The following is a 72,089-nucleotide window of genomic DNA, read 5'->3' on the forward strand; positions in this document are numbered from 1 at the left end:
CAAAGCTATGCTACCTACAAAAGGGGAAAACAACTTGAATAAATGAAATACATACAGTTTTATTGGAAGGAGAAACTCAATATTGTTCAGCACATAAATTCCAATAAACTCTCTAAATATTTTTGACTTAACAAAATAATATTCAAAAATTTTCTAGAGGTAAATCAGGTAAAATTAGTCAGGAATTAGAAGTAATATTTCTAATATGCAGTATTATAAGATGATAATATTTAAATAATATAGAAAAAGCATGGGATACAACTAATTAATGTAAGGGATCTGAGAGGACAAAAAATAGATATAGACCCAAGGATACACAAGAATTTACAATATTATAATGTTTACAGTATTATAGTTTTAATTGGCAAAAGGGACTTTACATTTTGTCTCAACTTTTTAAAAAAATTATTTATTTTATTTATTTTTGGCTGCATTGGGTCTTCGTTGCTGTGCATGCGCTTTCCCTAGTTGTGGCGAGTGGGGGCTATTCTTCATTGCGGTGCACCGGCTTCTCATTGTGGTGGCTTCTCTTGCTGCAGAGCATGGGCTCTAGGTGCACGGGCGTCAGTAGTGGCTCACAGGCTCTAGAGCGCAGGCTCAGTAGTTGCAGCGCATGGGCTTAGTAGCTCTGGGGCATATGGGATCTTCCCAGATCAGGGCTTGAACCCGTGTCCCCTGCATTGGCAGGCGAATTCTTAACCACTGCGCCACCAGGGAAGCCCAAGATCTTTACATTTTGGTGGTTGTACTGTGCTTGAGATTTAGCAGTTTTCTTGGAATTACACACCTTTTCTCCTCATCCACCAACCCAAACTTTTTACTGAGTATTATGCTTTCTTCAGCTCTTGTGGAATCCCCAGTTCCTGCCTGCTAACTCTGCCTTGCTCTCTGTTTTCTCTTATTGCCCTCCTCTGACCTGGTGTCCTTGTATTACCCTGTCTCCAAGCTGGTCACCAGTTTCCAACAATAACTTTACTTTTCCCCTAACTTAGAGGTAGGCTCCAGCTGTATCCCTGGTGATATAGCACCACTTACATAGCCACTCTTCACCTTGTCCATGCAGCTTCCTAACACTCTCTCAGTCTCAATTCCTTTCTACATTCTCCCCATCTCCATCTTTCCCTGAAACCAGCAGGACGCCCAAGGGAGAGCCTTTTAACAAACAACAGGTTACTATATGAATTTGCCAGGATAAATTTTCTAAATTAATTATGTCAACACATAAAATCATAGCATAGAAGAGGGAGAAGTAATAATAAAGATCCTATAATCTAATGATTACTTTCAAAGACAAGAGAACTAAAGCTACCGTGGTAACAGCACTTAAGTTTAGAATATTTTCTTTATTGTTACTATTGAAAAGTAGTAGAAGAACACAGGTGTGTATAATTCAGTATAAATACATAAAGAAATTATTTGCACAGCTTTAATCAATGAATGCTGTTTTTTGTGCACTTGAACAACAAAAAATATTACTAGTCTAAAATCACTCCTTAACAGAGCTTAGAATTAGAAGTTTAACTCTGTATAATTAAAACACTAGTTATTGGGGGAGGTGGAATCCAGATGTAAGGCTCAGTCTGTTTAGTGGTGGGTGCTTATTCTAAAAGTGTCATGTGATGATCCACTGAAGAGTGAAAAGAAATAGTATTAAGTATGTCCTGCATGTATATAATGACGCATATATGTGTATATATCATTGCCTTTTTATTATTTTCAAAATGCTACTTTTAATATATATATTGATATAATGGCATACAGACATTATAAATATATGTGCATATATTTAAGGCAAGTGCTCAAAAATATTTTGTTGTGGGTATGAAATGTTTTTAAATATGAAAATTGCTAATCTACAGAAAAATACAATGTAGTATATATTAATATTCCCCATACCATTTAATAGCACAATTATCTTAAGTTCTGTGGAACACTGGGTGCAAAGAGGAGGAAAAAAACCTTTGACAGAAAAAGCTAGTGACTCAGTACTTAGAAAAGAAAGATAGAAAGAGAGAAGTGAGTGACAAAAGAGAAAAAAGAAATAAAAAAGTGGAAAAAAAAGTTTACACGGTGCATTGTTATGGTACATATTTTAGGAAACATTAAAAATATGTTTTAAGTCTCTCCAGAGCTGAATAGAATGGCTAATATACTTCCAGCCACAGATGGAATTTATGAAAGTCTTCCTTTAAAATATCAGCGTGTATATATGTATACAAACACCACATACACAGACACACACACACAGAGGCAAAGTGGGACCTACACAAAATTGTGTTGAAAGATATTTTTTAGGGTCTTCAATTAGCCTCGCTGCTTATTTCTTAACTTTTCTCCACTTCCGCAGACGCTTGTCTCAACATTCATTCCATCATCTGCCTATAAAAATACACTCCAAAAGCCAGGAATATATGCGAAGAGCCCCCTCTACTTACTCTTAGGTTTGGTGCATTCCACAAGCTCACTCAGAGTTGGTTATTTCATAATGTGTCAGTGTTTGAGGATGTCTCTAAGACATCAGAGGATTTCTGAAGGTTTCCATGATTGAGGGTTATAGATGCTTCTACTCTGCTTATTTCCTGTTTTTCATCTGTTTTTCCACTATTACCCAACAGACAGGATTCCACGCTACCTGACATATTTGATCCATTTCCTTCCCATATCCTGTTCCCATCTACGTACCTTCTGGACCTGTGATTCTGAAATCATGCTTGGCACAGATCAAGAGATTGTGTTTCAGATGAGCATTTCTCTAGGTAAAATAAGATACATTTCTGAAAAAAAAATACAAATTATGGCACTCTTCCAAATCAAATATTATATGTTAGCCAAATTAGTGGGAAAAGTGTTGTCAGAAAAGGCTGAAAGAGGAATCTAAATTCTCACCATTATATCTCTAATCTTCCATGGCACTTCAGCTAATTAAGAGATTCATCTGACTCTGGCAGTGATGAAACAGTAGAGGAATAGTAAGGCCAGGGAGACAGGCTCCCTCATTCTTAGGGAGGAGACACAAACATCATCAGGCAACATGGTGCCTGCCTGGAGTGCAAACTGTGGTCAGACCAGCTCCTGGAGCCCAGCACTTAGAGACCCAAGGAACTTACTTCCCCATCTCTTGGAAACATTTCCTCACGCTTCCTTCCTTATTTTCTCCTTTTCTCTCTTCCCTTTTATTCATCAACAAGCCTTTCAGTTCCTAATTTATTTTTATGAGTTCAATTGTGGTTTCTTTTCCCCTGTTAATTTATTGTCTCTCATTTTCCCCTAATTTTCTTTCCTTTTTCATTTTACTTTCTTCAAATCTTGCTCTTCTTTATTGTCTTCTCTTCTTTCTCCCTCTCATTTATTCAAGTTCTTTCAACTGAAATGTTTTCGTTCTCTCCACTTGCCCTAATGTTCATTGCTACTCCATTATATCTCATGCCTGTCTTGCCATTATATTAAAAAAAAAAAAAGACCTCATTCTTGCTTCCTTTCAAGGGAAAATGAGAAATGTGTATGCTTCCCACCATCTTCCATTCTAAAACATTTGGACTACAAAAGAAAATTTTATAATTCACTACGGAGTACCAACCATTTTCTCTTGAATGGAGAATTTTTTTCAATATACCACATCTGAACCACTCATTAATTACTTCCCATTTCCTCATATATTTTTCTTCATATAAATGAACCTAATAAAATGACATGATTTGCCTTTCTTGAGAAAAGGAAATCTCATTACTATCATTCCACTGGAATGAATATATTTAATAAAGTTTCCAAAATTTCGAGTACAATATCTGTCCGCATATTGATTGAAGCTTATGTTATTTAAGCACAAATTAACAAGTTTTACATATTACAAAAAATGTGAGTTAGGCTTAAAACATGACCAAATATTTAATTGATACTGATGCTGATGATGAATACTTGAAGCACCAAACAAATGTATGGGTCTTCAGCCAGGAAATCCCCTCATTATAAAATGGAATGGTTAAATTAAATTAGCTCTAAATTTCCTTCAAATGCTACCCTTCTAGGCAATGTTAAAAGGACCCTTGGTTTGGAATCATTTTATCTGAGTCTAATGCTTTGGCTCAGCAATTCACTAACCATACGGCCCTGAGCAAGTCACTTAGCTTTCAGAAGTCTGTTTCATTCAAGAAATAGAATACTGTGTTGACTCTGACTGGGGTGATCTTAGGATCAAATTGAGGTGAGGATGGTAACAATAATTCATTCAAGTAAGTTCAAACCAATGCTAACCCTGAAAATAATTAGATGTTAAAAAGTAGCTCTAATGAATGGACACATTGCCACTAGAGATTCTGTCAACATCTTTAGGATGAACCCTGGGTGATGGTAGCTGCATAAATCTGAGTGATCAATAGAGAGAAGAAACTGTGGAGGTGAAAAACCCTTCATGTAAAATTGCCATTGCAGTCAGTTGTTTGTATACCCAGCTTTTCCCAGTTTCACAACTTTCTGTCTAAGCATCAAAGCCCTATATTGATGAATACTAGAACCATAGGCAACAGATGAAACTCCTAAATATGTTGAGTATGGAAAATAAGAGACCTGGGCTAATCCTCTGCAAAATCATAAAATCGGTGAAGTTTTTCTCTGGAGCCCTTAGCCTACCCTTTTTTTTTTTTTTTTTTTGTGGTATGCGGGCCTCTCACTGTTGTGGCCTCTCCCGTTGTGGAGCACAGGCTCCGGACACGCAGGCTCAGTGGCCATGGCTCACGGGCCTAGCCGCTCCGCGGCATGTGGGATCTTCCCGGACCGGGGCACGAACCCATGTCCCCTGTATCGGCAGGTGGACTCTCAACCACTGCACCACCAGGGAAGCCCCTAGCCTACCCTTTTTAATTCTTCCTCCCTTTCATCTATACTTTATAAGGAAAATAAAATATATCATTCATTGTATGCTTCTGGTTTTAAACCAGATGTCAACTCTCTGAAGGCTATTGATCATTTCACTTAATTATGGTAATAGAATGAAAGTTTTTGTCCACCATTAAAGTAATTCTAAGCATCAAGAATAGATGGAAATCTATTGGGGAGAGGGTAGAAGATGCCACACCGATGAATGTAGACCTAAGCCTCTAGCTGTTACTATTCAAACTCTGACCTCTACTCCACTGCTTTCCAAGGCAGCCGATGAACCAGTAGAATAGTCACAATATGTTTTCTATTGTCTTCTCCTTGTTTCTCATAAATATGTATAGCCCACCCCCCTCAAAAATTTGAATCTCCTGGTTTTATGTAACTCTCACAATGTTGCCATTCTTCCCATTACCATAAAACATTAACTGACCATTCTTGTCATTGTTCATAAATATTTGTTCTCACACACGGAACCTTAGATTTTGAAATCTCCTCTAGCTCTTTATGATGTAATGGAGAAAGTGCCATGGAGATTTGAGACTGCTACAACCCTACTGAATATTTCCAAGGAGAGTATTAGAATGTCAACAGAATTTGGCAAGGAAAATTACCAGAACTTTGTAAAGGACAAATATTTTAGAATATGTCATGTAATGCCACACTGGCTTAATCCCGAATTCTAACACCAAAATCCTATCAGTGAGTGAGAAAATACAACCTTATTTGGAAGCCTATTAGGTCAAAAGTAAATAGAAGGTTAAGAAAATTTCATTTACATCTTATAATAAAATCAAAAAGGGAAAAAATGTAAATAAATGATGAGAGCTTGTTGATATATATACCAAGGAGAAAAGCAGGGTCAGGATGAGGATGAGACAAGTGAGGTAGGTATGCCTCGGGCACAAAATTAACCATGATACCAAAAACCTTAGTAATCAAGATAAATATTACTTTAATGCAATATTTTAAAAGTCAAATTTTATGTAAAAATTATGAACAGAATATCTTTAAAAAAAAAAGACAGCAACATTACAGATTTTTCCTTTTGCCTCAGGGTCCAATATGGCTCAACATGACACTATTACTAATCCAGACTTTATTTAAAATGTAGTATTTATTTTGTTTATCATGAATTTTTTAATGAATTTTGATTTTTTAAAATATTGATTGGACCTAGAGAATATGGTACTTAGGAAATTATGTCAGAGAGAAAGACAAATATTGTATGATATCACTTATATGTTGACACATCCTTAGATTTTGCACCCAACTCAACAACTACTTATTGGGTGTCTACCCTGAGCCTAGCAGTACTGTGTCAGCAATGCAATACAGACAAGAGAAAATCCCTTTCCTTACAGTCCAATGCAGGGAGACAGACAATATACAAGCAAGCAGGAAAGAAAACCCCAGATAGTAATGAGCCTCAGGATGAAAATATAACAGAGTGTGAGTTGGAGAGAGCTTGGGAAAGAGATTGCTGTTCTAGAAAGGGTGGTCAGAGAGGGTCTTTCTGGGGAGGTTTTATTAAAGTAAGATCTGAGTGTCTAAAAGAAACCATTCCAGTAAGAGACCATCAAAAACAAAGATGTGTATAATATCAAACAATAACATCCACCATTTTCTGAAAAGGCTAGTAAAGTATGCTTCACTTTTCCAATTTAAAAAAAGAAAGAAAGAAAGAAAGAAAGAAAGAAAGAAAGAAAGAAAGAAAGAAGGATCTGGTGTGTTGAGGAACAGAAAAGAGGTCAGGGTGCCAAGAGAGTGAAAAAATTTATACAGAGAGAAAATTCCTTCCCATGTCTTGTCCCTCATCTATATTTCACCTCACACAAACTTCACAATAGAAAATAGCTATTACTCTTTGTGTATCTTCCCAAAAGCATTATGCATAGAAAAGCAAATGTCATTATATATTCCTTTCTCCCTATTAATAAACAAATATGATAAATATCTAAAAGTGGGGATTATATAAATAAATTTTAATAACTTCATACAATTTAATACTTCACAGGCACTTAAAATATTATATATATATAATATATATGTATACGTGACATGTACATTCATGTATAATATAGGTTCCAGAATATTTTTTAAACAGCAAGTTAAAAAGCAGCATATATAATATGTCCTTATATTTAAACAAAATGTTTGAGCACGTAGCAAAAATGTGGAAAAACATATTTCAGAATGTTATATACATTCTCTGAACTTTTAAAAAATTGTGTATATATCTCATAATTCCTGTCTACCACAAAGTCAGTTTCTGAAGTTATTGTTGTTATTAACATTGGCTCCTATTTAAAATTTTCCAAGTCTGCTTTCTACAATAAAAAATAATAATGTATTCATCTACTCATTCACTTCTTACTAGCCATTATTGAGAATCTACCAGAACAAGTCATTGTGCTAAGAGATGAAATACAGATTTAATAATATAAACTCTAATTTCAACGAAGGCAAAAAATTGTAAATACAGACATAATTAAAATAATGGTGAGATGTTTTATAAAAGAACTGTGCTTAGAGTATCATAAGAGCAAAGAGGAGTGAACACTGTATGCAAACTGGAAATATATCAAGAAGCAGGAAGCACTATGGCTGAGTCTCATTGAAATGATCATCAACAAATGGTAAAGGAGAGAATAGTGTGCAAAGTCATTGAAGAATCAAACCCCATGCCTGTGCAGAAACAGTAAGAGGCAAGATTGGAAAAATGGGTAATTTCTAACAGATTTTATTTGATTAAGTTTACAATTCATCAGAATAAATTCCAGAGATACCCATTAGACTGCTGTTTTACACTATATGTAAAGGATATATCTAGCTAACGATAAAATTTACAACTTCTCAGTGTATAGTTGCTATGTGCTGCAGATATATCATCAGAATTTTTCAACATTTTTCAAAAGTATACTCTGATGTTTGAAATTCAAAACTTATTATGGCATTCAACATGGCAGATATTAATCTGATAGACTTTATTCTGGGATATAGGACAAATTTCAATACTTTTTTAGGATTGAGATCATACTAAATATGTTCTTGGACCGCAATGGAATTAAACTATAAATGTATCAGGCATATTCTCAATTATTCAGGAAAAAAACACATTCTGAATAACCCATGAGTAAGAAAATCAAAGTAGAGATTAGAAAATATTTTTAATGGAATGAAAATGAGAACACAACATATAAAAATATGCAATATGTAGATAAAGCAGTGCTTGAAGGGAAATTTGTAGCATCAACTGATTTTATTTAAAGGGTTTATAAGAAAGAATTTAAATCAATAATTTAATCTTCCAATTTAGAAAAAGAACATGAAATTAAATCCAAAGAAAGAGGAAATTAAATAATATAAATGAGAAGAAATATATACATTTTTTAAACAGAGAAAAACAAATGAAACCAAAAGCTAGTTCCTTGTAAAGAACAATAAAATTCATAAAAATTTAGCCACTTTGGTCAAGGAAAACAAAAGAGATTACACAGATCAATAATATCAGGAGTTAAATTAGGGCAATTATTACAAATATTACAGAAATTACAAGAATGCTAAGGGACATTCTGAGCAATTTCATGCCAATAAATTTGATAACTTAGGTTGAATGCACAAGATTGAGTCCATTAATTACCAAAACTAATTCAAGAAGAAATAGATAACTTGAATAGCTGTATATATGTAAAAGAAATTTAATGTGTACTTAAGAACCTTCCCACAAAGAAATCTTCAGACCCAAATGGCTCGGCTGATGAAATCTGCCAAACAGTTATTCAAGAAAAAATCTAACTCAACACAAACTCTTTCAGAAAATAGATTATTAAAGGGATAATATTTTTAATAATCTCTGTAATTCCTTCTGGTACACATTAAGTTATTTAGAAGCATGTGACTTAATTTGCAAATATTTGGGGAATATATTTCTCTTGTCAATTGTTTCTAATTCAGATTCATTGTGGTCAGAGCATATATTCTGTATGAAATATAGTAAGACTTTTATGGGCTAGCATATGGTCTATCTTTGAGACTGACTATGTGCTCTTGAAAAGAATGTGTGCTTGTCATTGATGAGTGCAGTACTCTATAAACAGCAACTGGTCAAGTTTGTTGATAGTGCTGATCAAATATCCTGTATCTCTACTGATGGAAGCTCACATATACTATCAATTTTTTTAAAAAAGTTTTTAATCTCAGTGTATGCTGTTGGGTTCTCTATTTCTTCATTTAGATATGTTTAGATGTCTATAGCTCAGCACATAGAATGGTCTCCTACTCTATAAAAGATTTTATAAATACTTAATTTCCCACATTAAACCCCATTTACTTAAAATAACTAGAGTGATTTATGTAATCTCCAACAGAATCTATAGTACTAGTATCATTACCATAATTGGATTGAAATCAATTGAGGACAAGTTTTAACATCCAGGGAGGATTTGTAATAACCCATCAGTAATAATCATGAAGCGCTGAAATACAATCAAGTGAAATAATTTCATGACATTTTTCCCATAAAACTAATTATTTTCCTTTCTTATCAGTCTACAAACTTTGAGGGAGGAAAGAATATATATGTTTTTAAGAATTTTCAAGCTTTTAAAATTGCTCAGAACAGGTCTACAGAATAACATTTGGCTTTTAATGATGTTTTGCCAGTTACTGATCTCTACCCAGAATCCTGATGATATACCTCTAAATCAGGTGTCCCCAACCCCTGGGCTGCGGATCAGTATCGTTCCACGGCCTGTTAGGAACTGAGCGGCACAGCAGGAGGTGAGCGGCCGGCGAGGGAGTGAAGCTTCATACGCCGCTCCCCATTGCTCCCCATCGCTTGCATTACCACCACCTGAACCATCCCCCCCCACCCCCTCCCCCCCAACCCCCAGCCCCCCAACCCCCATACATGGAAAAATTATCTTCTATGAAACTGGTCCCTGGTCCCAAAAAGGTTGGGGACAACTGATCTAAATCATGGAAGAAACAATTACAGATAAGTCGGCTCTCTTGCTTAAAGTATTAAGATGAATTCTTACTGCAATTAGAATAAAATAAAACTTCTTATCTCAGCCTAAGAGACCTTAGTTATTTGACCCTTACAGTCACATAGAACTTAACACCTAAAATCTCTCACACTTACTCATTATACTCCAACCACTCTGGTGTTTCTTTTATGTTCTTTAAACAATACATCAAGTGTATTCCCTTGTTATGCATAACTTTCCCCCATTAGTTACAATAGTACCCGAAAAATGGAAGGCATTCAATGAAAAACAGTATTTGTTAAATGAATGAATGATTTGTAACCAGAATTTCCCCTCTATGACTTCATATTATAAAATCCATTCAACAAACCACATGCCGGCTCAATACTCTCCTCATGGAAGCTTTCACTTCCTGGTTGCGAAGCGTGTAAATCACAGGGTTCATCAAAGGAAAGATCACTGTGTGGAAAAAGGAAACCACCTTGTTTGCTGATAAGGCTCTGAAGGGGCGAGTGTAGATAAAGATGGCAGGTCCAAACATGAGAAGTATAATGATGATGTGAGTGGTGCATGTGGACAGTGCCTTGCTCTTCCCTTCAGAAGCAGACCCACGTACACGGCAGAGGATGACTGCATAGGAGGCCAAAAGCCCCAGGAAACACAGGAGGATGAGCAGACCACTGTTGAAGACCATCACAAGCTCCACCACAAAGGTGTCAGTGCAGGCCGGCTTGATGACCTGTGGCACATCACAGAAGAAGTTTTCAAGTCGGTTTGGGCCACAGAAGGGCAAGTGGAGGATGAAGGCCACATGGATAATGGAGTGGACAAAGCCTCCAAGCCACAGAGCCAACAGCAAGGCATAGCAGGTTCTAGGGTTCATGACAGTTGAATAGTGTAAAGGACGACAGATGGCAATGTAGCGGTCAAAGGCCATCACAACAAGGAGAAACCCCTCCCCTCCTCCAAGGAAGTGCAAGAAAAAGAGCTGAGTGATGCAATCTCTATAGGAGATCACCTTCTTCTCAGAGACAAAGTCCACCAGCATCCTGAGAGCCACAATGAAGGAGTAGGATGCATCCAGGAAGGCCAAGTTGCCTAGAAAGAAGTAGAGGGGGGCTGTGAGGCCAGGGTCTGACCTGATGGTGAGGATGATGAGGAAATTTCCAGGGAGGATAATGAGGTAGAAAATTAAGATCAGGACAAAGGCCAGGAGTTGAATATTTCGAGACTGGGTCAGACCAAGGAGGATGAATTCTGTCACCACTGTGCTATTTTCTATCTTCATCTCCTCTGCCTGTAGTACATCAGGGGGTAGAGAGGTTATTTCCAATTCTTTCATCTAGGTCATAGTTCTTCTCAAACTAAAAGCTGTGTATTCTACATCTATGTTATACCATCACTCTCCCACAAATGAAGAAATTTCTTCTACCCTTTATTCTTCTATAAATCATTAAGTGCCAGCACCCAAGTCTTGAAGCCACACTCTTCTTCTGCTTCTGTCCTGTGCTCCTATTTAACTGCTCTCTCATGCAGCACTCTGCCCTGCCCTGGATTTGTTCATGATTTACATGAGGCATATGAACATTTTTCTGACTGAGAAAAAAACTTAAACACAGATATTAAATTCTTCAAGTTTTTATTTGAATGGGGGGTGGTGGTGAGGTGACGATTGACAGCAATGAGGAATGACAGAGCTTTTTATGGTAACAGAAACATTCCATATCTCGATTGTAATGGTTACAAGTGTCTTTTTTCCCCCAAATTTATTGAACCATTAAACTATACAGAAATTGGTAGATTTACTGTATGTAAATTATACCTTAAGAATGTTTACCTAAAAAGTTTTTAAACACCTGCTTACTTGAAATATTTCCTTTTTCTCTATGGAATATTAACCCATCATCTGAGTCGAAATAAAAAGAATCCTGGTCATTCTGGAGAAATTGAGATCTGAGGCTTATCTGTACAGTGGTCTCTAAATTGGCAATGTGCTCATCCAATGTACATGATAATTTATTGGTATGAAAATTTGGAGGCCCAGGGTAGGCCACCCCAAAATATGCCTCAATGGCATATTGATTATTTTGAATTAAAGTTACTTAAGAAATTGTCAATGCAAAGGAGACACTCTGATCTTTCTTTCTGTCTCCCTGAAAACAAGAAAGAAATCTCTCATGTGAAAGGTGCAGCCCCTGCATCTGGAGATAAAAGGACACCCTTATCACTAGAGATAGGGAATTTGAGGAGAGAAACCTGTATAAATGAACCATGTTACTTTTTTATTTTTCTAGCCCATGCCCAGACTCCGTTTAGATTCTTCACTAATTGACCTCCTAAGTCAAAGCCTAAGTTTCTTTGTCCTGTCGATTACTCATAAAGTTATTGTTTTTTCATCTAAAAGGTACATAAGCACCTGCTTTGGCCACTTGTTTAAATCTCATTTCTATGAGACCTCCATGCACATGATTAAAACTTGTTTCTCTTTCTCTTAATTTAATTTGTTAATTTGTCTTGTGTCAATTTTATTATTAGACACAAGAACTCAAGATGGGTAGAGGGGAAATTTCCCCCTCCCAGACAAAAACAATAATAGTAGAATTTCTACGTATATGATTATATCCCATCCTTTGCAGTTCTATTTTTGAAAGTGTCGTAGTATAAATGAATATAAAATATACAAATAAAATACATATGTTGCTCAGGCATGCTTAAAAATTGTTTATTTTTAGGATAAAAAATTTTTTAAACTTGAAGACTTGAACTAGAGCATAATACTGCAGTGTGATATAGAACAATGGTGCACATGCTTTCAGTTACATGGCACACTTGTTTTTAAGTAGTGTTGTGGAATATGGAGTGTTGAGAGGAGGGAAAGATGCATCCACTAACTTTAACTGTAATGGGAGACAGAATGCAAGAGACTAGAAAAAAGGAAAAGTACAATCAAGTCCCAAATCAAGAAACCAAAGAAAATATTTATAATGGCATAAATATTCAAAACATCAAAATATCTGATTTTGTATGTCTAAACCCAAATAGATTAACTAATAACAGATATTTTTGTATAGAGTCAATATTACAAATTATTAAAGAGGCACTTTATGTTACACGGGCACACAGATATACATACAAATGTATGTATGCACACACACAAATGCACAGCACATGAATTGTTTCCTAAGCAAAACTGAAGCACAAACATTTACAAATGGCACAATCCAAATTAGTTTTTCTGTTCTCTACATCTTTTCTTCCTTTCTTCCTTCTGTTCTTCCTTCCTTACATTCGTTCTTCTTTCTTTCTTTGTCTTTTTTCTTTCTTTCTTTCCTCCCTCCCTCCCTCCCTCCCTCCGTCCCTCCCTCCCTCCTTTCCTTCCTTTTTTCTTAGCATTCATTGGCTTCAATATTTATCATTCTTTCTGTGCATAAAACATACTGTTAGAAAAGTAAGTCAAGAATCCCTCTGTACTTATTACTAAGTTATGTGCATCTCCCACTCTATTATATCTTGGTTATTTCATACTGTTGCAAACGTCTAGACTGTCTTTAGGACATAAGAGAAAACTTTATGTATTAAAGGTTAAGGGTTGCAGGCTTTTCCACAGTACTTTGTGTTTTATTTCCTATCATGCACTTATGTTCTTCTATTGACTCCTTAACAGATAGGATTTATTACTATCTAACATCCCTCACTTCTTTCAGTTAACATATGATATATAAATTTAAGACCAAGTGTTAACATCCCCAAGAAAACTGGTATTTTAATAAAGGCTTTATGTATCCCCAATAAAGTAATTCTAAATATCCAGAGGAACTAGAGCTATATTATTAAGGACAGATAAAAGGTGCTACTGTATTATTGAATTCAGACTTCAAATATTAGTTTGTTTCTACTTTAATGTTGACCATTGCATTCCAAGACAGCAGATGTCCCACCAGAAAAGTTGTAACATGTTTCCATTTATTCCTTCTTTCTGTTCTTTATAATATGAAGAATGACAAAAACGTTTACCTCTCCAGCAATCCAACACTGCTCTCACACAGCAGACACCACCTCCTAATGGAAGAGACAATAACTTTCAATTCCCACCTTTGCTCTTAAATATCTCTTCTCACAGAGGGGCCTCTTAACATTTGAAAATAACAACCAATTTCTGATGCAACAGAGACTGTACTTTGGGAATTTGAAGGATAACAAAAGTATAGAACACTTTCAAAGGGAAATTTTTAGAATGCCAACAAGATACAATCAAAGAATTAGACTAGAGATATGTTAGGTACAAATACTCAAATATATATCAGTTAAAGAGACATGGTGTCACTTCTGGATTCTAAAATCAACATTCCATCAGTGATGGAAATGATGGAATAGTCAGAATGTTTATTAGGTCTGAGTGAATAGAAAGTCAAGGGAGATTTATATTTTACACTGCAATTCAAAGAGAGAAAGGTAGTATAATTGACAGAAAATCATTGGTATATCAAAAAAGAAAATAATGTGGTCAAGTAGATGGTAAATATGTTAGATTCATCATATTTCTGGTGACAAAGAGATAGGCAAAGAGAAAATAAATGATGTTCACAAAGACTCCTTTGAATAATCCTTCTTAGAAAAAAGAACTGCATGTTGTAGAACTGACTAAATCCTCAGTGGAGATGTCCTCCTAAATAGACCCTATTTGGTCTTTGTATCTACTATTTTTTCATTTTAGGAATAGTTGTCTTCTATGCTTTGCTAAAGCGATGATGAGGAACTATTTTTTTCAATTTAATATTATTAAACAGAAGGAAAATAATTAAGAATCATGCAGTAGAAGGCAACATAATTTAAATTTTAGTAGATTTGATTCTGTTTTAAAGACACATTTTCTATTTAAAAAATTAAAGTACTAGCCATATATTTTTATTTTTTTATTTATTATTTTTTATTATTATTTTTTTAGTTAGAAAAGAATATGACATTTTATTTTCACTTATGGATGGACAGTACATGAATTTAGAAATATAATCATTGCAGGGTTCTGGAATATTGATACCTTAAGATCTAACACACCAACATTAGCCCATTCACTGCAAAACAGCCACATCAGCAGTTCAGATTTGGTCTTTGTTGTGGTCGTTGAAATAAGTTCTAAATGTGAAATGCCCAGTAGCATCTGAGTAATACATTACAGTAGACATGAACTAAGTTTCGATATTTCCTCTTTGGAACGAATTATGCTTATTTACAAGTTAAGAGTAGGTAGTTCTAATTACTTACCCTATTGTGAGCTTTAATGACTGACTTTAAGCTACAGAGGGTTTTCCAGCTATTATTTCCTTTAGAGTTTCTAAAAGCAACAACTCTTATTAATGTTTATAAAAGATAATGTTGGGAAAAAGGTAATGTTAAAATCAAGGCGTTCTTTAGAGATATTTAAGGACAGGAAAAGGTATTACCATTGAAAAAACTGTACATATTTTCAAGCTCAACACATATTGTAGCAGTATTTAATTGAACTATTTTTAAATAGTGGCAATTATACTTCCTTACATACTTTTCTAATTTTTAAACCTCATAATTACAATTTGAATATACAGTCTGACTTATAATTAGAACTATGCACAGCTTCTAGAGTGTATTTTTTCAGATTTATTTCTGCACATAAATTAACATTTAACTTGGTCCTTGATTTGGAGAGCTGTAACTACCTGGAAGCAATAAATTTTAGACTTACTGACAGCTAACAAAAACCCTTAAAGAGGGAAAAGCATTGACACTACCGTGCGTGGAAAACCAGCTGCTGCCTCCAAGTGCAACATCGGATTCAGCACAAGACCCGCTCAGAGGCCTGAATGTCTCCATGAAAGACCCCCAAGAAACCAAAAGGTCCAGAAGGAAGGAGCTGACCAACCAAGGGTATTTTCCACACTGGGGCAATCCTGAAAACAGAGGAGGCTTTGGACCTCTAGCATGAGAGAGACTTCACATTCTTTGATTTCATTTACACCTTTTAAAAAAGATAAAATACACCTGAACCTTTTTCATCACACTTAAACTGCACAGCTCAAGCTGACTGAACTCATAAGGCAGCCCAACTGAAGCTCCAAAGGAACACCAGACCCTGGTCTCCTCTTTCCTACCATGTAGTCACAGACTATTTCGTCCAACTACTTGATGTATGTAAAAGACATTTTATAAACAGAGTAGAGTTAGCTTATTATTAAACTAAAGAAAAGTCCAAAGATGTATGGAGTACGCTTGTTAACAGCAACTGCTTCTACAGTGACAATAAACTGAGCTAGAAAAATAATTTCACTGTGTTAAATAAGGAAAGAAGCTAAATTTTTAAAAAATATATTACTTATTCTGCAACAGCTGATTAAATTGACAATGAATAGATTCCTTCCATTCCGTGAGCTGAATTGAGTTTACATTTTAATTATAGAATAGCTTTAAATTATAAATATAACTATCCCAATAGTAAAGAGATCATCAAGGCAGTAACATCAGATCAATTCTAAGTCATCACCCCCACACAAAGCGCAAGATGTGCTTTTGGATAAAGGATTTAAAAAGACCTTGGGCTGACGTGGAAAGTGGGTCAGTAAAGACTCCAGTTCTGCATAATGGAATCTTCCAAGCCAAGCAGCTTTCCACAGACACAAATTCAGTCTATCTTTTCTTTCTGGACCAATCTGGGAGCATCAGCAAAATCTTTGCCATTGTAAAGAATAATAAAAAATGTTCCAATGCTTGCAACTCCCCAGAAGAGCACATATGCCAGTGTTTCTGTCCAGGTGTCACCAGCCATAAGCAAACAGATAATGCACATGGAAAAGGCAACAACCATGATAATAAGCAAAGCCAGGAATTTCAAATCCCTTGGAACACTTAAAGGACTATGAGATTCTAATTCATCCACTGAATAGTTCCCAAGAAATAAGTCTATGGAATCTTGTCTAAATCCATCAGAAAAGTTGTTCTTGTAATACCGTATCAGTGAGTTCCAGCCATCCATTATAAGTCCCAACTGAGTTCTCTTCCCAGTTCTGGTAAAGTCAGTCTTCAAGGCACCAGTTCCCGCATACTGTTTGGCACAAGCATTTGCATTGTCAGCCCAGGTGTTTTTGTAAATCTTCTAAAATTCATCTTGTTCTTCAAGCTTTTGTCCCACATGCAAAACTCCTGGTCTGTGAAGCTGGGCCTGAAGCGAACGACGAGCTAACAGACTCTGGATCACATTAGTTCTGTCCAGACAATCCATGCAATTGCTGCAGAACATGCCTTCCTGTTTAGTCACCACCTTGCCATCAGAGTCCACTAGAAAATAACTTAATTCATCTTGCATTTCTGCTACTTGATCCAATAAAATACTTAGTCGATCCCACCTCATATTTTTACATTCCTTATGGAAGTCAAAGGCAATATATCTGATCATTCCATTTGCCAAGGAAGATACCATTGTTGCAAACGCCTGTTCAAGTGGCTTCTCTGAGCCCTTCTGATTAACCAGATTGATTATGACTTGTTTTCCATAAATAATTATTTATGAATCAAAATGCCTTTGGAAACCATCCATATGATTTGCTACTTTGTTGATCAGTGGCAGTGGTTTGTACTTGAGATTTGGTCTTTGAGACCAGTAAAGTGGTATTGATCCTCGAGTCTGTACAAATGAAGCTCTGCTCCCATTGTAGTGCACAATTTGTTCTGTTTCTACAAAGTTAGCTGCGTGGCCTTCAGAATCAATTCCTCTTATATAATAGAGGACACCAGCTCTGAAACAACTCCTCCTCGAGATGAGAATCCAATCAAAGTATTTTCCATTAATAGAACATGAGTGCATAGTCATAAAGCCATATAATACCAGAAGAGCAAACCGATGGACCTCTGGCTGAGCAGAAAGTTCTCTTAGAAGATGACCATTCCATACAAACCGCTGGTCTGCCCTTTCCAAGAGACTCATTTCCTGGAATTCTGGACTAGTGTTAGACAGCCGCTGCAAAGTATGGGTCAAATCATATGTCGCTGAAAAGTAAAACCCATCCACACTCAAGACATGGTTTATCATTGCTAAGAAAGTTTTTTTTTTTTTTTTTTGCGGTAGGCGGGCCTCTCACTGTTGTGGCCTCTCCCCTTGCAGAGCACAGGCTCCGGATGCGCAGGCTCAGCAGCCATGGCTCACGGGCCCAGCCGCTCTGCGGCATGTGGGATCTTCCCAGACCGGGGCACGAACCCGTGTCCCCTGCATCGGCAGGCGGACTCTCAACCACTGCGCCACCAGGGAAGCCCGCTAAGAAAGTTTTGTTATCTTGTAACTGAATATCAGTTAAGTGCAACATTGTCTTCTTATAAGAAAGGACATCAAAATCTATTGCTTTCCAGATTACATGATTGAAAAATTCACCTATTTTTTTCTTTTTGGTAATGACAATTAGATAATTACCTGCCACCAGATGAATTGTGCCCAGTATACCAAATTATTGGTCTTGTGACAGCTGAAGGAGGAATATCTTCCTTGACTGAGAGCGTAACTTCTGTGGACACACGGTCGATGATAAGTACATCATCTGCTCCATCATCACAAACTTCCACATAAAATTTTTCAGGTGTGATATGCAGCTTCAGCCGCTCATAGGTTGTTGCCGCCATCCTGCAACACAGCCTCCTCCCTGCTCTTTCCGCCCGCCCCGCCCCCTCGAATCAGCCATATATTTTTAAAATAAAAAAAATGCATAATCAAACATATTTCTTTCTAATTTATATCCAGTTCAGAGAAAGAGAGGTGGGAGGAATGAAAAATGGAAAAAGTAGAGGAAGAAAGAGATACACAAAGTTATAAAGGTAAAAATAATAGATTAAAAGGAAGGGGAAATTAAAGAACGGGAATAAATGCAAAGACTATATTAGGAAAATAAGAAATGAATATGAAAGGATAGCAAGGCCTAGAAATGCCTCTGTAAATATTCTGTAAAACCACATATTCAAATAGACTTAACAGATAAAAGAAAGTTATCTGTTGCTCGAAAACTTCAAGCTGCTTTCCAAGCTCACTCCAGAAGTCTTAATCTCACTGAACAAGACAAAAATGGTTTCTGCTCCTGGGGATTTTACATCCTAATGCATGGAGAAGACAATAAACAAACACACCAGAGAGAAAATATCTGATAGTGGTGAGTGCTATGATGGAAATATAACACAATGATGTTCTGGGCAGAAATGGAGAAAGAGCCTGCTGCTCTAGCTGAGCTAGCCACAGAGAGCCTTTCTGAGGAGATGGCATTTCAACTAAGATCTGAATGTCTACAATAAGCCCAGCATGAGAAGACCTGAAGAAAGAGCTGATAAAATCCATGGAGCAGGAAAGGGATCGTGCAGTGAGAAGCAGAAAGAAGGAAAAAGAAACAGAAGGGCCAGTGTGGCAAGATAGTAGTGGGTAAGTGGGAAAAAATTATAAGGCAAGATAAAGAAGTGCCAGATATACACCAAATGGCAATTGGTCATCATTCCATTTGAGACGTTATAAGCAGAAGAGTGTCATTATCTGATTTACGTTTTTAAAAAATTATTCTGGTTACTAGTAAAAATGGGTCATAGAGGGCAAGGAGTAAAAGCCAGGAGACCAGTTAGAGAGCATTTGAAGTACTATAGACAAGAGAATGATGGTAGGTTAGGCCAGGAGGTAGAACAGGAGACAGATGAATTTATACCAAAGATATATTTTGAGGAAATAGTCAAGGGGACTTTTTACAAAATTGCAGTATAGTTGTTTTACAATGTTGTGTTAGTTTATGCTGTACAGCAAAGTGAATCAGCTATACCTATACATATATCCCTTCCTTTTTGGATTTCCTTCCCATTTAGGTCACCACAGAGCACTGAGTAGAGTTCCGTGTGCTATACAGTAGGTTCTCTTTTTTTTTTTTTCTTTTTTTTTTTGCGGTATGCGGGCCTCTCACTGTTGTGGCCTCTCCCGTTGCGGAGCACAGGCTCCAGACGCGCAGGCTCAGCGGCCACGGCTCATGGGCCCAGCCGGCTCCGCGGCATGTGGGATCCTCCCGGACCGGGGCACGAACCCGTGTCCCCTGCATCGGCAGGCGGACTCTCAACCACTGCGCCACCAGGGAAACCCCAGTAGGTTCTCTTTAGTCATCTATTTTATCCATAGTAGTGTATATATGTCAATCCCAATCTCCCAGTTCATCCCACCCACCCTTACCCTCTTGGGGTCCATACATTTGTTCTCTACGTCTGTGTCTCTATTTCTGCTTTGCAAATAGGTTCATCTGTACCATTTTTCTAGATTCCACATATATGCATTAATATACAATATTTGTTTTTCTCTTTCTGATTTATTTCACTCTGTATGGGAGGGCCATCCACGTCTCTGCAAATGGCACAATTTCATTCCTTCTTATGGCTGAGTAAGGGGAATTTTTGAAGGACGGGATATGAGAGGTGAGGAAGAAAGAATAACTCTTAAGACTTTGAATGACATAACTGTGTGGGTGATTGTGTCATTTACAAATATGGGGATAACTGGAACAGGTAAAGGTTGAAAATTAGACATTCTGCTTTAAATATATTTGGTTTTAAAATGTATTTTTAATAAATAATATGTTTCAAAAATAAATGATTTAAAAATAATCTGTATAATGAGAAATCTCCTTCCCATCCCAGTCCTCCATATGTTCATTTCTCCTCATATCTCATGACAGAAAATTAATATTAATTTCTGTTATGTCCTTCAATAAATTACATGAATTTACAAGCTAGCATGAAAGTAAGTTCTTGATTATACTTCTTTAAATATAATTTATATACATTAAAAGGCACAGATAAGGCTTCCCTGGTGGCGCAGTTGTTGGGGGTCTGCCTGCCAGTGCAGGGGGCATGGGTTCGTGCCCCGGTCTGGGAGGATCCCGCATGCCGTGGAGCGGCTGGGCCCGTGGGCCGTGGCCGCTGGGTCTGCGCCTCCGGAGCCTGTGCTCCGTGGCGGGAGAGGCCACAGCAGTGAGAGGCCCGCGTACGGCAAAAAAAAAAAAAAAGGCACAGATAAGTGTTGGACTTGATAATTTCTGTCAAATGTATGCATTCAAGGAACCACTATTCCAACAAAATACAGAATTTCTCCCCTGTAACCACCACCATTGTTAGCAACCACTTCCTAATTTCTAACATCATAGACTAGTTTTGTTTTTCCTTGGATGTGATGAAAATGGAAGCATATGACATGTATTCTATTTTATCTGTCTTTTTAACACGGCATTATGATTTTAAGGTTCATGCATATTGTTGCATAATCTACAGCTGTTCCTTTTAATTACTGAATACTGTTCCATTGTATGTATAGAATCCAAAGTTTTATTACTTTTCTTCTTTTATGGGCATTTGGGTTGTTTCAAATCTTAGGCTATGAATAATGCTGCCATGAACATTCTAATATAAATTATTTTGTCGACATTTTTTCATTTCTCTTGACTAAACACTTATGAGTAGGATTGCTGGATCATAATGTAGATGTATACTTACATCTACCTGAAATTGCTATTCAGTCTTCCAAAGTAGTTGAACTATTGTGAATTCCCAACAGCAATGTGTAAGAGTTCGTTTCTCCACCAATTCACCAACACTTGGTGTTGGGTGTTAATCATGCTTTTTTATATTCCTGATGCTTCGACATCGGGAGCCTGCCAACTCCAGAGAGACTGCCCCTCCCAGAGCTGGCCAATTCCTAGAGATAATGAATGACTCACCTGCAAACCCAGCTTTCATATGCAAACCAACTAATTTAGGGTCCTTATTTCAACTGCCTCCTTTATCAGGCTCTCACAGTTCTGATCCACTGGGCAATCCAGCCATTTACATGAAAGTGTCTAGTATCCAGGATATTACGTGCTCCTGGGGGCACTTGGTAAACTATATTTTCTTTGGCTTCTGAGGTTTGCTGAGGAAAAGTTATGCCAGTTCTACAGAGTAGTGGGAGGGTGCTCTGTCTGAACACATGGTCACATGTCTTGCACCATTTACCAAGTGACTAACGATGTTGTGAATCTTTCCATGAACTTAACGATCATTTGTATATCTTTTTTTCTGAAGTGTCTTTTCAAATCTTTTTTTTTTTTTTTGGCTGCCCCCGCATGGATTGCGGGATCTTAGTTCTCCAACAAGGGATCGAACCTGGGCCCCAGGCAGTGGAAGCGTGGAGTCCTAACCACTGGACCACTAGTGGTTCAAATCTTTTTGCCTATTTTTTACTTGGAGAGAGTGTGATTAAGGGATTCCAAATTTCCCTCCCAGTGTGTGAATTGCTTATTAATTTCATAATGGTATATTTTAATGAGCAGTAATTTTTAATTTTTTAAGGTTTGATTTATCAGTTTTATGATTATAGCTTCTATTGTGCTGTTTAAGAAATGATTGCTTATCCCAAGTGTGGAAGAAAATACATTTTTCTGTGTTTTCTTCTAGAAGCTTTATATTTCTAACTGCTACATTTAGGTCTATGATCCAACGCAAATTGATTTTGTGTGTGCAGTGAGCTAGAGGTCCAAGTTCATTATTTTCCATTCGAGTATTCAGTTGCTGTAGCATCATTTGTTTAAAACTTTCCTTTCCCAGTGAATTGTATATATATATCTTTGACAAAAATCAATTTACAATTTGTGTGAATTTGCTTCTGCCCACTCTATTTTGTTCCATCAATCTGTGTATCCTTACATCAATACCACACTCTCTTGGTTATTATAGCTTTATAAGCCTTGAAACCAGATAGTAGAAGTTCTCTAACTTTCTTCTTCTTTTTCTATTCTATATCAAAAGAAAGCTTCTTACAGTTATGAAAAAAACATTTAAAATCATAAGTACTGTATTTCCTGAAATAAACTGATTATTGAGGGAAAATTGGGCTAGAATCATCAACTCAAACATGTCATAGTAAAACTATAGAACTTAAAATCAAAAGAAAAAATCCTTCATGCAAAAAAACAAATACACACACAAAGTGCTTTTCCTTTGCAAGTTAACATTAAACTTCTGTAAATGGCAACATAGAAAGTTAAAAAAAAGTGAAGCAATATTTTTTAAAAATGTAAAGTATACTACAAGGATTTTATATTCAACCAAGCTATCAAGTCCCAAGACAGTTTTAAACATACACTAACCCAGAAACTCATATTCATAAGCTTATCCTGTGTAATGTACTAGAGGACAAATTTCTTCCAACCAAGAGAAGACTGAGGAATCCTCACCAAAAGGATAAAATCAGGCTAGCAGTTTCCTTCTGAGCAGAGAGGGAAAGGAATGGGATGAAGGCACGCATAGCATATGCTAAATGCTAACGATAATATCCTTCTTTTGGGGCTTCCCTGGTGGCACAGTGGTTGAGAATCTGCCTCCTAATGCAGGGGACAAGAGTTCAAGCCCTGGTCTGGGAGGATCCCACATGCCGTGGAGCAACTAGGCCCATGAGCCACAACTACTGAGCCTGCGTGTCTGGAGCCTGTGCTCCGGAACAAGAGAGGCCGCAATAGTGAGAGGCCCGCGCACCGCGATGAAGAGTGGCCCCCGCTTGCCACAACTAGAGAAAGCCCTCGCACAGGAACGAAGACCCAACACAGCAAAAATAAATAAATATCCTTCTTTTTATAAAGGTAATAGGTATGCCTGAGTTTATACAAGTATTATTTCTCTGCTTATCATATCTCTTCAATAGATAATAATACTCTGCAAATAAGAAAAAGTATTATAAATACTTTTATATTTAAAGTACAAATTGAGTCATTTGTAGAGACGTGGATGGATCTAGAGACTGTCATACAGAGTGAAGTAAGTCAGAAAGAGAAAAACAAATATCGTATATTAACGTAATATGTGGAACCTAGAAAAATGGTACAGATGAACCGGTTTGCAGGGCAGAAATTGAGACACAGATGTAGAGAACAAACGTATGGACACCAAAGGGGGGAAGTGGCAGGAGGTGGGTGGTGGTGATGTGAGGAAATGGGAGATTGGGATTGACATATATACACTAATATGTATAAAATGGATAACTAATAAGAACATGCTATATAAAAAAATAATAAAATAAAATTAAAAAACAAAAAAAATTTTATTTAGGTGAGTAAAAAGCTTATAGTGATTGCTTCATCTGTCATTTCTGAAAGTCAAAGCATATTATTAAAGCAGTAATTAAATAATTGAGGCATAAGTGATAGACGGTGGAAAGGTAAAATTAAGAAAGATAATACTTTTAAGCACTATAATCTTAGTTGAAGAAGAAAAACAGGTGTAAACTAATTTTGTCATTGCTCACAATATGGACCTAATGATATTACCTATAAATTCCAGAAATGATCTTATTACATAAGATATAAATATAACCCCCCCAAATGTCTAATATGGTAGCCACCAGCCACATGTTAATATTGAGCACTTGAAATGTGGCTGTAAACTGAGGAACTGAATTTTAAATTTTACTAATTAATTTAAATGCAAAAAGTCACATCTGGGTACTCTACTGGGTAGCACAGCTCTAGAATAATACAGGAACCTTAACTCATTTAACTAAAATAATATTCTTTCTAATTTATTTGCTATTTTTCATTTTAACCTTTTTCTTTCTTCAGTATTCTGGAGAGTCTCCCAAGCCTGCAACAGGCACTGCAGAAGAAAAAATAAACTTTTGATGAAAAATCAATGAAATTTTGGTGTTACTGCTGTGGCATAACCTACTAAAGTTGGTAACCAACCAAAGTTAAAAGTAAATCAATATCCTCACCATCTCCCAGAAAAACATAAAGACTTTCACACATTTAACTCCAATCATACCAAATCTTGACTTATGCAAATGTTATTTTCATGTACTTTAGTTCTTTTTCTAAACTTCAGAAGTTTGTTTGTTGTTTTGCTGGTTAATACAGTAGATTTTATTTAGCTTTAACCACATACTTGCCTTTTTTTTTTCTTTGTCATCTCAAACCTCCCAGCCAGGATCACTTTCTTATTGTTTCAAGGCTATACTTTGAAATTTCCCTTAGCTGGTTATCTGTTAGTAGCAAACTTTGTTTCTGCTTTTCTGAGGATCTTTTTATTTTATTTTCACAGAGCTGATAATTATTTTCTCTCCAAACATTCGTTTATATTTTTGCTATTAAAGAAGTCAGCTGATTCCCTAACTAGCTTTCCCTTGGGAATAAGCTCTGCTTTTCTATTCAGATACTTTCAGGATGTGCTTGGCTAACGTTACTGATCTGCAGTTCCATTATGGTGTGTTTTAACGTGCATTAAAAAAAATGATCTTATTAATATTTTGGTGGGATTCTTCAGTATGGAGACTGGTGTCTCTCATTAGCTTTGGAAATTTTTCAACATTATCTTTTCAAATATTGCTTCTGTTACATTTTTGTCTACCCTCTCCTTCTGAAACTCTGATGAGGCATATGTTAGAATTTTTCATTCAATTCTCAATGTCTCTTAATCTGTCTTTCATTCTTTCTATCTCCTTTTGTCTCTGCCCTGCATTGTTGATAATTTACTTAGCTCTGTATTCTAGGTTCCTGTTTTCTCTGGGTGTGTCTAATTTGTATTTAAATACACCTATCATTAATTTCACTGTCAGATTTGTATAGGAGTGAAATTAAGAAAACACTCCTATTTACCATTGCAACAAAAATAATAAAATATCTAGGAATAAACCTACCTAAAGAGGCAAAAGACCTGTATGCAGAAAATTATAAGACACTGATGAAAGAAATTAAAGATGATACAAATAGATGGAGAGATATACCATGTTCTTGGATTGGAAGAATCAACATTGTGAAAATGACTCTATTACCCAAAGCAATCTACAGATTCAATGAAATCCCTGTCAAACTACCACTGGCATTTTCCACAGAACTAGAACAAAAAATTTCACAATTTGTATGGAAACACAAAAGACCCCGAATAGCCAAAGCAATCTTGAGAATGAAAAATGGAGCTGGAGGAATCAGGCTCCCTGACTTCAGACTATATTACAAAGCTACAGTGATCAAGACCGTATGGTACTGGCACAAAAACAGAAAGATAGATCAATGGAACAGGATAGAAAGCCCAGAGATAAACCCACGCACATATGGTCAACTTATCTTTGATAAAGGAGGCAGGAATGTACAGTGGAGAAAGGACAGCCTCTTCAATAAGTGGTGCCGGGAAAACTGGACAGCTACATGTAAAAGAATGAAAATAGAACAATCCCTAGCACCATACACAAAAATAAGCTCAAAATGGATTAAAGACCTAAATGGAAGGCCAGAAACTATCAAACTCTTAGAGGAAAACATAGGCAGAACACTCTATGACATAAATCACAGCAAGATCCTTTTTGACCCACCTCCTAGAGAAATGGAAATAAAAACAAAAATAAACAAATGGGACCTAATGAAACTTCAAAGCTTTTGCACAGCAAAGGAAACCATAAACAAGACCAAAAGACAACCCTCAGAATGGAAGAAAATATTTGCAAATGAAGCAACTAACAAAGGATTCATCTCCAAAATTTATAAGCAGCTCATGCAGCTCAATAATAAAAAAACAAACAACCCAATCCAAAAATGGGCAGAAGACCTAAATAGACATTTCTCCACAGAAGATATACAGACTGCCAACAAACACATGAAAGGATGCTCAACATCTTTACTCATTAGAGAAATGCAAATCAAAACTACAATGAGATATCATCTCACACCAGTCAGAATGGCCATCATCAAGAAATCTAGAAACAATAAATGCTGGAGAGGGTGTGGAAAAAAGGGGACACTCTTGCACTGCTGGTGGGAATGTGAATTGGTACAGCCACTATGGAGAACGGTATGGAGGTTCCTTAAAAAACTACAAATAGAACTACCATATGACCCAGCAATCCCACTACTTGGCATATACCCTGAGAAAACCATAATTCAAAAAGAGTCATGTACCAAAATGTTCATTGCAGCTCTATTTACAATAGCCAGGAGATGGAAACAACCTAAGTGTCCATCATCGGATGAATAGATAAAGAAGATGTGGCACATATATACAATGGAATATTACTCAGCCATGAAAAGGAATGAAACTGGGTCATTTGTAGAGATGTGGGAGGATCTAGAGACTGTCTTACAGAGTGAAGTAAGTCAGAAAGAGAAAAACAAATATTGTATATTAACACATATATGTGGAACCTAGAAAAATGGTACAGATGAACCAGTGTTCTCACAAGAGGGAGTGAGCACACCTCCTTCTACTCCGCCATCTTCCATTATACACCTAACATAATTTTTATTATTTTTTAATTTACTTTTAAGCCCATTATAATGTGAGCTTCTTTTTAAATTAATTTTTATTGGAGTATAGTTGACTTACAATGTTGTGTTACTTTCTGCTGTACAGCAAAGTGAATCTGTATACCTATATCTATATCCACTTATAGAGAAAGAAGTATGTACAAGACCATATCATTCTTTTACAAAACCCACATACTGTTTGCTTGGACCTCAAAGAGAATATCTGAAATATTTGTTTGAAAATCATGTCAGAGCAATCTTAGCTCCTTTTTGTCTCCTGTTATTTTTCAGGTAACATGACAGAATTTAGTGACTTTGGGTGGAATCAGAGAATAAACAGTTGATAGTAGGATTTTAAATTCCTATACCTGAAAAAGGAACACTGAACTTGTATTACCAGTTGAAATGTACAGCAAGGTAGAAACAGAATGACTCCTCACCATGGTAAACTTAAAACAAGGAGAAGTGAGCAGGGTGGTTCTCAAAGAAAAAGAAGTCTGTTACTTAATAGGATATGAAGAAAAGATAATATCCTCAGACATGGGATCATGTTTCACCCCATAGGAAGGGAGGCTGAATGCCAGAGATTCAAGATTCCCAGTATCATCCAAGTCCACTCAGAGGTCCCTATTCCAAATTTCAGCATCCCAATCTCTTTTAGTTATTTTGACCACCTAATTAACTACCCCAAAACTTAGTGTTTTAGAGCAACCAAAACCATTTATTATCTCTCATAAACCTGTGCTTTTACTGGACTCAGCTGGGAAATTTTTTCCTCCACATGGTGTTTGCACAGGCTGTAATCATCTGGAGGCATGGCTGCACCCGGAACAGCCAAGAAAGATCCCCCAAATTGCTGCTAGTTGGTGCTGGCTATTGTCTGGAAACTCAGCTAGTTGTGTCAACTGGAGTTTCTTGATTCTGCTCTACATGTTCCAAGAGGCAACGATGGAGGCTACAGATCTCATAAGGCCCAAACTTGGAAGTTAAACAGCATCACTTTTGTCACATCCTACTGATCAATATGGGTCACGAAACCAGCTTATATTCAAGGAGAAGAGAAGTAGATACCACCTCTTGATGGGAAATGCAAGGATGACATTATAAAAGAGCATGTAGGATAGAGATATTCTCTGGGCCATCACTGGAAACACAATCGACCATATAGTCCACCCTCTCATTATGTAAAATATATTCAACTTCTCCCCAAAGGCTCATCCCATTATGGCATCAGGCATTAGTCCAGAATCTTGTCACTTAAAATGAGGCATGAAGTTCCCGTGTGCAGTAATCTGACAGGATAACTGCAAGATTCACTTCTGTCAAAAGGATGGAGTTCTTTTCTTCTTTCTTTTTCTTCCCTTTCTGAATAATTCAAATATAAAGCCATTAGGCAGAACAGAGAGAGATGGGTGTCTGTGACACAGAATAAACTTGTGCAATCCAGAGTGGAGTGTCAAAATACAAGTGGGTTGAGAAGCGTGGTGAGGAAAGGGGCAACTGAGCATGGAGTTTTAGAAACTGATAAGGGTGAGAAGAGTGCCCAGGTCTGGGGATAGGATATCCTGATGTGGGGTGCCTATGCTCAAGCAGGCAACAGGTCCATCTGCACAGGGAAAGCATGAGAATGGAAATGGGAAGCTGGTGACATACAGTGGGATTATTTTAAAAGCTAATACATTAAGTGTAATAAATTAGGTTTCTCACTGTAAGGAAAGGAAGTAGCAAATACTTTAGAAAGGGTGAAAGCTAGAATGAACCCTGCAGTGTTTAACTGGAATTGAAAGTATCAGTGTAAACTCATGGTTTACAATATATATAGATAAATATAGAAATAAATCTGTCTACTGAGTGGGCTTAGGAGCAGGGATATGCCAACAGCAATGAGCATAACTAACTGCCATGTTCCATTAAAAGGAACCAGCCTCTTTGACAAGACTGCTGATTCCTGGACTGGGATACAAAAGTTACAAAATGAGCCTGGAATATCTTTTCTGTGTCAGAAAGTACTTAAAAGATTTAAAGGTGCATACCAAAAGGACACAAAAGGGAGCTTGTATAGGCTCCCATCAGTTAAATTAGGAACAAGTTAAGCATCAAATGAGTGATATTGACAGATTTGTAACTATTCAGTTAGAGAACCGTGAGTCCATATAGATATATACAAATAAATGAATAAATCAAAAGTTTGATGAGGTGTTTACAAAGTTTCAAAGTATCTCCTCATGGTCTGCTTACTAATAACAAAGGGGGAAAGACTATCTTTACAGTAGAGTAGTCTGACAGACATTACCTTAATCAAAGTGAGCATTATTACAAATGGGATGAATTGAAATCATGTGTCATGGAATGCAATATTCTTTTAGTGGTATCTACTGCTATCCAAGATACTTAACCTGAATCTAATCCTAAAAGATATGAGACAACCTCAGATTGAAGAAAACTGTACAACACAACTAACCTGTAATTTTCACACATGTCAAGGTCAAGAGAAGACCCGGGAACTAGTCCTTACTGAAAACAAAAACAAAAACAAAAAACTAAAGAAACACAACTACAGTGACCATAGAGGTATGACATACAGATCTCCCTTCAAGAAAACATTGGCTGATGGGCTGTGAGGAGAGTAGTTAGCTGAGTGGCTCCAGCTACAGTATATGCGTGACCCACCACAGCATTTAACTGAAGACCATGTTCTTCCCACAGCCAGTCCCCAGCCAACCATAAAGGTTAAGTGCTAGGCCCAATGCAGGAAATCTTGGAGTCAGATCTCCCCTTGGAGTAGCTAAGACTTTCTTGGGGCTATTTCATAGTTTAAGGCTCCTGTTTACCAAACCTCTTCCTTCCCTCCTCCTTTCACAGGTTTCAGACCCAATCTCAGTCTAAAAACTTTCCCTGACTGCTCTTGCTGCCTCTCCCCTTTATTCTCACTGATGTCCCCTCAATAAATCTCTTATACTTCTAACTCTATTAGAGGCATCTACTTACCAAAGAACCCAAATAACATTAAATTAAATGCAGTGAATAATCCTGAACTGGATTATTATGCTACAAAAAAATAATTAGAACAATTGGCAAAACTGCAATGCAGTTCTGAAGATTAAATGGTAGTGATATATTTATGTTAATTTCTTGATTTGATGGTTGTGTTGGGTTATATAGAGAATACTCTTATTCCTTAGAAAGGCACAGTAAAGTATTTGGGGATGATGGGGCATCAGGTTGACAATCTACTCTCAAATTGTTTAGGGCAAAAAAATTCCTTTGTGCTGTACTCCCAAGTTTTCTGAAACTTTGTAATTGCTTAAAAATGTAAAAAAGGGAGTCAGAAGACACAAAGAAGTTCACTAGACCACAGTAATTCTGAAATCCAACTGGGGTCATGGCATAATTCCCCCTGTTTTCCAGGGTTTCAAGGACTGAATTATGTCCCCCTACCCAATTTATCTTGAAGCCCTAACCCCTAACTGTATTTGGAGATAGGGCCCATAAGAAAGAAAATAACATTAAATGAGGTTGTTAGGGTGGGGCCCTAGTCCAAAAGGACTGGTGCCGTTATAAGAAGAGGAAGAGACTGGGGATGGGCACACACAGAGAAAAGGCCATGTGAAGACACAGTGAGAAGGCAGCCACCTGCAAGCCAAGGAGAGAGGCCTCAGGAGAAGACAAACTTGCCAACACTTGATCTTGGGCTTCTAGGCTCCAGAACTACGAGAAAATAAGTTTCTGTTGTTGAAGCCACCCAGTCCGTGGTATTTTGTATGGTAGCCTAAACTGACTAATAACACAGGGGAAAGGAATGTTCACTGATGTAGGCTCAGTTACGCTCTCTAGGAATAATTCTTTATGGCTCTTGGCTCTGTCGTCTAGGTTCCAGGCTCCACCCTCTGAGATACCTTTCCCTTCCCTTTAGAAATGATTTGTGTTTACACCCGAGTAGGTTTCTTAACCTGTTTCCTCCTCATAAAAGTTTGGGGGCACAGAGGTCTCTTTTAAACATGAACTGCCTCTGTTAATTTTAGTCCAAACTGGTGGTGTTTCTGCCAATCAATGTCTTAGCCTGCATGTGAGAGATTGGTAAAACTTTGCACTTGACTTACTTTGTAATCCTGAAATTAACACAATTAAATGCGGATCTAATTTACAGCAAGGTCAGCACTGTGGCTATCAGAAATAAGAAATTCTTTTATGGCTGCCATAAAAGCTCTCTGTTTCTCTGACCATAATTTCAACTGAGAGTTTAAAGATCTGACCTTGTGTTTTGGTTCCGTCAGTGGTCCAGTACACTGACAGAAAGCCACCCCATGCCACAGTTCTCACAATCATCATTACTGACATAAAAATCAAGTTCAGTAGCCACCTGGTTGACCAAGGGACTTAATTACAATCAACAAGTGACAACTTATTCTTTTAACAGTGTTTTGACTTTTTTCTTTATTTTTTAATAAAAGCTTTATTAAAATATAATTCACATATTTAAAAATTGACCCTTTTGAAGTGTGTAATTCAGTGGTTTTAGTATATTCAGAGTCATGCAACCATCAACATCAATTTTAGAATATTTTCATTGCCACAGAATGAAACACTGCATCCACTAGTAGTCACTTTCCACTCCCCTCTTCCCCTAGCCCCTGGCAACCACTAATCTACTTTCTATCTTTTTTGACTGCCTTCTTAACTTTGTATAAAATTTTTAAGGTTCATCCATGTATCAGTACTTCATTCCTTTTTATTGCCTAATGATATTCCATGGTATGGACATGCCATAACATTTTGTTCATCCATTCAGGTTGCTTAGCATTTGGGTTGTTTACACTATTTAGCTGTTATGAATAATGTTGCTATGAACACTCATGTACCATTTTTTTGTATGGACACGTCTTTTCAATTCTCTTGGACATATACTTAGGAGTGGAATTGCTGGGTCATATGCTTAGTCTATATTTAACAGATTGAGAAACTGACAAACTGTTTTCCAAATTGACTGTGGCATTTTACAATCTCACCAGCAATGTATGAGGGTCCAATATCTCTACATACTCACCAATACTTGGTTTTCTTTTTCTTCCTTCCTTTCTTCCTTTCTTCCTTTGTTCCTTTCTTCCTTCCTTTCTTCCTTCCTTCTTTCTTTTTCTTTCTTTCTTCCTTTCTTCCTTCCTTCTTTTTCTTTCTTCCTTCTTTCTTTCTTTCTTTCTTTCTTTCTTTCTTTCTTTCTTTCTTTCTTTCTTCCTCTCTCTCTTTCTTTCTTTCTTTCTCTTTCCTTCTTCCTTCCTTCTTTTTTTGTTTCTTCCTTTCTTTCTTTCTTTTGCCAACCTGGTGGATGTGAGTTGGTATCTCCTTATGATTTTGATTTGCATTTCCCCAGTGACTAATGAAGCATTTTTCATGTGCTTACTGACTATTTACATATCTTCATTGGATAATTGTCTATTTAAATCCTTTGACCATTTTTAAATTGGGTTATCTTTTTGTTGAGTTATAAATTTCTTTATATATTCTGGATATAAGGTACTTATCAGATATGTTAGATATATTATTTGCAAATATTTTCTACTTATGAGTTGTGTTTTCACTTTCTTGATGATATCCTCTGAAGCATAAACATTTTTCATTTTGACTAAGTCCAATTTATCTATATTTTTTCTTTTTCCTCATGATTTTGGTGTTTAAGAAACTACTGCCTGGGCTTCCCTGGTGGTGCAGTGGTTGAGAGTCTGCCTGTCGATGCAGGGGACACGGGTTCATGCCCCGGTCCTGGAAGATCCCACATGCCACGGAGTGGCTGGGCCCGTGAGCCATGGCTGCTGAGCCTGCGCGTCCGGAGCCTGTGCTCTGCAACGGGAGAGGCCACAACAGTGAGAGGCCCGTGAACCGCAAAAAAAAAAAAAAAAAAAAAGAAACTACTGCCTAATTCAAGGTCACAGAGATTTACATTTATGGATTTTTCTAAGAGTTTTATAGTAGTAGCATTTACATTTAGGTTTCATGCATTTTGAGTTAACTTTTGTATTTGATGTGAGGTAAAGGTCTAACTTCATTCTTTTGCATGTAAATATCTAGTTGCCCCAGCACAATTTATTGGAAAGAAATTGAGTTATTATTGAGTCTTTAAAGACTATGGACTACTAGAACCCCAATTCCAATGGAAAGTTGGTAAGCATTGTGTTCAAACCACAAAACACAACCAAACTTGTCCCAAACTATCATAGTTGAGGATCTGTTTTCTGGGACTACTACTGGTACCAATTTCTGTATCAGAAATGTCCAGTCAACAGATATAAAGCCCTCAGGTTATTTTATCATAGAGAATTTAATGAAGAATTTAAAGAAGAGATAACTAAGGTAATAAAGAGCTAAAATTCACACAAACCAGAAAAAAAAGGAAACAGGTAGAAATTGCGTGAGCCAGATACCACTCTTAGTTCTCAGGCAACAAAGAGGAAAAGTTGGAATTATTAAAAACTTAAAGGCTTAGAGATTAGGCCCTGTGAAGCTGAAACTCAGACTTCTCAGGAAAGGGCACCAACCACCTAATGCTGTGCTGATGTCACAAAGTGTTATTAATTAACAGCCTTTCATTTGGCTCCTGCTCTGCCCAGGCACAGTGTGGAAGCAGTTCTGCCTCCCCAGGATCCTGGTGGGATGTGTGCATATTATCATATAATGTCATCTAACCTATGACGAGGGTGCCAAGAATACATAATGGGGAAAAGATAGTCTCTTCAATAAATGGTGTTGGGAAAACTGAATACCCACATGCAAAAGAATGAATTGGACTCTTTTATTATACCATGCATAAAAATCAACTCGAAGTAGATTAAAGACTTATATATAAAACCTGAAACCATAAAACTCATAGAAGATAACATGGGAAATAAATTCCTTGGCATTGGTCTTGCCAATGATTTTTTGGATCTGACACAAAAAGTACAGGCAACAAAAGCAAAAATAAACAAGTGAGAGACTATATCAAATTAAAAGCTTCTGTACAGTGAGGAAACAATTAACAAAATGAAAAGGCAGCCAATGGGATGGAAGAAAATATTTGCAAACCATATATCTAATAAGGGGTTAATATCTAAAATATATAAGAAACTCATACAACTCAAGCAAAAACAAACCATTATAACTCAATTTTTAAAATAGATCTTTATAGACGTATTTCAAAAAAAAGATATACAAATGGCCAACAGATACATGAAAAGGTGCTCAACATCACTAATCATCAGGGAAATGCAAATCAAAACCACAAGAGATATCATCTCACACCTCTTAGGATAGTTATAATCAAAAAGAAAACGGATAACAAGTGTTGGCGAGGATATGGAGAAAAGGGATCCTTGTGCACTGTTAGTGGAATGCAAACTGGTACAGCCACAATGGAAAATAGTACGGAGGTTCCTCAAAAAATTAAAAATAGAACTATCATACAATCCAGCAATCCCACTTCTGGGTATATATTCAAAGAAAATTAAATCACTATCTCCAAGAGATATCTGCACCCCATGTTCATTGTAGCAATATTGACAATTGTCAAGATATGGAAACAACTTAAGTGTCCATCTACAGATGAATGGATAAAGAAGATGTGATATACATACATGATGGAATATTATTCAGCCATGAGAAAGAAAGAAGTCTTGCCATTTGTGACAACACAGATGGAACTTGAGGGTATTATGCTAAGTGAATGTCAGATAGAAAAAGACAAATATTGTATGATATCACTTGTATGTAAAATCTTAAAAAGCTGAACTCAGGGATCTAATGCACATCATAGTGATTATGGTCAACAGTACTGTACTATATACTTAAAGCTGCTAACAGAGCAGATCTTCAATGTTCTCACCACAAAAGAAGAACAGTAATTATGTGAGGTGATGGAGGTGTTAGCTAATGCTATTGAGGTAATCATTTTGCAATATATAAGTGTATCAAATTAATACATTGTACACCTTAAACTCATACATTGTTGTATGTCAATTATATCTCAGTAAAGCTGGGAAAAAAGTTTTTTAAAGAGTACAGTGAAGTATAGATGCTATATAAAGAAGAAATAGAGATAATAGGGCTGGGTGCCAGTTTACCCTACTCCAGCACACTGCCCTCCCTGCTCTTCCTCTGATATGCCAAACATACTCCTACTCTTCTTCCTAGCATTAGCTGTTCCTTCTGTCTGAAATCTCAATATCCTCTTGGTTTGTTCCCTCACTTTTTCAAGCTTCTGCTCAAATGTTAAGGTCTCTGTTAGGCTTTTTTAAAGACCTTATTTAAAATTACATTTTAAAGTCCTGCCTCATTTCCAATCCATCCCACTCCCATGTTTCATTTTTCTCCAATGGAAAAAATATTATAATTCAGTTATTCACACTGATTTTGTTTATTTTCTGTTGCTCCCCACCTAAATTGAATTGTTCCAGGTAGGCAGGATTTTTTTTTCTGTTTTTTAAAACATGCTCTATCCTTACTGTCTGTTAAGCACTTTAACATTTGTTGAATAACCCTATACCAGTCTTTACTTAAAATGTAATTTTCCAATGGCTATCATAAAATCGCAACTGAAATGTCTCTAAACAAAAAACGTGAGAATATTAGGGGGGAAAGAATTTTTTTTCTCTTTCTTTAAAATATAAACAGGGACTCTAATGGCACATGTTCTTATTGTAACTATTACAACAAATTCTATTATTATCTAATTATTCCCTAGGAACATTTTGCAATACCTGGTTAGTGTAAGCTCAAGAGAAGATAAGAATCTATTCTGCAAGTGCGCTATTCCTCAAGGAATAGCAGGGCTTGGGATTTAATAGTAAATAAGTAAGATTCAAAAACAATCTCATCTGTTGAACAAATACTTTTAAAATATCAGGAGAGTGGGCCCCAAATCTCAAAAGGCCATGATGCAAGGTAATAAATATAGACAACACCTTCATCTGGGCTTTCATCTTGACCATAAATATGAGCTTTGAAGCTGGGGAGAAAAAAATCTTTTATTCACTCTTTGCCACTCATGGCAGGTTACAAACTGGATCGTCCAATTCTTCAGAAGTCCCTCACATGCTGTGGGAATATTTTATTTCCCCCCTCTGGCTTTTCTTTTCGACACACATCCAAGCAGTAAGTTAAAATTTTGCATGCCCTATTTCAAATGCTGATTTTTCTGGACACATGGATTTACTGGCAACTGTTTTCTTCTTGTTCTGATATTGTAAATATCTCATTACAATAAAATTCAGACAGAAAATTTTTAAGTATTAATTTTTCTCTTATTTTCCTGAGTTTTGGGAAATTATCTAATTTTCTTTGCCTTAACTTTTTAATTATTTTTTTATTTTTTATTTATTTTTTGCTGCATCAGGTCTTAGTTGCAGCATGCAGGATCTTTCGTTGAGGCATGCATGATCTGTCATTGCAGCGTGCGGGCTTCTCTCTAGTAGTGGTGTGCAGGTTTTCTCTAGTTGTGGCACACAGGCTCCAGGGCACATGGGCTCTGTAGTTTGCAGCACGCAGGCTCTCTAGTTGAGGCACACAAGCTCAGTAGTTGTGGCACGCGGGCTTAGTTGCCCCACAGCATGTGGGATCTTAGTTCCCTGACCAGGGATTGAACCCGCATCGCCTGCATTGTAAGGCGGATTCTTTACCACTGGACCACCTATCTAATTTTCTTATCCCTTTAAAATGTTAATGAGTATTGTTTACAAAGAGGGCTGGGGATTTTATGTGAAAATGTATAATGATAAATTACTGGAAGTGGATTTATTATCAATATTATAATGAATTTTGTTACTTGTTCAGTAGAAAAAATATGAAAAAGCTCTTATTCCACTCTGATATCATAGCTCTCCAACCCATATATTGCTCTGTTTAACTCATTCAGTATGTCCTGTATGTTTTCTGTTTCTTGCATTTACAGGATCTTCTTCGGATTATGACTTTATACAGTTAGTATTCCCAAGAAATACTGTAACAGGAGACCCAAACAGGGTGAGTATTGATGCTGATTTGACATACCACTGTTAGGGTACCATTGTCAGTAAAAATTACTAATTAAGATAGCATAGAATAGGATACCACGGTATCAGGACACACACCACAGTATAAAAGACAAAAATAAAACGAGCTTTAAAAATTCAGTCAAATGACTTATGAAGCTACCACTAAGATATGTGGTAGCTAAGTAAGGTTTTTCTTCAATAAAAGCAGCAGAAGGATTCGTGGATGTCTCTTAAGTTAAGGTATTTTTTAAACTTATTCATATCAATTGCCTCATATTAATATTATGCTTTTTCTCTCTTTGTTTTTGAATATTCTGAACTCACTATATGTACTGAAGTACAAGTTATATGTTCTTAAGTAAAAGATACCCTCATTCCTAGTGACTGGCCAAGATTCAGTGACTGGTTAAGATTCACTAGCTTCATAGCTTGAGTTTCTAGACAAGATGACATTTATTCTTTCTCAGATACTGTACAAAAACCTCAGCTGAGAAAACCCATACAATTATTCAGGATAAAAATCTTAAATAATCTTCTTTTAAAATGTCTTACTACACAATTGCAATAGATTAAGGGAGAATCCCTGTCTTCCAGGACAAAACACACACACGCACACACACATACACACACACATGGGTGGGCCCACCATCTCATATAATGTGATTGTCATGAGAAACAAATAGATTGAACAACCAGGTTGTATTCAGATCTGATAAAATCTACACAGCCCCATGAGCAATGAGAATACATAAACAGCAGTCCTTCCACTTTAGACACCAAATGTGATAGCCAAGAGTAGGCTTCTAATAAAACAAGACATATAAAAGTTTTGATTCAGTAACAACAAACTAGGAGGAGGGGAGAGCAGGAGTGATTAAGCAAGATATTCCATGTCTCAAGGTTGTCTCAATAGAAGATGCCTAGAATGGGTATAAAAATATCTCAGAGGTATGTGTAAAAAAGAGAAAAAGAGACCAGACATAGAAAGCAGCTATGAAAATAATATTGAAATGCCACGCACACAAATCAAAAACTTTTCTCTACTTCACAACTTTTTTTGCAGCAAAATGGGCCAAGTCTAGTCACATTCAATAGTGCAGTCACTCAGAGCAGTTGCTCTCCTTAAGGGCGGCTGGCCCAAGTGGCATATCTAGTCCTCATATTCACAAGAGAGTATATCAAAATTTTCAACCAGAGAATTTTAGGTGCCAAAGGGTAGGACTCTTCTCTTGCTGGAGCTGAATCCAACAGGCTGGATAGAGAAAAAGCATTTCTTATATACCAAATGTGTTTAGTATAGTTACATAATATGTCACCTTTGCTGGTACCAGAAAGGCCCTTTTTAGTCATTACTTTACAATAACATAAACAAACACAAAAAGGAATATTCCCTGTACCCTTTCTTTGTATCTCACTGAGACAGAATGTCTCTTTTGAAATGTCTTAATGCAAGTACTATTTCACTTGCTATTATTATCAATATTACTAATTACAATAAATTAGTTTTACATAATGCTTTAGAAAGGAATTTCCCATGCACTGATTTGTATGTACTACACTTTATATGGTAAACAGATGAGAAAACACAATTAGAGGTTAAGTGACATATTCAGAATTACAAATTCTGTACTTCTTATGTGTAATTCAGTATCCTGACCTACTTTAATGATTGCCCCAAATCATGTTTTTATTTATATTATTATTTGCATGTTATCAAAATGAAATCATACTTTTGGGGAGCAGGTTGTGATGATCACAGCTTCATTGCTTTAATACAAAAATCATTGTTTATTACTTTATTCCCCCAAAATGGTAATGAAATTAGATTTTTTCAGGACGAATCAGCATACTCCATTAAAGTGCAGTAACCACTGTCATCTCCATGTCTTCCAGACTAATGAATGTGTCCAGCAGAGAAACCACCCAGTCCGTTAGCCACTTTATCCTCATGGGCTTTCCCTCACACCCAGAAATGCAGCTCCTCTACTTCGGGCTCTTCTCAGTAGCCTATACCCTGACCCTGATGGGGAACACAGCCATTGTCTGTGCTGTGTGGTGGGATCAGCGCCTTCACACTCCCATGTACATCCTCTTGGGGAATTTCTCTCTCCTGGAAATATGTTATGTCACCACGACCGTCCCTAACATGTTGGCCAACTTCCTGTCCACAAGCAAGTCCATCTCCTTTGTGAGTTGTTTTGCACAGTTCTACTTCTTCTTCTCTTTAGGGTGTGACGAGGGCTTCTACCTTTGCATCATGGCCTTTGACAGGTACCTTGCCATCTGCCATCCTCTGCATTACCCACACATCATGACTAAACAGCTGTACGCTGGCCTCGTCATCTTTGGGTGGTCCTGTGGGTTCGTGCTCTTCCTAACCCCAGTTGTTCTCATTTCACAGTTGCCCTTTTGTGGCCCAAATATCACTGACCATTTTATGTGTGATCCTGTCCCGTTGATGATGCTGTCCTGTTGTGAAGACACCACCACACAATTCATTTACTCTACTTTCAATGTTATTTTCATGTTTGGCACCTTTCTCTTCATCCTTTGCTCCTATGCTCTGGTGATTCTGGCTTTGCTAAAGATGCCCTCAGCAGTGAGCAAACGCAAAGCTTTCTCCACTTGTGCTTCTCATCTGACTGTAGTAATTCTGTTTTTTGGCTCTGTATGGTGATGTATGTTAGTCCTGGATCAGGACGCCCAGTGGAAGTGCAAAAAATTGTGGCCTTATTTTATTCTGTAATAACACCCCTCTGCAATCCTCTAATTTATAGCCTCAGGAACAAGGAGATGAAGGCTGCCCTAAGGAAAGTCTTTGGGACTGAAATACCTATCCATAAAACATAAATCAGAAGTCATAGTGAACCAAGTCCCAACACAACCTATCTGAATAAGATATGAGCAAGATGGTTTTCTAGAAAATTTCATCATTTTGGTTAGGGAACTGTTACAATAAAGTCCATGATTATCATGAAAATAACTCACTACATGACAGATTAGTCTTATTTAAGAAATAAGATTGTCTTAAGAAAATTGAACTTTTCATTAGAACTGATTTCTCAAAGGAAGTATAAATCTGGTTTGTATTTCAGAATTGGAGCAACTTATAAGGATGCAACAGAGGTCATGAACTTGTTTTGGGATTAACACTAAAAATTTTCCTCCACTGGTAGTTACTGAGTAAAAGGAAGGATTTCTGTATGAAATAAGTCCAGCCTTGCAGGTATGATCTTTTCACTCTTTTCCGAAGAATAATACATGTTTCTACTGTAAGGATTGTAAAGAAAGAAACTTATAACCTTAGTTGGATATTAAGTAGTAAGTCAGAAAGTACAAAAATAAGAATTAGGAATTTAATGACTAGTATTTATTCAAATAGAGTTAAGATACATGTTAAATGTAAAAGGCATTAGTCAGGACTTAACTCCCTTTGCTGCAAATCCAGTGTCAACTGACAGGTTTTAGGACCATATTTTATTTCAGAATTTTGCCATTTGACACATTTAAAATATATAATTACAAATTTTGGTTTGATTCTGCATTTTATTTTCACCATTAGCTACCTACTTTTTAAAGATGACTCTTTAAAAAGAGTCTGTGTCTAGTGGTGCAGTGGTTAAGAATCCGCCTGCCAATGCAAGGGACATGGGTTCGAGCCCTGGTCCAGGAAGATTCCACATGCCATGGAGCAACTAAGCCTGTGAGCCATAACTACTGAGCCCGAGTGCCACAACTACTGAAGCCCACACACCTAGAACCCATGATCCGCAACAAGAGGAGCCACCGCAATGAAAAGCCCGCACACCACAACAAAAGAGTAGCCCTCGCTCTCAACTAGAGAAAGCCTGTGTGCAGCAACAAATATACAACTCAGCCAAAAATAAATAAATAAAATAAATAAATTTATAAAAAAATAAAATAAAGATGACTCTAGGGATGCACAAAAGAAATAGAATGCAATTTAAGGGAGCTACATTTACAGCCTTCAGAAAGTCATCTATTCCACAAAGTGAAGTACAACTGTAATTGGACTTCCTTTACGAAAGAACCAAGGATTTGAGGTTGTCTGAACATGGAGGAACAGGCTTTCAGGGGGTTCAATAACAAAAGAGAAGTTTTCTTTGTCCTATTTCACAAAAGCAAAGTGAACTGAATGGCTGAACAATTGCCTGGGCAAATTATTTACATAAACAAAAACCATTAATTAAGAACACCATCCAAAATATCTTTAACAGAAGATGTTGTTTTCCTGATTATTTTAATTATTATTTCCTTCTAGGTGCTTATGGTTTGCTCATTCTACAATCATCCATCTTTCTTAGCAGAGAGGGAAAAGAGATGAAAATGTGTGGTGAATAAAATGTACTGTTGTTTCTAAAGGTGTGTGGTTCCTGCATTTGTAACCAACTTTGAGGTAATAATTAACTAGGCTTTCTGTGTCTCAGACTTTCCATATCAGGAAGACTTACCTCATAATTCAGGTCACTGACCCTCAAAATGGAATGAAATTAATTAATTAACTAGTTAATTAAAATGGAATGAAATCCAACTTTTTAAGTAACTTTTGCTGAATTCAGGACTTTATAAATTAAGAATACAGTGAAATCTGAACTTCAAATTTGTCTCATTTATTTTAGGATATGAACTATTTATAAGGATACAAACAAAGTCTCTTCTACTCAATAGATGATTTTTTGTCTTAAAATTTCCCTCAGAGACTTCCCTCAATCACTATCAAAAAGTTACATTCTTTTCAAACCATATAATAAATTCTTACCTCCTCACATACAGAGGCCAACCTTGCAGCCTACTTCATTTATTACAATAATATGCACTACCATTTCTAAGAATTTATCAGCTACTAATCACTGACATAAACCAACTATATAAACTATCTCCAAATTTACCAACATGTTTTTCTAGGAATAATCCATTTGAAGTTAATAGGAAAGGGGGAAAATGTCAGCTCAATTTTTTAAGTGCCACATTTAAATAAAGCAAGTAATGGGTTACACCAAATTAAACAAATTCATGAAGACTTCAAAACGTTATAAGCATGATGAATCTCCAAAATACATATACTAGAATGGAGCCTTATCCAATTTTGACAGGATAACTTCCTTGCCTCCCAAATCACCTCATGGGACTATTACTGCACTGAATAGTTTGAGGACAGTCACTTCATTTATTATATACAACAACCTTCTGGAGCAAGTTATTATCAACACCATGTTAAAAAATTAGAAAACTAACAGTTTTAGTGAGGTTCAGGAATTTCCCTAACATCACACAACTAGTAAATGATCACGGAACCAGAAGTTTATTGTAGCAGATGCTTTTGGTGAGCTTCTATTTTCAGCTGCAGTTGTAATGAATAGTTCCACGTGAATTTTAAATCATACTAACAGTGTCCCACTTGAAAAGTACCACATATCTTTCAAATTTCTGCCTCAGAGTTTCTCAAAAGTCACCAGAGTCCCCATAGCCTATACATGAGTGCAGCCCTGAAGTGTATGGGATTAGTACAGATGCATGAATGCATCAAACATTTATCTTTCTGGGAGATATTCCCTATGTATTTCGGAGGTCCTGAAATCCAATCTCCTTCTACAGTGGCTTTTTCTCCTCCCCTCTTACTCTCTCTGCTCCTTCTTGCTTTTTAAGATCACCTCATATGTAACATCTGCATCCAAGTCTTTGTATCAGGCTCTGCTTTTAAGAGAACACATATGAACTCATATGATAAGTGGCCCTAGAACTCAAACCCTCAATATAAGATTCTGGAAAGATGGCAACAAAGACCCCAGTACAGGGAGTAAGTTGAGTGATGATAACCCCTAGTATAGAAGAGCATCACACTTGCTAAGACTTTCACCTGTGAAAAATTAGGAGGAGTCACAAGTGGAAGGGAAAGTACTGTCTATGCAATAACACTAGCACTTGAATGAGATGGAAATAATGGTAATTATAAGAGCTGTGGAGTTGTGAACTTTTTATTTCCTAGAAAGAAGTACAAACTCAAGTCAGTCAACCAATTATCAAGTCAGAGCACATCTCTGAAATAAAGGACAAGTTGTTATTCTTTGTTATACTTTGCAACCCACCTACTAAGAAAGAGACACAGGACTGGGTGGGATTCGATATTTGGGACACAGATAAAACTACATTTGTTGATTATTACTCTGACACACGTATCAAGACTTAGAGAATGCCGATTTTGAGTGAGGCCAAAAGAAACTTCCAGGGGCTTCCCTGGTGGCGCAGTGGTTGAGAGTCCGCCTGCCGATGCAGGGGACACGGGTTCGTGCCCCGGTCCGGGAAGATTCCACATGCCGCAGAGCGGCTAGGCCCATGACCATGGCCGCTGAGCCTGCGTGTCCGGAGCCTGTGCTCTGCAACAGGAGAGACCACAATAGTGAGAGGCCCGCGTACCGCAAAAAAAAAAAAAAAAAGAAACTTCCACAGGTTGCTGTTCATGTTGCCCTGCTGAGCAGCAGGCTACGTAGATAACATATGATAAGCATTGGTAGACTGGTCCAGCATATCCCTTGAGTCCTAGAACAAGGCCACATTTTTTATTATATAGAACTACTCACTGTTTGCAAAGGAGATCTTGATTTCCATTGGGGAAAAATCCTGAGCATCTTAATATGAGAAATCAAGTGGCATGCAAACAGAGCTTCCCATCATGAGCTGGATATTGTCACATCCATCAAGTCATAAGTTCAGTCAAGAACAGCAGCAATTCATGATGCATTGGTAATGGTACATTAGTGTATGTGTCCAGACAGGTTCAGAGGACACATCACCTTCTTCTGCTGTACCAACACCTCGCCCTTAGTTTAAACCTATGGTCTCACGATGGGTTTCCAACAACCAGTAAATGAAGGAGGAAGAATCTCAGTCCTGATTTATGGGTAAGTTGATTCATATATTCATGTGAGCCAAAAATAGATGGCTGCTTCATTGAGCCTAACTCAGAGGCTGACTAAATCATGATGTTGAGGGTAAGTACTTACAGTATGTAGAAATAAAAAAAAAGAAAACTTAGTTTTCCAGTTGTATGATGGGGAAAAAAACCTAATATAAGGCTTATTTACGGGTTCTTAGGCTGTAACAAATGGCTTTTCTGGTCAGTCAGGGATCTGGAAGAAGCAAAATTGGAAAATCAGAGATAGGAAGGAAGATAGAACGATGGGAGTGGACACAAAGTGTGCAAATCTTGGTGTTTCATATTGATGCCTACCACTTGAAAACCAAGTGAATAGAATGATTCATACTGCATGTCAGGTAGCTTTTATCATCTGTCATCCCAGTGCTTGTACAATATGCTCACAAATGGAGGCACCATAATGGTAGGATTGAGGCTATGCACGAAACCCAAAACATGAGCCTCTTACCAAGGTTGACCTAGTTAACTAACTAGTTATCTAACTATCTAACAAATGACCAGCCAGCCAGCAGCAGAGACTGATGCTGAGCTGTCAATATAATCTTCAGTGAGAAGAAGCACCCAGCCACTTGGTGGCAAGTTGATTACATTAACCCCCTTCCTTTATGGAGAAGTGATCATTTATCTTTCCTGAAGCTCCTACTTATTCTGGAGACAGGTTGTGCTTCCCTTTTGATAACTGCATACAATTTCTATTCACAAGAAGAGACATTTTTCAATTCTACATCTTACGTGTTATATATAATCTCTAGGTGTGAACATATTCCTAAGCAGAAGATCAAAGTATAAACCATTAAGAGAAAGAGTGATATATAAGACTACATAAAAAATATCTTTGATTGGTTTTAAAAATTACTGTGCACATATTGAACAAGCAAATGCCAAAAAAGGTAAAGGTGAATATTTATAAAATATAAAAAATTATTTTAAATCAAGAAAAATGAACACATGATTAGAAAGATGAGTTATATACATAAATGAGAAGAAAAGGAAAAAAGAAAGGCAAAATGACCAATAAAATATTATTTTAATTTCAACCTAATTACTAATTAAATAAATACACATTAAAATAATGATGCATTACTTTTAAATATTCATAATGGTAATTTTTAGAAAAAATTATAATAGCCTGTGTGTGTGTTTCAAATATGAGGAAAATGAGCATTCTTACTACCTGCTGGCTGGAATGTAAGTTAGGACAACACATTTAGAGAGCAACCTAGCAATATGGCAAATAAAAACCTTAAAGTATACATTTTGATCAGCTAATCCACTTATAGTAATTCATTGTAAGGGAATATCGTCACAGAATAGTTTGTAATAGAAAACAATTGCAAAACAATCTAAATGTCCAACAGGAGAGAACCACTTACTTTATGCTGTAACCATAAAATGGAATACTATGCTCCTAGTAGTGATTAGGGAGAATTATATTTACTAACATAGCAAAAGATTCACTCCAGTTTGTATTTTTTTTTTTTTTTTTGCTGTATGCGGGCCTCTCACTGTTGTGGCCCCTCCCGCTGCGGAGCACAGGCTCCGGACGCGCAGGCCCAACGGCCACGGCTCACGGGCCCAACCGCTCCGCGGCATGTGGGATCTTCCCAGACCGGGGCACGAACCCGCGTCCCCTGCATCGGCAGGCGGACTCTCAACCACTGCGCCACCAGGGAAGCCCAGTTTGTATATTTTTTAAAGAATGTTCCAAGGCAACTTGTATGATATGAGCCATTTTTTTTTTTTTTTTTTTTTTTGCGGTACGCGGGCCTCTCACTGCTGTGGCCTCTCCCGTTGTGGAGCACAGGCTCCGGACGCGCAGGCCCAGCGGCCATAGCCCACGGGCCCAGCCGCTCCGCGGCATGTGGGATCCTCCTGGACCGGGGCACGAACCCACGTCCCCTGCATTGGCAGGCGGACTCCCAACAACTGCGCCACCAGGGAAGCCCGATATGAGCCATTTTTAATGTAAATATAAATAGAAGGAAAACATCAAATTTTAATATTATACCATTTTTTGTTCTGATTTTTTTTAGGTTTTCGATAACGACATGCAGCCTAACTTGCATAATTCAAAGATTTTTAAAAATGCATCAGCATTTTGGGAGAAACCAAGAGGGGAAAAAAATCACAAAACAGTGCTCTAAAGACAATGTGAATGTGGATGGAACAGTGGAGGACTGAGGAAAGTTATGGGTATAACTGAGGTATTTCTGACATAATCAGAGTCTCCCTGAGCCAGTGCCAGGTGCCTGCCCCCAAGCCTATTAATATTCTATTTCTGCCCAACTTCTTCTGAGTCAGGGATTCCACCTCTCAGACCTGAGATTATCAGTCACATCAAAGAATCTCAAAATCCCACAAAATTCTCAAAATTAAGTTAATTAAATTCACTTTCATTTGAAAATTCATTATTTAATGTACAGGGCATGTTTGAAGAGAAGAAAAGAAGCAGCATGGTGAAATTAAGCACTACCTATACCAACTCCAAAAGTTTGGATATCCTCGATCTAAAGTCAGTCATGAAATGACAAGTATATATATTTGGCCACTACTCTCTCTTCTGCCCAAATTCACGGAGGACATAGCAACACTAAGAACATTTATATATGGCCAGGGAAGGCTGTGCAAAGACAGGATTCTGGTGTCCTGGGCCATTTTGCCCAAAGCAGAACCTGGTCCAACACAGCCCTTGGGGCTTAGCTGCCATACCTTCCACAATACGCTGCCTGGAACAAAAAGAGTGCCTGGGAAGGTCTGATTTGCCCCCAAGTGCACCACTTCCTGCTAATGGCTTTCAGGTCCAGTGCTGATTTCTTCCCAGAGTTTGAATCCAGAAACCTAATCAGCACCGGGTTTCCCTTGGGTATTCCTAACTAAAGCAATGATTTCCAGGCCCAAAGCACATTTTATCTTCAGCAGTAAAATGTCCTGTTTGACTTAAGTTTAGAATTGTCCTGGATTATCCAAACTGGGCATGGTTTGCATACCCCCAGAGCTTTACCATATGAGCTCAGCTACCCACTGACAGATTTAGTGGGACAAGAGATGCAGTGAGCTCACTGGCAATATCACAGACCCTTGGTTGCCATGGCACCAATTCTAGGAAGAAAACACAGAGAAAGGGAATCAGAGAATGGAAAGAGAGAAAAATATAATAATGAAGAGAGAGAAAAATATATCGGTTCAAATTTACATTTGAGGAATTTATCTGAAACGGAAACATCTAGAAAAATTCAATTTTTTTCAGAATGGCTTTCTTTCTTGGGGCAATTGACATGTCAGAGAGGACTGGTTTCTGAGGTACCTCTGAAGTTAAAAAGGGAGAGAACTGATTTGGAAGGTTACATACTAATGAAATACCAAGTAAATATTATCAATAACAAAATATTTTAAAAGATCATACCAAAGAAGTTAGACAGTCATCATCAAAGCAACAAAGAATCCAAAGAAGTTTTTATAAGCAAGTCATTGAGGGAGGAGGTTAAAGATGAGTCTCCAAATGCAGTATGAAAATATTAGTGGGTCTCAGACTTCTAGATACATCACTGGTGCTTCCAAAATGGAAAATTAGAGTAACCTTAAGTCATCACTAGAAGCAGCAGCAGGAAGCAGGGGCAGCAGTAAAAGACCTGGTCACTGTTACTCAGAAGTATTTTCCCCCAAGTTGCTTTCTGCAGGAACTAGTGAACATTGAACAGAGTTAGTCGGCTACTTCCAGTATTGCTGCCTTTGTCAGCTTGGATTAGAGACATTCTGGCTGGTTTCTTCCACCTGATATCTCTGGGTTAAAATAACTAATGCTTGGAGAAGAAAGATAGAGCCTAATGCAAGTAATAGAGAGTCTAACAGAAGAAGGTAACATCTGAATCTGGTCTGATTCCCACCTTGCTGTGAACCATTACCAAGAGTTCAAATGTACCTCATTTTCAAGACTACTCCATGTCTACTTAAGCAGCAAAAAATAAAAAGGAACTAAAGGTTTGCCCTTGCACAGGGTTTTTGCTGAAACTTTTGCCAAAGCAGCTCATTACCTTGAAAGCTTCTTATGGGTAATGATTGTTTTGAACAAATCTTCGTTCACAATGGGCAATCATTTTTCATTGAAATTTGTTGTACCAAGATAAATAAGATGCTAAGCCATAAAGACCAGGTTCTGAACAATCTTATCAAGTATAGTGTTCGAAGTAAAAAATATTTAAGGAAGAAAAGAAGCCAAAATAATAATATTAATAGAACTTTCCCAGAGGGACAGAAAGGCATAACAATGACCAAGAAAGAATAACAGGTAGAAACTATAGGCAGATTAGATATAATTTTTCACTTCAGATATCCTATTTGTAGAAAAAAAATAAACCAAGACGAGTTATCACCAAAAAAACTCTTACCCTCTGTGGACTTCTGTTCAATCATTTTAAAATGGTAAGACAGTCTTCAAAAGAATTTAATGAGTATTTTATAACACATGTGAAATCTGCTGGCACAGTAATCAGCACATAGCAGCTACTAAACACTATCACCTAAACATAATATAAAGCTGGGTAGAGTGTTTATATCCATTGAGACAGGAGAAGATAATTTAAAAACATAAGAAGACATAAAATCCTTGCTGTTGAGGATGTGATAGGAGGCTCTGAATGTTAAATGACACCCTGGGTATTCTTATACTCATGAAATCTGAAAGCCAGGGACAGTTCTAGCGGGCATCAGTCCCTGCTGCCAGGAGTCTGCTGGGGGGATGCAGACCAACTTTTAACACCACTGTACTGAATGAATAAAGATCGGTGGGGAGGTTACTTTTAGTGAGTCATTGGGAAGATACTCAGGATTTGGGGATTTGTTAAAGTGAATTTTCTATGTCATTTGAAGAAACACATATGAGGACAAGGGAGATCCAGGAGCCTTGAAGCAACTGGTGACATCCAATATGGAGCTGGTTTTTAAATTCAGAACCTGTCTGGACGTGTCAGGTGAGCAGCAAACTAGAGGGGCCATTACTAGGTGACAGTCTCACCGATGGATTCAGGGAGGGCTTTTCACCACTGAGCTCATCACTGAAAGTAAAACACACCTGGAGATTGAACGATGCACTGTGATTGTCCCTGCTGCTCCAGAGGGTTAGCCTCCAGGGACAATATGTGGCCAGAAAGGGATGCTTAATAAAATGAATGGAGAGTTTCTTGGCACTCTATTCTTTTTTGCAGCTAAAGAGAATCCTTTGTGAGGCTCAAACTGTGGCAGAGTGTCACCAGGAACCCCAAATCCTGCACATCTAGGATCTCTAAGAGGGCACAAGTGGTAGCCCCTTGACTGCTTGCTGCAATGTCCACTGTGTATATTACTGCTACAAAAAGAGGGCTGTAGATGCTCTTTTGTATTTTTATCTATAAATGTGTTATATTGTAGACAAAGTTGTATATAAAATAATATATAATTTTTTTACAAAGTCCTCATTCTTCCTTGTGGAAGAATGTCTATCCAGGATATAGTTGTTTGTTTAAAAATCCCATCAGGAAAATCTGAGCTGACACTTCTCTGTTTCGCACTATCTATCAGATAAAAAAATGACAGAAGCTAGTGGGCTCCATATCACTTCAAAGGAGATAAAACATTTGTAAGTAATGGATGTTTATTTTCATTAAGTATGATTAAGATTGAAGAATTCCTATATTTGCAGTGAAAGGAAAAATGAACGTGTAGTCCCAGGTAGAATCCACAGTGACCCAAGATAGGGAGAGAAGGACCCTCAGTGTTGGACTTAGAACAGTGAGGCAGGAATAGAGGGATTTTCAAAGATCAAGAAGTCTGCCCTTGAAGTGGGAAAGGAAGGAAGAACATTCACAAGAGTTGCAGGCTGTTCCACAGATAAGAATTTGAAAGAAAACCTGCTGCTTCTTTCTCTTTCTCTTTGCATGACATTTTCTTTTCTCCTACTTCAAATTTTGATTAACACCTTCTCATTCAAGAGCCACCCTCAAAACACCAAAGGCTTCTTCTCAAGTGTTCCTTATTCTCTCCTTAATTTTGAGGTGAGTTTATACTGACTCTGACCAAGAGTGAAGGGGGATTTCTTGTTCAAATATAACATCTTTGAAATGTACCTTCTTCCACTCTTTCATTCCTTATCATGTTTCTTTGCCCTGTTCACATGCAGTCTTACCCACCATAGCCAGTTCAACTGTAATAAGTAAAATTGTGGTCACAATAAAGAGTGTGATGGCTCTTACTAAACACATTTTAGCTAAATATCAAATAGTGAAAATTTAGGCTGTCTAGCTATGGTTTAAAGCATCATATCATCCCTTCCAATCACTGAATTTCCAGTCAAAGTCTCCTCCAATGAGCCCATTACCTCGAATTTACAGTTTATAGTTTTCCATTTCAACTCACCCATCTGTTGTATGCCATGTTTGATCTTCCTAAATGAACACAGGCAATGTCAGGTGCCAGCAAGGTGAGCTTTCAAGTTGCTTGTTCTTCCTCTGTGCATCCACTCTCTGCCTGTTTATTCAGAAAGTATTAGTGGAAAGACCTTCAAGATGGTGGAGGAGTAAGACGTGGAGATCACCTTTCTCCCCACATATACATCAGAAATACATCTACATGTGGAACAACTACTACAGAACACCTACTGAATGCTGGCAGAAGACCTCAGACTTCCCAAAAGATATATATATATATTTTCCTTTTTCTCTTTTTGTGAGTGTGTATGTGTATGCTTCTTTGTCTGATTTTGTCTCTATAGCTTTGCTTTTACCATCTGTCCTAGGGTTCTGTCTGTCCTTTGTTTTTTTTAGTATAGTTTTTAGTGCTTGTTATCATTGGTGGATTTGTTTTTTTGGTTTGGTTGCTCTCTTCTTTCTTTCTTTTTTTTCCCCCTTTTTTCACTACTTTCTAATTTTTTTATTTTTAATAATTGTTTTTTATTTTAATAACTGTATTTTATTTATGTTTTCTTTCTTTCTTTCTTTCTTTCTTTTTTTTCTGATCCATGTGGCTGACAGGATCTTGGTGTTCTGGCCAGGTGTCAGGCCTGTGCCTCTGAGGTAGAAGAGCTTGAGTTCAGGACATTGGTCCACCAGACACCTCTCGGCTCCATGTAGTATCAAATGGCGAAAGCTCTCCCAGAGACCTCCACCTCAACACTAAAACCCAGCTCCACTCAACGACCAGCAAGCTACAGTGCTGAACACCCTATGCCAAACAACAAGACAGGAACACAACCCCACCCATTAGCAGAGAGGCTGCCTAAAATCATAATAAGGTCACAGTCACCCCAAAACACACTATCAGACACGGTCCTGCCCACCAGAAAGACAAGATCCAGCCTCACCCACCAGAACACGGGCACCAGTCCCCTCTACCAGGAAGCCTACACAACCCACTGAACCAACTTAGCCACTGGGAGGAGACACCAAAAACAGTGGGAACTATGAACTTGCAGCCTGCAAAAAGGAGACCCAATCACAGTAAGTTAAGCAAAATGAGAAGACAGAGGAACACACAGCAGATGAAGGAGCAAGGTAAAAACCCACCAGACCAAACAAATGAAGAGGAAATAGGCAGTCTATCTGAAAAAGAATTCAGAGTAATGATAGTGAAGATGATCCAAAATTTTGGAAATAGAATGGAGAAAATACAAGAAATGTTTAACAAGGACCTAGAAGAACTAAAGAGCAAACAAACAATGATGAACAACACAATAAATGAAATTAAAAATTCTCTAGAAGGAATCAATAGCAGAATAACTGAGGCAGAAGAACAGATAAGTGACCTGGAAGATAAAATAGTGGAAATAACTACTGTAGAGCAGAATAAAGAAAAAATAATGGAAAGAATTGAGGACAGTCTAAGAAACATCAGGGACAACATTGAACACACCAACATTTGAATTATAGGGGTCCCAGAAGAAGAAGAGAAAAAGAAAGGGACTGAGAAAATACTTGAAGAGATTATAGTTGAAATCTTCCCTAATATGGGAAAGGAAATAGTCAGTCAAGTCCAGGAAGTACAGAGAGTCCCATACAGGATAAATTCAAGGAGAAACACACCAAGACACATATTGATCAAACTATCAAAAATTAAATATAAAGAAAAAATATTAAAAGCAGCAAGGGAAAAACAACAAATAACATACAAGAGAATCCCCATAAGGTTAACAGCTGATCTTTCAGCAAAAACTTGGCAACAGTGGTCTTAAATGACAGAATAGGCCAGTTGGCCTTAATTGATATCTACAGGACAATACATCCAATAACAGCAAAATACACATTCTTTTCAAGGGCACATGTAACATTTTCCAGGACAGATCTCATACTAGGTCACAAAACAAGCCTCAACAAATTTAAGAAGTTAGAAATTTTATTAAGCTGTTTTTCTGACCACAACAGTATGAAACTAGAAGTTAATTACAAGCAGAAAAATGGGAAAAGAACAAACACATGGAGCCTAAACAACATGCTACTAAAAAACCAATGGGTCAATGATGAAATCAAAGAGGAAATCAGAAAATACCTCGAGGCAAATGAAAATGGAAACACAACTTCCCAAAATCAATGGGATACAGCAAAAGCAGTTCTAGGAGGGAAGTTTATAGCAATATAGGCCTTCCTCAATAAACAAGAACAATCTCAAGTAAACAACCTAATCTACCACCTAAAAGAATTAGAAAAAGAAGAACATACAAAGCCCAAAGTCAGCAGAAGGAAGGAAATAATAAAGATCAGAGAGGAAATAAATAAAATAGAGATTAAAAAGTAGAAAAGATCAATGAAACCAAAAACTATTTTTTTTGAAAATATAAACAAAATTGATAAATTTTTAGCCAGGCTCACTGAGAAGAAAAGAGAGGACCTAAAAAGGGAGACGCAAGAGGGAAGAGATATGGGAACATATGTATATGTATAACTGATTCACTTTGTTATAAAGCAGAAACTAACACACCATTGTAAAGCAATTATACTCCAATAAAGATGTAAAAAAAATGAAAGAGGAGAAATGACAAACCAATACCACAGAGATACAAAAAATCTAAGATAATACTATGAACAGTTATATGCCAACAAACTGGACAACCTAGGAGAAATGGACAAATTTCTAGAAACTTACAGCCTGCCAAGACTGAGTCAGGAAGAAACAGACAATTTGAACATACTGATCACTAGAAGTGAAATTGAATTTGTAATTAAAAAAAGAAAAAGAAAAAACTCCCAGCAAACAAAAGTCCAAAACCAGATGGATTCACAGGGGAATTCTATAAAACATATGAAGAACTATCCTTCTCAAACTATTCTAAAAAAAAATTGAAGAGGATGGAGCATCCCCAAATTCATTATATGAGCCACCATTACCCTGATACCAAAACCATATAAAACAGTACAAAAAAAGAAAATTACAGGTCAATATCTTCAATTAATATAGATGTAGATTGACTTTTAAAATTATTTGAACAGGAACACATGGAAATTAAACTGAATTTTTACCCTTTCCTTACATATTCCATACTTTCCATTTGCATAGAGAATGCAGTGGTTTCTTAGCACAAGTTTCTTTCATAGAGGAAAAGTAAATGTGTGACGTATTCCCCCAAGCAGTAGTAAAACTCACAGCTTTTATTGTTATTGCTTTGTGTAAACTGCATTTAGCATCCTTACCTTGCATATAATCTTTTGGTTGGGGCCAGTGTTTTTTACAGTTTATAGGATTATTATTTTTGGAAAGCAAACATGAACTTATGAATGTCACCATAATTCTCCTGTAATGTTAACTTTGCCCAAGGATTTAAGTGGACTAATTTGTCATTCTGATTTACATAATCCTTATATCACATAGGGACTATTGTCAGATTATATGTGTGGTTTATATATATGTGCAAATATGTATAAAACACATAAGTAGACATGTCAGCAGTATTTGATCCATTATACAAAGGGTCAATTTACGAGATAAGGGTACAATTTTATAGTTGTTTTTTTTTTTCTGATTCAGACCAAGCTCTAACTTTCTCTGTTAATCTGTGTGGAAGACAGAAAGATTTGAATTGGAATTCTATCAAATGAAAATGATTTACACATTCAATATACAATCCTATGTACCCAACTATATTTATATTTTAACATGTTTATGAGAATAATATTCATACAAATCAACACTGGTCTGTACTTTTCTTTCCTTTTGATATCTTGTCTAGTTTTGGATTCAGAGTAAAACTAGCCTCATAGAATGAGTTAGAAGGAATACTTTTTCTCCTTTATTTTTGAAATCCTATTCTTCAATTACTACCTCTTTTGTCTTAAATATATATTTCTTAGTATGCCATTTTAATTCCCCTTTTGTTTCTTTTTTTGTGTGTGTGTGGTACACGGGCCTCTCACTGTTGTGGCCTCTCCCGTTGTGGAGCACAGACTCCAGACACACAGGCTCAGCGGCCATGGCTCATGGGCCTAGCCGCTCCGCGGCATGTGGGATCTTCCCGGACCGGGGCACGAACCTGTGTCCCCTGCATCAGCAGGTGGACTCTCAACCACTGTGCCACCAGGGAAGCCCCCCCATTTTGTTTCTTTGCTACATTTTTTAAAGTTATTTTCTTAGTGGTAGCATCTTAACTTAAAACAATCTAGTTTGAATTAGTCTGAACTTAATTTCAATGGTAAACAAAAACTTTGGACCAATATAGATCCTTTCTCTCCCTTTTTCTTACTGCATTTGTCATAAAAATGACATCTTTATACATCATAGCCTTTTTACACAGTTTTATAATTATTGCTTTATGCAGTGATATTTTGAATCAGGAGAGGAAAAGAGTTACAAGTAAAAACACATTTAGATTTTATTTTATATTTACCTTCACCATTATCTTTACTGGTACTCTTTACTTTTTTGAATAGATTCAAGTTACTGTCCAGTGCCCTTTCATTTCTGTCTGAAGGACTCCTTTTAATATTGCTTGTAATGCAAATTTATCAGCAACAAATTTCTGTTTTTGCTTATGTGAGAGTGTCTTAATTTTTCCTTATTTTTTTCATTTTTTTTTTTTTTTTTTTTTTTTGCGGTACGCGGGCCTCTCACCGCTGTGGCCTCTCCCGCTGCGGGGCACAGGCTCCGGACGCGCAGGCCCAGCGGCCATGGCTCACAGGCCCAGCCTCTCCGCGGCATGTGGGATCCTCCCAGACCGGGGCACGAACCCGTGTCCCCTGCATCAGCAGGCGGACCCTCAACCACTGCGCCACCAGGGAAGCCCTTTCCTTATTTTTTGAAAGACAGTCTTGCTGGATATAAAATTCTTGCTTGATAATTTTTTTCTTTCAGACCATTTGAATGTGCCAACCTAGTCCACATCTGGACTCCCCTAAGGTAAGTTTCTATTAACTGCCGGTTTTTCCTATATATGGGCCATATGATTTCTTTGCATGTCTCTCTCTCTTTTTTTTATTTAAAACCAGATGTTTAAAAAATATAATGTGGAAAATCTGAATATCAAATTTCCCTCACTTCTCCAGGTTTTGTTGTAATTACTGTTTTTGTTGCTGATGCTGCTGCTGTTTATTTATTTAATGGCTTTTTTTCCCACTAATTCTGTGAAGTCTCTATCACATGTTATGTAGAGCTACTGAAGTCTCTGCTTGGTTAGCTTAGTGGGCAGGAGGGAGAACTTTACTACATATCTGGAGATATAGATATACATATAGATATATTAAAGCTCTAAAGGGTTCCTCAACTCACTCCTGTTAAATTCTGCAATTTAATACTTCAGTTCAAATATCAGAAACAGCACATTTCACCCTATGAAAGTTAAATAAATTCTTTGTTCCTAATGATAATTTTGGCAGAAATTAGTGCCAAGAAAATTCTTTGTGCCCTCAAACACCAAACATTTTAATGAATAAATCCTTCTGAAAAACTTGATGACTGTGCATCTTAGAATATCAATTTTTATGATGGAAGAGGCAATGTTACCATTTAAAAGACAAAAAAACGCTTCTACCTTACAGAAATGATGCTGAGAAAATGAGCAAGTTCAATTCATAGTCCACCAAAAAAACCTCTTTTGTCATTGAATGATATGTAGTCATTAGTAAATTGCTAGCAAGAGTCAGTCTCATTACAGATTGCTCCAAACCAATAATAGAAAAAAAACATGGTTAAATAGCTGATCTAAATGCATACATACCCATGTGCATATGCACACATATGCAAGTAATAAAAACAAAGGGGTTCAGAAGTTTGAGTCATCTCTCTCAGCAATTCCTCACTTAAAAGAAGCAAGAAAATTTCTTCTTTTTAAAATTTATTTATTTATTTATTTTTGGCTGCACTGGGTCTTTGTTGCTGCACACAGGCTTTCTCTAGTTGCGGTGAGTGGGGGCTACTCTTTGTTGCAGTGCTCGGGCTTCTCATTGCGGTGGAGAAGCAAGAAAATTTCAACAATCATGCCAACTTTCAGGGACATCTACTAAACACAGTTTGAAATACTCTAAAGGGCTAGATGGAGAGGAATCTTCTAGAAGTTTGGCATTTCACCACTTGCACCATGGTCTCCTGGGAACTGCTCACCATGAAATGATATTTATTTATCACTATCATGCTAGAAGCACAGAGCTGACCCAGGAGGGAAAGCCTTTTACCAAAAATCAAAAGGGAATAATCCTTTTCAAGCCAGAGTGAATCAATAGGAAAAAAGAATGAGAACTCTCATGACGTAACTCTGATATTGACAAATAAGAGAGTCCAAAATTTGTAGACAGACTCAAAAAATGAATAAAATTGAATGTAAAGGAGTAAAAGATAATCAAAAGCTTCATGTTCTAGCTAAGCTGGTATTGCTGTAGTGTTTGCACCATCAGGAGAGTAACCTGTCCATAGGACAAAATAAACATCTGCTCTAAAAATAACATGAGATGATCATTCACTACTGGAGAAACTGGGTCCCAAAGGCCAATTAATGGACTTCTGAGGGAAGGGAACATTTTGGATACAATTACCAATCTTCCCCCATAAATTCTCACTTTTGGAATTCATAGGAGACTATCTCCCTCAGGAGGAATAATACAGGTTTCAGAGTAACACAGATAAGTCTCTGTTGTACAGCAAATATGCCAATTTCTTTCCAAACCAGTATTGGTGTCCAGCAAGGTTAACCCCCTGTCTTGGCTGCTGGCTGCCAAGGATGCCATGCCCTCCGTCTTGCCTGCCTTTTGCTGCAGCAAAAACAGAAGATGACAAATCAGACCCATGAGTTCTATGAGGAGATGTGTTCAGAAGAGGTACAAGTATAGGACAGCTCTTAGGTGTTCATTTTAGCTTTGCCTTCTTTTGTGTGGCTGTAAAAATAATAGCATCTCAAGTTACATGAATTAATGTAAGGAGATTCATCCTTACAACCAAGAGAGCTGTGAATCAGTAAAATGAGGGAGATGAGAATGAGGTAAGAGCTTTAATGTACATATATTTTGTTCTTATTAACCAGGAGTTGTACCCAGTCAGAACCAGGTCTTTGGGTGAACAAAGAAGTTAGCAAAGTGACATCTGAAAATAACTGACAAAGCAGCTATGAAGAGCAGGCAGGAAAAAAAAAACTTCAGTTTTCTTTTAACCTGTGTTTGGCTCTGCCACAGAGCCGATGATTGTCTGCTGCCTCTGCAAGGAGGGAGAGCAAGGTGATGACTGAGTACTGCAGATGGATGAGTTCACTCCCACGTGGTTTATAAAGCCATTGGAATCCTCACACAAGAAATTATTTCTTGCTATTTTCACTCCTTCCTCATGGTTGCTTTGGCTTCTGGGTAACTCTCAACTCCTGCTACAGAGGAATTATTCACAGCTTTTGCTGTGCCATATATGATCTGTTCACAGACTGAAGAGGAGCCTTGCAAGGAAATGTGACATGAAAAATTCTGAATTTCTCTCATCCTTTGTGTCACTAGTTGCAATCATCAAGATCATCCTTAAAGCTATGACATTATGTGATCTGGAAAGTAATACATTTTATAACTAACACATAAATAAATATTCTTAGCTAGAATACTGTCATTGAAAGTTTCTGGGTCTGTATTCTGCACTTACATTTTCCTAAATAAGTATCATCACTCAATCATGTCACTTTGGGTCATTTTGGCACAAGTGATAAGTGTCCCTCACTAACAGAGGGGTGTCCAAAAAATAAGTTAATAAATTAAGACCAAATGACTGGCAACAGAATCAGGTGATTTCAATGGCTTTGTTTTTGCTTCTCTCACCATGGAAGTCACACAAAGTTCAAGACTAACTTTCACCCAGAAAAAGAAGCTCTTAATCCACTTACCAAAACAACCTTGTCCAGAGGGGCAATTATGGCTCCCACCACTGTCCTTGGTTCCCAGAGATCTCTGCTTATGACTATCTGACATTTATGATCTTCTCCATATATCCATAAGCTACAAGAATAGCAGCCTTTCTAGGAATCCTGACATCTCAGGCAAAAATCTCAAAAGTCTGTAATATACCAGATCCATTGCTCACTTTTTCTGTATTTTTCTGGTTTCAACATAGACCAAGATTTTACAGAAGTATTAAAACACCTGGTAAGAGATGGGACTATTATGTAGATGCCTAGACTTTCAAAGTTTCCTTGAGTTAACAAACCACGATGAACACTGCAGAAATGATGGCACATTTGACATTTGTCTGGGTTATCAAAACACCTTAAGAAGCTAACACTTATAACTCCAACACTGATCCAGAATAAAAGTGAAATTCACTAATTTCATTGTGTTATTTGTTACCTTTCTCCTCCTCTCGTGATGCCTAGCATTTGTGTCTCTAATTCAAGAGATCCACAGAATTGAAATTCTGTGTCCAATATTAAGGGTCTATATATATTATTCTATAGATACAAATATAAAATGTTCATACCTATTTATATTTTCAAGTACTGTCATTAACCTTCTCCAAGCTGCTTATTGCATAAGATCCTGTCTTTTGCCGGATCCGAGAAAATACTCAAAGAGGAATGAGAAAGTACAAAATTCAAAGTCTGATCATATAGAGCATTCTCAAAGTTTGACAGTCTTCAGCAGTATAGTTACATTATTTGTTTAATAGAGTAATAGAATCTGAGGGACTTACGGATCTCTGAAAGGAAATATTCCTGAAGATTAGAGAATAAGGTCATCTTTGTCACTGTCATTCTTTCCTCTCCACCTCTTAGGAAGCCATGAATGTGTCAGAGTCAACACAGGGACTGAATTCATACTCCTGAGCTTTCCCTACACTAGAGAGGTTCAGGTCCTCCTCTTTGTGCTGTTCTCCATGTCTTACATCCTGACACTGATTGGGAATGGAGCCATTGTCTTTGCAGTGAAGCTTGATCACAGAATTCACATGCCCGTGTACACTCTGTTGGCAAACTTTTCATTCCTGGAGATTTGTTACATCAACACCACTGTTCCCAACATGTTAAGGAACTTCCTATCTGAAATCAAAACCATCTCTTCCACTGCCAGCTTCCTCCAGTTCTACTTCTTCTTCTCCATGGGCATCACTGAGACCTTCTTACTGCCCCTCATGGCTTTTGATTGGTACTTGGCCATCTGCCGACCTCTCCACTATCCTACCATCACGAGCAGCCATCTGTGCATGAACTTGGTGGCCCTCTGCTGGGTAACAGCGTTCCTCTGCTATCCAGTCCCTATCTATTTTATCACACAACTCCCCTTTTGTGGCCCCAATACTATTGACCATTTTGTCTGTGACCCTGGTCCCCTATTGGTCCTGTCCTGCATCCCTGTCACTGGAATTGAGCTTTCTTGTTCTCTATTGAGCTCTCTTATTATCTTCATCACCTTCTTCTTCATCTTTTGGTCCTACACTCTGGTTCTCAGAACAGTGTTGCATGTCCCTTCAGCTGCTGGCAGATGTAAAGCCTTCTCCACCTGTGGTTCCACCTGGCTGCAGTGTCTCTGTTCTATAGAACCATCATGATGATGTACATCAGCCCAACCTCTGGAAGTCCAACTGGGATACAGAAGATTGTAACCTTGTCGTACTCATCAGTGACCCCACTTGTAAACCTGCTCATCTACAGTCTCTGGAACAAGGACATGAAAACTGCCTTGAGAAAAATTCAGATGTGCACAAAAATTAGCCAAAGCAAATAAGAGCTTATGAGTGGACCGAGATCACAGTATTTTTTCCTCACTTCTATTCCAGCTTAAAAAGTAGGTCTTTACCTACTGGCACCTCGAAACACAAACCCAAATACATCTACTTCTGCCTGGTCAAGTATGGACAATAGTACAAGCAATTAAACCAGACCTTACCTTCAAAATAGGACTTGACAGACACTAACTTGAATAACCTGGATCTGAACTTTAATCTCTTCTCCTATCCTGACCGCCCATAACTACTTGCCCTTTTATCTGTGATCACTCTCCTCTATTTTGTGCATACATTCTTACACTTGGTTTCTCTGGCCTAATGATCTCTGCTCTACTCCTAGTAGAAGAGAAGAGCACACACACCTTTTTAGCTGAGATTTAAGGAAATTAGTGCCAATCAAATCATAATTGAGCCAAAATTGTGATTTAATTGACATCCAAAGACTAATAATGATCTAAAGCACTGCCTATTTCATAATTATTTGGGGAGCTCTTTAAAAGAATAGATTCCAAGGTCTTTCTCCAAACCTCCTAATTCAGAATATAAAGTAGACCCCAGAAATCCCTATTTTAATGCTGCCCAGGTGATTCTGGTGCACATAGACCAGCACCAGTCCACACAGTGATCTTACAGAGCCACTATTTTAAATAAATATGTGACATAGACAGAGAAATAAAAATCTTATATTAGTTGGGAAAAGTGAAAGAAGTTACAGTGAGTATATAGGTAACTCGAACACTCATGACAGTAGCAGTAGAAATTTCTTCTCCTGCCTCTATTTTGAAATCCTCCATTTATTGAATAAGAAATAGATTATATTCTTCTTACCTTTTCCTACCTGTGCAAGATAATTAACATACCTGGAAATAGGTTTACATTTAAAAAGAAGATTAGCATGTAGTGGCAATATACTTTCAAGTTAGTTTCAAGTGAAGAAAGGTTGAGCTGAGCACACAGGCCAAAATGGATCATATGGTAGCTCTATTTTTAGTTTTGTAAGGAACCTCCATACTGTTCTCCATAGTAGCTGTACCAGATTACATTCCAATCAACAGTGTAGGAGGGTTCTCCCTGTTCTCCACACCCTCTCCAGCATTTATCATTCATAGAATTTTTATTTTTATTTTGGCTGCACCATGCAGTATGTGGGATCTTAGTTCTCTTACCAGGGATTGAACCCATGCCCCTTGCATTGGAAGCATGGAGTGTTAACCACTGGACTGCCAGGGAAGTCCCAATTGTTTGTTGATTTTTTGATGATGGCCACTCTGACTGGTGTGAGGTGATACCTCATTGTAGTTTTGATTTGCATTTCTCTAATAATTAGTGATGTTGAGCATCTTTTCATGTGCTTTTTAACCATCTGTATATCTTCTTTGGAGAAATGTCTTTTTAGATCTTCCACCCATTTTTTGATCAGGATGTTTGGGTTTTTTTGATAATGAGCTGCATAAGCTGTTTGTATATTTTGGAGATTAATCCCTTGTTGGAGAAAACCATAATTCGAAAAGTTACATGCACCACAATGTTCATTGCAGCACTATTTACAATAGCCAGGACATGGAAGCTACCTAAATGTCCATCAGCAGAGGAATGGATGAAGAAGATGTGGTACATATATACAATGGAATATTACTCAGCCATAAAAAAGAATGAAATAATGCCATTTGCAGCAACATTGATGGACACAGAGATTGCCATACTGAGTGAAGTAAGTCAGACAGAGAAAGACAAATATTGTATGATATCACTTATATGTGGAATCTAAAAAAAGGTACAAATGAGCTTATCTACAAAACAGAAATAGAATTACAGATGTAGACAATAAACTTATGGTTACCAGGGGGTAAGGGGGGTGAGAGATAAATTGGAAGATTGAGATTGACATATACATACTATTTATATATAAAATAGATAACTAATAAGGACCTACTGTATAGCATAGGGAACTCTACTCAATATTCTGTAATGGCCTACATGGGAAAAGAATCTAAAAAAGAATGGATATATGGATATGTACAACAGATTCATTTTGCTGTACACCTGAAACTAACACAACATTATAAATCCACTATACTCCAATAAAAATTAAATTTAAAAAAGGGAAGCAAACAAAAAAAAGCCAGTGATTCTAAGATACTGAGATGAAGACACATGCAGAGGAATTTTATGACACATCCAGGTGATTTGACTCAACTATTTGGTCATAAATGAGTTAGTCACTTGGCATCTGGGGTTGACACATTTTATTCATTCATTCATTCAATAAACATTTATTTACCTCTTTGATGTGCACTGGGTTTACATCTATGTAGAAGATTAAGTCCAAGCCTTTGTGAAACTTACATTCTAGTGAGGGAGACAGATGATAAGAAGTTAAACACATAAATCTATAATTACTAATTATAACTACCAATTCCAGTAGTTATAATAAATGTAAAAACAATAAAGGATAAAGAAAAAACAATTTGGTAACTGTATGTGGTGATGTATGTCAACTATAACTAGACTTATTGTGGTAATCGTATCATGATATTTACATATATTAAATTATATTGTACACCTGAAACTAACACGTTATATGTCAATTATATCTCATTAAAGCAACAACAATAGAGATTGGTTCAAAATGGCGGAGTAGATGGACGTGCGCTCACTCCCTCTTGTGAAAGCACCAGAATCACAACTAATTGCTGAACAATCATCAACAGGAAGATACTGGAACTCACCAAAAAAGATACCCCACATCCAAAGACAAAGGAGAAGCCACAATGAGATGGTAGGAGGGGCACAATCACAATAAAATAAAATTTTAAAAAATCAAAATCAAATCAAAATCAAATCAAATCCCATAACTGCTGGGTGGGTGACTCACAAACTGGAGAATACTTATATCACAGAAGTCCACCCACTGGAGTGAAGGTTCTGAGCCCCACATCAGTCTTCCCAACCTGGGGGTCCAGCAACAGGAGGAGGAATTACCAGAGAATCAGACTTTGAAGGCTAGTGGGATTTGATTGCAGGACTTGGACAGGACTGGGGGAAACAGAGACTCCACTCTTGGAGGGCACACACAAAGTAGTGTGTGCATCAGGACCTGGAAGTAGGAGCAGTGACCCCACAGGAGAACTGAACCAGACCTACCTGCTAGTGTTGGAGGGTCTCCTAAAGAGTCAGGGGACAGTTGTGGCTCACTGCAGGAACAAGGACACCAGCATCAGAAGTTCTGGGAAGTACTCCTTGGCATGACCCCTCCCAGAGTCTTCCATTAGCCCAAAGAGCCTGTAGGTGCCAGTGCTGGGTCGCCTCAGGCCAAACAACCACAGGGAGGGAACCCAGCCCCACCCATCAGCAGACAAGCGAATTAAAGTTTTACTGAGCTCTGCTCACTAGAGCAACACCCAGCTCTACCCACCACCAGTCCTTCCCATCAGGAAGCTTGCACAAGCCTCTTAGACAGCCTCATCCACCACAGGGCAGACAGCAGAAGCAAGAAAAACTACAATCCTGCAGCCTATGGAATGAAAACCACATTCACAGAAAGACAGACAAAATGAAAAGGCATAGGGCTATGTACCAGATGAAGGAACAAGATAAAACCCCAGAAAAACAATTAAATGAAGTGGAGATAGGCAACCTTCCAGAAAAAGAATTCAGAATAATGATAGTGAAGATGATCCCGGACCTCGGAAAAAGAATGGAGGCAAAGATCAAGAAGATGCAAGAAATGTTGAACAAAGACCTAGAAGAATTAAAGAACAAACAAACAGAGATGAACAATACAATAACTGAAGTGAAAACTACACTAGAAGGAATCAATAGCAGAATAACTGAGGCAGAAGAACGGATAAGTGACCTGGAAGACAGAATGGTGGAATTCACTGCTGCGGAACAGAATAAAGAAAAAAGAATGAAAAGAAATGAAGACAGCCTAAGAGACCTCTGGGACAACATTAAATGCAACAACATTCGCATTATAGGGGTCCCAGAAGGACATGAGAGAGAGAAAAGACCTGAGAAAATCTTTGAAGAGATTATAATTGAAAACTTCCCTAATATGGGAAAGGAAATAGCCACCCAAATCCAGGAAGTGCAGAGAGTCCCATACAGGAGAAACCCAGGGAGTAACACTCCAAGACACATAGTAATCAAATTGGAAAAAATTAAAGACAAAGAAAAATGATTAAATGCAACAAGGGAAAAATGACAAAAAACATACAAGGGAACTCCCATAATATTAACAGCTGTTTTCTCAGCAGAAACTCTACAAGCCAGAAGGGAGTGGAACTATATATTTAAAGTGATGGAAGGGAAGAACCTACAACCAAGATTACTCTACCCAGCAAGGATCTCATTCAGATTCAATGGAGAAATTAAAACCTTTACAGATAAGCAAAAGTTAAGAGAATTCAGACCACCAAACCAGTTCTACAATAAACGCTAAAGGAACTTCTCCAAGTGGGAAATACAAGAGAAGAAAAGGACCTACAAAAACAAACTTAAAACGATTAAGAAAATGGTAATATGAACATACATGTTGATAATTACCTTAAATGTGAATGGATTAAATGCTCCAACCAAAAGACACAGACTCGTTGAATGGATACAAAAACAAGACCCATATATATGCTGTCTACAAGAGACCCATTTCAGACCTAGGGACACATACAGACTGAAAGTGAGGGGATGGAAAAAGATATTCTATGCAAATGGAAATCAAAAGAAAGCTGGAGTAGCAATACTCATATCAGATAAAATAGACTTTAAAATAAAGAATGTTACCAGAGACAAAGAAAGACACTACATAATGATCAAGTGATCAATCCAAGAAGAAGATATAACAATTATAAATTATATGCACCTAACAAAGGAGCACCTCAATACATAAGGTGACTGCTAACAGCTATAAAAGAGGAAACTGACAGTAACACAGTAATAGTGGGGGACTTTAACACCTCACTTACACCAATAGACAGATCATCCAGACAGAAAATTAATAAGGAAACACAAGCTTTAAATGATAACAATAGACCAGATAGATTTAATTGAAATTTATAGGAAATTCCATCTGAAAACATCAGATTACACTTTCTTCTGAAGTGTACATGGAACATTCTCCAGGATAGGTCACATCTTGGGTCACAAATCAAGCCTCGGTAAATTTAAGAAAATTGAAATCATATCAAGCATCTTTTCTGACAACAATGCTATGAGATAGAAATAAATTAAAGGGAAAAATGTAATAAACACAAACACATGGAGGCGAAACAATACACTACTAAATAACCAAGAGACCACTGAAGAAATCAAAGAGGAAATCAAAAAATACCTAGAGACAAATGACAACAAAAACACGACGATCCAAACCCTACGGGATGCAGCAAAAGCAGTTCTAAGAGGGAAGTTTACAGCAATACAATACTACCTCAAGAAACAAGAAAAATCTCAAATAAACAATTTAACCTTACACCTAAAGGAACTAGGGAAAGAAGAAGAAACAAAACCCAAAGTTAGTAGAAGGAAAGAAATGATAAAGATCAGAGTAGAAATAAATGAAATAGAAACAAAGAAAACAATAGCAAAGATCAACAAAACTAAAAGCTGGTTCTTTGAGAAGATAAACAAAATGGATAAATCTTTAGCCAGACTCATCAAGATAAAGAGGGAGAGGACTCACATCAATAAAGGTAGAAATGAAAAAGGAGAAGTTACAATAGACACCATAGAAATACAAAGTGTCATAAGAGACTACTACAAGCAACTCTATGCCAGTAAAACGGACAACCTGGAAGAAATGGACAAATTCTTGGAAGGTATAACCTTCCAAGACTGAACCAGGAAGAAACAGAAAATATGAACAGACCAATCACAAGTAATGAAATTGAAACTGTGATTAAAACTCTTCCAACAAACAGAAGTCCAGGACCAAATGGCTTCACAGGTGAATTCTATCAAACATTTAGAGAATAGCTAACACCCATCCTTCTCAAACTCTTCCAAAAAATTGCAGAGGAAGGAACACTCCCAAACTCATTCTATGAGGCCACCATCACCCTGATACCAAAACCAGACAAAGATAGTACAAAAAAAGAAAATTATAGACCAATGTCACTGATGAATACAGATGTAAATATCCTCAACAAAATACTAGTGAACAGAATCCAACAACACATTAAAAGGATCATACACCATGATCAAGTGGGATTTATCCCAGGGATGCAAGGATTCTTCAACATACACAAATCAATCAATGTGATACACCATATTAACGAATTGAAGAATAAAAACCATATGATCATCTCAATAGATACAGAAAAAGCTTTTGACAAAATTCAACACCAATTTATGACAGAAAATTCTCTAGAAAGTGGGCATAGAGGGAATGTACCTCAACATAATAAAGGCCATATACAACAAACCCACAGCAAACATCATTCTCAATGGTGAAACACTGAAAGCATATCCTCTAAGATCAGGAACAAGACAAGAATGTCCACTCTCACCACTATTATTCAACACAGTTTTGGAAGCCTTAGCCGTGGCTGTTAAAGAAGAAAAAGAAATAAAAGGAATACAAATTGGAAAAGAAGAAGTAAAACTGTCACTGTCTGCAGATGACATGATACTATACATATAGAATCCTAAAGATACCACCAGAAAACTACAAGAACTAAATTAATTTGGTAACATTGCAGGATACAAAATTAATGCACAGAAATCTCTGGCATTTCTATACACTAACAACGAAAGATCAGAAATAGAAATTAAGGAAACTCCCATTCACCATTGCAACAAAAAGAATAAAATACCTAGGAATAAACCTACCTAAGGAGGTAAAAGACCTGTACTCAGAAAACTATAAGACACTGATGAAAGAAATCAAAGATGACACAAACAGATGGAGAGATATACCATGTTCTTAGATTGGAAGAATCAACATTATGAAAATGACTATACTGCACAAAGCAATCTACAAATTCAATGCAATCCCTATCAAATTACCAATGACATTTTTTACAGAACTAGAACAAAAAATCTTAACATTTGTATGGAGACACAAAAGACCCAAATAGCCAAAGCAGCCTTCAGGGGAAAAAATGGAGCTGGAGGAATCAGACTCCCTGACTTCAGACTATACGACAAAGCTATAGTAATCAAGACAATATGGTACTGGCACAAAAACAGAAATATAGATCAATGGAACAGGATACAAAGCCCAGAGATAAACCCACACACCTATGGTCAACTAATCTATGACAAAGGAGGCAAGGATATACAGTGGAGAAAAGGCAGTGTCTTCAATAAGTGGTGCTGGGAAAACTGGACAGCCACATGTAAAAGAATGAAATTAGAACACTCGCTAACACCATACACAAAAATAAACTCAAAATAGATTAAAGACCTAAATGTAAGGCCGGACATTATAAAACTCTTAGACGAAAACACAGGAAGAACACTCTTTGACATAAATCACAGCAAGATCTTTTTTTTTTTTTTTTTTTTTTTTTTTGCGTTATGCGGGCCTCTCACTGTTGTGGCCTCTCCCGTTGCGGAGCACAGGCTCCGGACGCGCAGGCTCAGCGGCCATGGCTCACGGGCCCAGCCGCTCCATGGCATGTGGGATCCTCCCAGACCGGGGCATGAACCCGCGTCCCCTGCATTGGCAGGCAGACTCTCAACCACTGCGCCATCAGGGAAGCCCGCAAGATCTTTTTTGATCCACCTCCTAGAGTAACGGAAATGAAAACAAAAATAAACAAATGGGACCTAATGAAACTTAAAAGCCTTTGCACAGCAAAGAAAACTATAAACAAGATGAAAAGACAACCCTCAGAATGGGAGAAAATATTTGCAAATGAATCAACGGACAAAGGATTAATCTCCAAAATATATAAACAGCTCATGCAACTCAATATCAAAAAAAAAAACAACCCAATCAAAAAATGGGCAGAAGAACTAAATAGACATTTCTCCAAAGAAGACATACAGATGGCCAAGAAGCACATGAAAAGCTGTTCAACATCACTAATTATTAGAGAAATGGAAATCAAAACCACAATGAGGTATCACCTCACACCAGCCAGAATGGGCATTATCAGAAAGTCTACAAACAAATGCTGGAGAGGGTGTGGAGAAAAGGGAACCCTCTTGCACTGTTGGTGGGAATGTAAATTGATACAGCCACTATGGAGAACAGTATGGAAGTTCCTTAAAAAACTAAAAATAGAATTACCATATGATCCAGCAATCCCACTAGTGGGCAAATACCCTGAGAAAAACATAATTCAAAAAGACACATGCAACCCAATGTTCATTGCAGCACTATTTACAATAGCCAGCTCATGGAAGCAACCTAAGCGCCGATCAACAGACAAATGGATAAAGAAGATGTGGTACATATATACAATGGAATATTACTCAGCCTTAAAAAGGAATGATATTGGGTCATTTGTAGAGATGTGGATGGACCTAGGGACTGTCATACAAAGTGAAGTAAGTCAGAAAGAGAAAAACAGGGATCGTATATTAGTGCACATATGTGGAATATAGAAAAATGGTACAGATGAACCAGTTTGGAAGGCAGAAATAGAGACACAGATGTAGAGAACAAACATATGGACACCAAGGGTAGAAAGCAGAGGGGTGGTGGGGGTGGTCGTGGTGGTATGAATTGGGAGATTGGGATTGACATGTATACACCAATATGTATAAAATACATAACTAATAAGAACATGCTGTATAAAAAATAAAATTAAAAAAAGAATAAAGGATAGTATGAATATAGAAATTGTTGGGGTGGGATAGGGCATAGTTTAGATCCAAATGGTTAGAGGGTGCCTTTGTTAGGAAGTGATATTTCAAAGTAATATAATATAGCATGCAAAGATCTAGGGCAATCAAGTCCCAAGTAAGTAGAGCTAAAAGCCTGGGGTTTTCAAAGAATAAGAAATGTTGATTTGGCTAGCGAGAAGGAAAATGGTATATGAGGCTGGACAGGTAGGCAGCAACAAATCATCTAGAACCTTCTAGGCCACAATAAAATGTGCTTTATATGAACTCCTGGGGAAGCCTGCTCAATACTATATACTAAGAGGAAGGCTTAATAAAAATGTCTCCTTAGTAAAATCCATACCTTCATAAGCTCTTCTTATCTTAGAACTACCTATTTACTTAAATATTCATTTATATGTGCCTTTATTATACTATATTCCACCTTGTTCCATTAAGGATCTGATGTACTAAAGTGCACTAAAAGAAAGAGTAAGAGAAATATGAATTTAAAAAGGAAAAAGAAGATGATGATTTGTGGACTATAGGATATTATGATGGCATTAAGTCAAGCCTATAAATGTGTTATGAACTCCCTTTAAAACAAAGTGTGGAATCATCAAAAAGCATCTTCAGTGTTGAAGTTTTTTCAAGTGTTCAGCTATGATTCTCTATAAAGTGTTTTTTTGATTTAAAAAATGAAGTGGAGAATGGGGACACATTATCTGTTATATGATTTTCATTAGCTGTAAGAAGAAAATAAGTCGGTTCACAGAGAAAGCTAAATTACTGGCATCTAGTTCTGTAATTTCTTTCATACAAAGGAGACTAAGAGATATACTAAACAGTGGTTCCCCAAAATATCTGACATATATACATATAGTTCAATACACCTGCTTCTTATAGCATTTCTTAATAAGATTCAAAGACATTATATAGAAGTATAACTCAGTGGAAGCAATTCTTTCCAGATCTAAGAACTGTGGTCCAAATATCAGCTTTCTGATGATCTGCCTTAATCCAAAAGTCTGACCCTCACCTCACCCCTGCCAGAATGGCCATCATCAAAAAGTCTATAAACAATAAATGCTGGAGAGGGTGCAGAGAAAAAGGAACCCTTGGGGCTTCCCTGGAGGGGCAGTGGTTGGGAATCCGCCTGCTAATGCAGGGGACACAGGTTCAAGCCCTGCTCCGGGAGGATCCCACATGTTGCGGAATGGCTGGGCCCGTGCACCACAACTACTGAGCCTGCACTCTCGAGCCCACGAGCCACAGCTACTGAGCCCACGAGCCACAACTGTTGGGGCCCGTCCACCTAGAGCCCATGCTCCTCAACGGGAGAGGCCACCGCAGTGAGAACCCTGCGCATCACAGGGAGGAGTGGTCCCTGCTCGCTGTAACTGGAGAGGGCCTGCACACAGCAACGAAGACCAACACAGCCAAAAATAAAGAAAATAAAATTAATTAATTAAAAAAAGAAAAAAGGAACCCTCCTATACTGTTGCTGGGACTATAAATTGGTACAGCCACTATGGAGAACAATATGGAGATTCCTTAAAAAACTAAAAATAGAATTACCATATGATCCAACGATCCCACTCCTGGGCATATATATCTGGAGAACACTCTACTTGGAAAAAATACATGCACGCCAATGTTCCTAGTAGGAGTATTTGCAATAGCCAAGACATGGAAACAACCTAAATGTCCATTAACAGATGAATGGATAAAGAAGATATGGTATATATATACAATGGAATATTACTCAGCCATAAGAAACAATGAAATAATACCTTTTGTAGCAACATGGATGGATCTAAACATCATCTTACTAAGTAAAGTAAGTCAGAAAGTGAAAGACAAATACTATATGATATCACTTATATGTGGAATCTAAAATATGATAAAATGAACTTATTTACAAAGCAGAAATAGACTCACAGACATAGAAAACAAACTTATGTTCACCAAAGGGGAAAGTGGGGGAGAGATAAATTAGGAATTTGGGATTAACATATACACACTACTATATATAAAAGAGATAAACAACAAGGACCTACTGTATAACACAAGGAACTATATTCAATATCTTGTAATAACCTATAATGGAAAAGAACCTGAAAAAGAATATATACACATATATATGTATAACTGAATCACTTTACTGTACACCTGAAACTAACACAACATTGTAAATCAATTATACTTCAATTAAAAAAATAATCTATTATAGGATAATGCTTTGGTTGACTGATTTGAGGGAGGATCTAAGGAAGTGGTGGTTTGCTCCAGATTGGATTTTGTCAAAGCAAGGGCAATTCTATGACTAGGTATCTCAACAAATTTTATCTATAGAGAGGGGAGAGAAGAAGGAGAATAAGGCTGTAATTGGTTTTTTAAAAACAAAAGTAGCAGATGCTCATTTTAGCCAAGAGAGGAAGATATCTGGTATTTTATGGCTGGCACAGTGACTTTGCTTTTTTCTATGCTTAGACAAAATTATAAAGTAGCTTTGTTTTGTCCCATGTTTGTGTCCAATAACAGAACAGCATGACCTAGCTGAGAGTGTCTGATCAGCTTGTAATAACTTTGAGGTCTAGTTGTGAATGTCAGATCAGTTATGGTCATCTGGGGCTGCATTTATCCCCTTCAGGTTTGTAAGATTCTTCATTGGCCACATGGTAGGCACATTTAGGGGAGTTAGAGATAGACTTATTGGTTGATTAATTAATCAAACAATCAGTTGATTTGTTAATATTTCATTCTATCTGTGAGCATTTTATTTTATTATTTTTTTGTGAGCATTTTAAAGTAAGGAAATATATTATTTCATCTTGCATAGAAAAAAAAACACAGAAATTAAGGAAGGTCCCAAGGGAAGTGACTAACAAGCATAGAGATGTCTCTTGACATTGTTTTCCTTTTAGCAACAATAAATGGATCCTCAAGGATCAGAAAAAGAGGACTTCCTGGCAGGCTCTGCTTATAATCCCTCCATCCTTCAGCAAACACATTCAAGTATCCTTATCACAACAGTTTCCACCTCTTTTCTCCTCTCTGGTTATTGTCAAGAAGACTATCTCTTCTCACT

At 37.2% G+C, this 72,089-nt stretch overlaps 1 protein-coding gene and 3 pseudogenes across 4 annotated transcripts; 2 read left to right on the forward strand and 2 right to left on the reverse strand.

Moving 5' to 3' along the window:
- Positions 1-10,224: 10,224 nt before the first annotated feature.
- Positions 10,225-11,151, reverse strand: LOC308614401 (olfactory receptor 4N4C; the record flags this gene model as incomplete). Its single annotated transcript, XM_081228816.1, has 1 exon — positions 10,225-11,151. The coding sequence occupies one exon, from the start codon at positions 11,149-11,151 to the stop codon at positions 10,225-10,227; it is 927 nt and encodes a 308-aa protein (XP_081084942.1).
- Positions 11,152-16,325: 5,174 nt separating this feature from the next.
- Positions 16,326-18,536, reverse strand: LOC308614201 (phosphatidylinositol-3-phosphatase SAC1-like; annotated as a pseudogene). Its single transcript has 2 exons — positions 18,130-18,536; positions 16,326-17,921 (listed from the first exon to the last, which is right to left on the reverse strand). The product of its transcript is annotated as a phosphatidylinositol-3-phosphatase SAC1-like (transcript).
- Positions 18,537-39,025: 20,489 nt separating this feature from the next.
- LOC308614052 (olfactory receptor 11G2-like) lies at positions 39,026-39,993 on the forward strand (annotated as a pseudogene). Its single transcript has one exon. The product of its transcript is annotated as an olfactory receptor 11G2-like (transcript).
- A 19,292-nt stretch (positions 39,994-59,285) lies between these two features.
- Positions 59,286-60,228, forward strand: LOC308614286 (olfactory receptor 11H6-like; annotated as a pseudogene). Its single transcript has one exon. The product of its transcript is annotated as an olfactory receptor 11H6-like (transcript).
- Positions 60,229-72,089: the final 11,861 nt, after the last annotated feature.

This window comes from Mesoplodon bidens (assembly GCF_964165515.1).
Source record: "Mesoplodon bidens genome assembly, chromosome: 3".
Lineage (NCBI taxonomy): Eukaryota > Metazoa > Chordata > Mammalia > Artiodactyla > Ziphiidae > Mesoplodon > Mesoplodon bidens.